The sequence below is a fragment of the Pelobates fuscus genome, chromosome 11 (assembly GCF_036172605.1).
Source record: "Pelobates fuscus isolate aPelFus1 chromosome 11, aPelFus1.pri, whole genome shotgun sequence".
Classification (NCBI taxonomy): Eukaryota; Metazoa; Chordata; class Amphibia; order Anura; family Pelobatidae; genus Pelobates; species Pelobates fuscus.
This window is the reverse complement of record NC_086327.1, coordinates 6,490,874-6,562,962: the sequence shown is the minus strand read 5'-3', so window position 1 is coordinate 6,562,962 and position 72,089 is coordinate 6,490,874. Positions and strand designations below refer to the sequence as shown.

The 72,089-nt window shown below is 41.9% G+C and overlaps 1 protein-coding gene across 4 annotated transcripts; it reads right to left on the bottom strand.

Moving 5' to 3' along the window:
• Positions 1–16,552: 16,552 nt before the first annotated feature.
• CAMK2N1 (calcium/calmodulin dependent protein kinase II inhibitor 1) lies at positions 16,553–63,257 on the bottom strand. Of its 4 annotated transcripts, none has more exons than XM_063436283.1 (3): positions 63,182–63,257; positions 22,266–22,575; positions 16,553–19,722 (listed from the first exon to the last, which is right to left on the bottom strand). In XM_063436283.1, exons 2-3 carry the CDS (start codon positions 22,450–22,452, stop codon positions 19,655–19,657), a joined length of 255 nt encoding a protein of 84 aa, XP_063292353.1. In that variant the 5' UTR covers positions 22,453–22,575; positions 63,182–63,257; the 3' UTR covers positions 16,553–19,654. The 4 variants fall into 4 exon arrangements, with proteins under 4 accessions (XP_063292353.1, XP_063292356.1, XP_063292354.1 ...); XM_063436286.1 differs by lacking the exon at positions 63,182–63,257 and adding an exon at positions 62,967–62,987; XM_063436284.1 differs by lacking the exon at positions 63,182–63,257 and adding an exon at positions 32,281–32,356.
• Between the last annotated feature and the right edge of the window lie 8,832 nt (positions 63,258–72,089).

The window sequence follows — 72,089 nt, the reverse complement described above, 5'->3', positions numbered from 1 at the left end:
ACATCACAAAATGATACAGGCATAGAGAGATGACATCATAAAATGATACAGGCATAGAGAGATGACATCATAAAATGATACAGGCATTGAAAGATACATCATACATTATATAGTCATAGAGAGATGACATCATGAACTGGTACAAGTATGAAAGGTCATCGTAACAGGTGTCCATGAAGAACATTGGCTCAGGGCAGGATATCTCCATGACCAATCAGGTCCCCATCGATTCACACCCCATATAGTAGATACATAGATCCCTGGTTTTATAGGTTTGGGCAGCACTAGAGGGAGCATTGCAATCCCAGAATAGCGCTAACCTTAATATTCACTGACTAACTGGGAACAAACAGAACCCACCACCACCACCGTCACAGGAATATGTGACATGATTGGGTTTTACAGCGAGTCAATGAACTCCTAACATTGTAATCCATAAGGAAAGGCCATGTCGTGTGATACAGAGAAATACAATCCGCAGGCAAAAACATGCTTAAAGGGAGCGTGAACAGTCTACTGTGCTACTGCTCTGAAGGCTGCAAACATGTAATGTAACATAAGCAAAGCATTGAGGTCAGTGTCAGGTTCGTACCATTGCCCTTTGTCACTCACAGGTCAGTTACAATACAGTGATGACAAAGTGTTACTGTAGCCAGGTCAGCTTTCAATAAGTATGTCGTGTCCTTACTCACTATAATGCTGCATCCGTCCCACATAGAGTTAACCCCACACAAGCCACCTAGATCCCAACAGGCCAGCGTTTAACCCATTATATGACTACCGTCTCAGCAAAATGGGACATGTACGACGTACTCAGGCAAGAAATGGGTTAATCAAGATGTGTAATTATCAATACTTACAGGGTTAATAATTTGCCAGCTCACTCGAAAGTTGCCTGTAAGAATAATTCACTGAACACAAACTCATCATTAATAAGACATTGTTTAGGTAAGTTGTATCCCTATATACATTTGACATAATTGTAATTATAGGACAAAACCATTCGGCTGCATGTGGCGACATTTGGCTCCCAAAATCTGGACATTGTCACCCTATTTAACATTGTCTGGATTTTTACTGCGTTCATCCGGATGGCTGCATGTTCTGTCTCTGCACTAGATGCGATCAAGAAGCACATTGTCATACTCTCATAATATTGTAAAGCGCTACGGAATCTGTTGGCGCTATATACATTTCTGTATTTGTATTTACTTTGTATCACACAGCCTGGTTACAATGCTGCCGCCCATCCCATGTGTTCCCTATTAAAGGTTAATAAGTAAAGGGGTGTATATAAAAAATACCCCTTTCTGTCTCATTAGAGATATCTTTGCCAGAAGCTCAGGGAAGCAGGCTGAAGGGTCAGTGTTAGGACCCGCTTAGGGGGGTCTGCCTTGACGTTGGCAGCGGGCATTCCCTCCAATGGCCATTGGAGTAACTAAATGACCTCCATTTGTCTAAATATACATAGGGATTAAGGAGAGAGCGCAGGTAACTTTTTCTTTTCTTTGGTTTTTACGCTATATAAATGGTGATAATAATAATAGGGTGCGTGCAAACTGTCAGACTGCGAAAGGTGTCATTATTTGAGCGGCCCTGTAACGGCGCTGGGCTCACACCCTGCACCCTGCTCAGAGCACAGTTTAATGCTAACACTAGGGTTAGGGGATATTTGGGGCTCAGATTAGTTTAGTACTAAGTAGAAGAAGATAATTCGAGCCAAGGGTACGCTAACATGTCGGGCATTAAGGGTTAATAGGGGTACTTAGTTAGGGGTTTAAGGATACATAGGGTTAAGATTTAGGAGAATTTGGGGCACCATTCACATTAGTTTAAGGGTACCAGCAACTAAAACTGCAAGTCGTATCATTCTAAGCCACACAAATCCTGTGGGACTTTCAGTCCACATTAGCTCCAGTGTTCACTAAGGTTGCGTATCCCCAGCTCTCTAAGGACATAGGATTACAATTCAGAGAAGAAAGCGCCTGGTATTATTAACTGCGCTGGAGTGATGCTGGAGTTCATGTTATATTGTAACTGTATATACAAACTATGTATTATTAAAGGGAAGGAGAGTACGGGGTTAATGGAGAATAGAGGCGACGATGGCAGCGTGTGACCCAGCTCTGCGCAGGGCAATAAATAATGAAAAGAGAAAGTCTGTAAGTAGAACGGGGAGAGCTGCCTGGATTCTAATGAGGCCTCCGAGTGCCAGGTAACTGCTCGCAGCCATCAATTATAGATTCCCTTCTCATTCCAGGCAAGGTGTAAAAATCCACAAACCCCCCAGAGGCCTTTCAGGAAACTCGCTGCCACCAAGGGAGCCGGTGTTACAGGGTTACCGACAGGCTGATAATATGTGACATAGCTCAACGGAGGAGAAACCGAGATATGACAAGACGCTATAAGAATCGGGCATTCTGGGCAGATTCTCACAGTGAATATAGTGAATGGGCAGATTCTCATAGAGAATGGGCAGAACCTCACAGTGAATATAGTGAATGAGCAGATTCTCATAGGGAATGGGCAGATTCTCATAGTTAATGGGCAGATTCTCACAGTGAATATAGTGAATGGGCAGATTCTCATAGTGAATGGGCAGATTCTCACAGTGAATATAGTGAATGAGCAGATTCTCATAGGGAATGGGCAGATGCTCACAGTGAACATAGTGATTGGGCAGAACCTCATAATGAATGGGTAGATTCTTATAGTGAATGATTGGATATTCATTGTGAATGGGCAGATTTTCAGGGTCTACAGGAGAATATGAAAATTCTCAGCAGCAGTGGAAATTTGCCAGTACCAGATTCTCAGAATAAACTGGCCGATTTGTTGGTTGGTAATATACAGATTCTCAGCAGCAGTTGGAAGATTCCCGGTATTAATGGGCAGATTCTCAGGGTATCATGATTTAGACCAGGGGTGCCCAAAAGGTAGATCCCCATATGTTTTAAAACTACAGCTTTAATGATGCTTTGTCATTCTAAATGCATGCTAAAGGGATTCATAGCGTTATGGGAGTTGTATTTCTCTACCCTTTGGGCGCTCCTAGTTTAGACACACCTCGTCCAGGCAGGTAATCAGAGTCTTAAAGTGAATGGTCAGAATTGCAATTATCACAACCTCCTCTCTCTGTGCTGACTGACAGGTACAAAGGGCGGAGCTTACAGCAATGATTGACAGGGAGCTAAGATGAGGTCGCCCAGTTCCAGGACAGCGTTAAACACATTTTGTTAAATACAGGGATCAGTAAATCTAGTATTATTAGTCCAGGGCAGTGACCGCCATGGCAGTATTCAGAACACACTCAGAAAGCTCCAAAACCTGCTTCATGTTCCCATATTATTATTATTATTCCCGGTACCCTCCCATGACAGCTCCGTGTGACAAAACGGAGACAGATCCCAGCTCAGTAACATGTCTGTCCTACTTCCTCCATTCAGGAAGATCATAGTACACAGCCCCATTCCGAGCCCCTGTCAATGGACGGCTGTTTATACGGGGAACGTTTCCATGATATCAGACATTCTAAACTTGTTTCAGATATTCCCTATAAAATCTCACAGATCTGGGGCAAAATATTCTCCAGAAAATGTCTTTATAAAACAGACCATCGCCTCCCCATTCCCTGTGCCCATGTGGATATCACATCATTAAACAATATACTGTGTAACTAGCGACAGAAAGGAAGGGATAGGAACCGTCACTATTGCACCGATTGCAGCCCCTCGGGCCCATGATGCACCTTGGCCACCTGTGTGCACATGGCACCTGCCACAAATAGTTCACATGGACTGAGAGGGACACTTTAATTTTAGGGGTGTGATATACAACTAAAATGTAATTTATAACAAGAACAATGTATCTTATTTACACAGATTGAATTCTAAACACATCACTGGGAGTATTATTGCTGTGGAGCTCTGTTATACAGTCAGACACATTACTGGGAGTATTATTGCCGTGGAGCTCTGTTATACACTCAGACACATTACTGGGAGTATTATTGCTGTGGGGCTCTGTTATACACTCAGACACATTACTGGGAGTATTATTACTGTGGAGCTCTGTTATACACTCAGACACATCACTGGAAGTACTATTGCTGTGGAGCTCTGTTATACACTCAGACACATTACTGGGAGTATTATTACTGTGGAGCTCTGTTATACACTCAGACACATTACTGGGAGTATTATTGCTGTGGAGCTCTGTTATACACTCAGACACATTACTGGGAGTATTATTACTGTGGAGCTCTGTTATACACTCAGACACAGTACTGGGAGTATTATTGCTGTGGAGCTCTGTTATACACTCAGACACATTACTGGGAGTATTATTGCTGTGGAGCTCTGTTATACACTCAGACACATTACTGGGAGTATTATTGCTGTGGGGCTCTGTTATACACTCAGACACATCACTGGAAGTACTATTGCTGTGGAGCTCTGTTATACACTCAGACACATTACTGGGAGTATTATTACTGTGGAGCTCTGTTATACACTCAGACACATTACTGGGAGTATTATTGCTGTGGAGCTCTGTTATACACTCAGACACATTACTGGGAGTATTATTGCTGTGGAGCTCTGTTATACACGTAGACACATTACTGGGAGTATTATTGCTGTGGAGCTCTGTTATACACTCAGTCACATTACTGGGAGTATTATTGCTGTGGAGCTCTGTTATACACTCAGACACATTACTGGGAGTATTATTGCTGGGGAGCTCTGTTATACACGCAGACACATTACTGGGAGTATTATTGCTGTGGAGCTCTGTTATACACTCAGTCACATTACTGGGAGTATTATTGCCGTGGAGCTCTGTTATACACTCAGACACATTACTGGGAGTATTATTGCTGTGGAGCTCTGTTATACACTCAGACACATTACTGGGAGTATTATTGCTGCAGAGCTCTGTTATACACTCAGACACATTACTGGGAGTATTATTGATGTGGGGCTCTGTTATACACTCAGACACAGTACTGGGAGTATTATTGTTGTGGGGCTCTGTTATACACTCAGACACAGTACTGGGAGTATTATTGCTGTGGGCTCTGTTATACACTCAGACACATTACTGGGAGTATTATTACTGTGGGGCTCTGTTATACACTCAGACACAGTACTGGGAGTATTATTGCTGTGGGGCTCTGTTATACACTCAGACACAGTACTGGGAGTATTATTGCTGTGGGCTCTGTTATACACTCAGACAAATTACATGGAGTATTATTGCTGTGGGGCTCTGTTATACACTCAGACACATTACTGGGAGTATTATTGCAGTGGAGCTCTGTTATACACTCAGACACAGTACTGGGAGTATTATTGCTGTGGAGCTCTGTTATACACTCAGACACATTACTGGGAGTATTATTGCTGTGGGGCTCTGTTATACACTCAGACACATTACTGGGAGTAATATTGCTGTGGAGCTCTGTTATACACTCAGACACATTACTGGGAGTATTATTGCAGTGGAGCTCTGTTATACACTCAGACACAGTACTGGGAGTATTATTGCTGTGGAGCTCTGTTATACACTCAGACACATTACTGGGAGTATTATTGCTGTGGGGCTCTGTTATACACTCAGACACATTACTGGGAGTAATATTGCTGTGGAGCTCTGTTATACACTCAGACACATTACTGGGAGTATTATTGCTGTGGAGCTCTGTTATACACTCAGACACATTACTGGGAGTATTATTGCTGTGGGGCTCTGTTATACACTCAGACACATTACTGGGAGTAATATTGCTGTGGAGCTCTGTTATACACTCAGACACATTACTGGGAGTATTATTGCTGTGGAGCTCTGTTATACACTCAGACACATTACTGGGAGTATTATTGCTGTGGAGCTCTGTTATACACTCAGACACATTACTGGGAGTATTATTGCTGTGGAGCTCTGTTATACACTCAGACACATTACTGGGAGTATTATTGCTGTGGAGCTCTGTTATACACTCAGACACATTACTGGGAGTATTATTGCTGTGGAGCTCTGTTATACACTCAGACACATTACTGGGAGTATTATTGCTGTGGAGCTCTGTTATACACTCATACACATCAACAATATGGAGCTCCTAGAAAAGAGGGACAGAGTGATTAAGGTCCAAAATAAGGATTGAGATTTCGATGATGTCTAACATTTAGCGATCTATCGTGCATGCCAGAACCCGCCATATAGATATAATGGTAGCGGGTCCAGCTTGTCTCTGATCCCCATACTCAGCAATAGAATAAAACTCCAGCATGTGAGACCGCGGTGTCCGTTACAACCCAGCTCATCCTGCTACTGGACGATCACACGGAAGGATAGAGAGAGCTGCTGTTTTACTATAACTCTACATGTGACAGTTCTGCTTTTAGGATAAACAGAACTAGCCGAGTGCTCTGGGAAATGTAGAAATAACACCAGAATAAGGACAGAGAGACAGATACGGGTGGAGAGACAGATACATAGAAGGATACACAGACTGATAGAAGGATACACAGACTGATAGAAGGATACACAGACTGATAGAAGGATACACAGACTGATAGAAGGATACACAGACTGATAGAATGATACACAGACTGATAGAAGGATACACAGACTGATAGAAGGATACACAGACTGATAGAAGGATACACAGACTGATAGAATGATACACAGACTGATAGAAGGATACACAGACTGATAGAAGGATACACAGACTGATAGAAGGATACACAGACTGATAGAAGGATACACAGACTGATAGAATGATACACAGACTGATAGAATGATACACAGACTGATAGAAGGATACACAGACTGATAGAAGGATACACAGACTGATAGAAGGATACACAGACTGATAGAAGGATACACAGACTGATAGAAGGATACACAGACTGATAGAAGGATACACAGACTGATAGAAGGATAGAAGGATACACAGATGGATAGAAGGATACACAGACTGATAGAAGGATACACAGACTGATAGAAGGATACACAGATGGATAGAAGGATACACAGATGGATAGAAGGATACACAGACTGATAGAAGGATACACAGACAGAATGATATATAGACGGATACATGGAAGGATACACAGACTGATAGAAGGATACACAGACTGATAGAAGGATACAAAGACGGATACACAGACGATACACAGACAGATACATAGAAGGATACACAGACTGATAGAAGGATACATAGAAGGATACACAGACGGATACACAGACGGATACACAGACAGATACATAGAAGAATACACAGACTGATAGGAGGATACATAGAAGGATACACAAATGGATAGAAGGATACACAGACAGAATGATATACAGATGGATACATTTAAGGATACAGACGGATATAAGGATACACAGACAGACAGACACATAGACAGTTGGATGGATAGACCAACAGATTTATGGATAGATATAGACAATATGGCTATACATAGGGTGACTATATCCATCGTGTTGGCATGGACACATATAATGTTGTCATATTTATGAAAACACATGAAATGATCTGCCCTGCAGTGTGTATAATATATATTCCTCGGGATTCATCACTGCCTGATTATTTAATCTTTTACAATTCTACACCCTTTCCATGTGCTGCCCATCAATACGTATATGTAAACACGGTGGGTCCGGTAACCCTAGCTGTACAGGACACGGTGCGCACTGTAAATGAACACTCGACACACTAACAATTCAATCTGCAAATAATGGGATGTTTGATTTTTATTGTCTTTATCCGGACTGTGTGTGGGTCCCATTATTTCATGTTTGCAGACTGTGCTCTCATATTATTACATTGCTATTCCTGTGCTCTCATGTCCTATTCATTAATGAGTTTAGAAGTTTCCCGACAGATTAATATTATTCTCACGGAAGCGAACTATACTTGGTTCGGCTGGATTTAACAGAGAGGAGGCCGCCATCTTGGAATCACATCACGATTTTCAAACACTAAGTGATTAACCCCTTAAGGACCAAACTTCTGGAATAAAAGGGAATCATGACATGTCATACATGTCATGTGTCTAATATTGATTAAAAACACACACGGCTGTGGAGATCATGTGATGTGAGCAGCCAATCAGAATCTGAGATATATAGTAGGACCTTGTTATTGAACCCTCCGATGGTATTTAGTGGATGTCATGCCCAAAGAAAACAATAATTAGCTGGATTGTTGACCCATTTATAGAGATGGTCAGAATATCTACAAACCGTAAACACGTTCCAGGTGATGGTGCTCTTACAATGACAGTGACACTTTATGTGTCAGACACTCCGATACCTTATTCTAAAAGGCTATTTGGTTCATACAGTGTAAGAAAAATGTATTAAATTCAGAGCCAAATTAAAATTGCCCAGAGCCCTAGACAGGATGTCAGATTGGGGCCCCCTCCTAGAGCCCTAGGTTCTGTTTCTATGAGTATTGTGTGTAGGGGTCACTGGGCCTCTGTTTGGACCTGGACCCTAGGTGGCCGCCTAGTGGGTAGTTTGGCTCTGATTAAATTCACAACTGAAGAAACTAGCTTGATGCCTTTTTGTTATGAATATATAATAATCTAGTTCGTGTTTGATAAATGTTATGTTAAACTTTTATTTATTTTTTTTTTAGAAAAAAAACCTTTAATATAGCCCTAAATCGTATAGAGGGTTTAGATAAGATTACTATGGATTTCGTATCTCATAATAACATCATAGTTTGCTCAAAAATAAATATGACAGAATCTGGGAACGTTGCAATTTGTTACAAAATAAGCATCTTTGAAAGAGAATCCAGAGCTCAAAGATTTTCAATCCCTTACTGCCTCCCGTGAAGGGGGTGGCTGTGATCAGAAGGTGCTATGACCCTATATAAACAACATGTCATAAATGGTGTCTTTCAGGTGGCTGAACAAATGTAGAGGTAACAATGTTCAATCCAGGTATGTATAAACTGATGACCTCACTATGACATCATTAGTGGCACTGTGAGATCAAACCAAGTCGTTACAAGTTACATGTGTGCTGCTGGGTGCAATCTGTGCCCACAAGCGGGTTTTGCTTTCTAACCACTGCAAGGGAATTGTGGGGATTTAAGGTTTTCACTGATTTTTTAAAGACTGGAGTAGGAACCAGATTCAATAAATACAAACTCAGACCTTTAGCAGTATCAACAATTTATTATTGCAATAAAAACAGAAATCTGATTATTATTTCAAGTGCTTCCCCCTGTCCCTCCCCCAATACAGTTACACATTTTAACCCCTTTAGTGACAGAGGGAAATGGATGGAGGGTACTCTGTCACAAAAACATTAAGAAAGGAAAATAAGGAAGGATAGACTGGATACAACGAGACATTAATCCAAGTCCTGTTTGGAAGTGACCCGGCCCACATGCGCCATATCTACTGCGTATACGCAAAGGTCCATTTTTTGTTGGAAGAAGCAAAAGGTAGCACCAGTGTCTATAAGATCAGGAATATTTCAAACTAAAGTGCTTATCCTTCACATAATCCAGTACGAAACCGCCATCATTTCCAGTTGCAACGTCAGGTAAAAGACCCCATCACTTTGTTCCAAATTCACCCCCCATTACTATAACTAAATCAGACGTTATCCTTTAAGGAACCAGTTTTTTGGGTTTATTTTTAGCATTCACAAATAAATCCAGAAAGGGTAATGGCAAGGGTCGTCAAAACCCACTGCAAAAACTACAACGCCCACGATGCTTTGCCAGCATTCAGCCACAGATATTTGTAATCGCTCTGCTGTTTGTCAGTAGGCTCAGGGGAAGCATTTTTCTGTAGCACTTGCTCTTAAGAGCACTTGTTGAATGGCTAATGGTTATATGAAATACCTGGAAGCAAAAGTGTAAATATATTAAATATTGCTCCCCCCCCCCCCCCCCCCGCCCTGCCACCCAACACAGCATTAGGAGATTTAAATATCGCACACTCTGATCTGTAGTTTGAGCTGCCCCTTTTTACGTCGCTGAATTCACGATGGGGTCAGCTTACAAGCGTGCCCTGAGCACCCCGAAAGGTTAAAATATTAAATATTACACTTCCCAAAATATCGAAAAGCACACTTGGGACAAAGGATAAACAAGGAGATGGGGAAAGAAATATATGGAGTATTAATACATTCAATGAATAACTGGTCTCGGGATTGTTGTGATTGTCTGCCTTATGGTAGAAGATATGGAGCGAGAGGATAGGCAAGTGAATGTATGGTTGGGAATCCTGTTCATATTATATTATTATTAACAATATACAGCAAGCAGTAACAATATACAGCAAGCAGTAATGATACACAGCAAGCAGTAACAATATACAGCAAGCAGTAACAATATACAGCAAGCAGTAATGATACACAGTGTATAGGTACAGCCGGCGGTAACGACACACAGTGTATAGGTACAGCCGGCGGTAACGACACACAGTGTATAGGTACACCCGGCGGTAACGACACACAGTGTATAGATACAGCCGGCGGTAACGACACACAGTGTATAGATACAGCCGGCGGTAACGACACACAGTGTATAGGTACAGCCGGCGGTAACGACACACAGTGTATAGGTACAGCCGGCGGTAACGACACACAGTGTATAGATACCGCCGGCGGTAACGACACACAGTGTATAGGTACAGCCGGCGGTAACGACACACAGTGTATAGATACAGCCGGCGGTAACGACACACAGTGTATAGGTACAGCCGGCGGTAACGACACACAGTGTATAGGTACAGCCGGCGGTAACGACACACAGTGTATAGATACAGCCGGCGGTAACGACACACAGTGTATAGGTACAGCCGGCGGTAACGACACACAGTGTATAGATACAGCCGGCGGTAACGACACACAGTGTATAGGTACAGCCGGCGGTAACGACACACAGTGTATAGATACAGCCGGCGGTAACGACACACAGTGTATAGGTACAGCCGGCAGTAACGATACACAGTGTATGGATACAGCCGGCGGTAACGACACACAGTGTATAGGTACAGCCGGCGGTAACGACACACAGTGTATAGGTACAGCCGGCGGTAACGACACACAGTGTATAGGTACAGCCGGCGGTAACGACACACAGTGTATAGGTACAGCCGGCGGTAACGACACACAGTGTATAGGTACAGCCGGCGGTAACCACACAGTGTATAGTTACAGCCGGCGGTAACGACACACAGTGTATAGGTACAGCCGGCGGTAACGACACACAGTGTATAGGTACAGCCGGCGCTAACGACACACAGTGTATAGGTACAGCCGGCGCTAACGACACACAGTGTATAGGTACTGGACTTGTATATTCAGATCCGACTGAACTGTGATTTGTCCGAAATTGGTCCGATCAGCTGTTTGACTGATTCTATGTCTTCGAAGCGCCATATGGATTTATAACCGAGCAAACGACTAGCACAATGGCCAAGCGAGTTTGTTTTGATTCGGACTTCAGCCCATGGCACCAAAAAACAAAATTAATGGGGAAAAAGGGATGATTAATGGTTAAGCTGACGGACACTAAATACATATTTTATTCACAGATCATGTTAGAAGTGACCAATAAAGAGGGAAAAAAGGAGGAGAAATAAAATAAATGTATGTTTATAAATTGATTCATAATATAAAAATCTATAACATATAAACAGATTTTTTTCCTCTTTTATCTCTCTGTTACTTTTTCTCACTAGATCTGTGAACCAATTGGTGGGGAAATGCTCCTAATGGTGTACTGTAATATACATACAGAATATAACATATAATGGAATGTAATATATATTTTGCAATACTCAGATCGCTCAATTTTGTCGCTCTTTTTGGTTTGTCCGATAGTTTCCCTGAATAATGTCCCACGCACGATATTCAGCGGAGACATTCTCAACAAAATTTCAGTTTTGGTAAAAATGACTGGGCCGAAGCGAACTATCCCGCCGTGCCTGGGTTTAACAGATACTGCTTTCTGCACGCTTACTGCAGATCTCAGATCTAGGGCAAATGTTTGTTTCCTACATTTCACATGACTCTTAGCCAGCCTTACTGCATAACAATCATGTGAGATGTTCACAAAATATCACGAAACAAAGCTCACGCACGTCTGCTATAAGTCAACACATTGGTCAGGAATGTGAACTTCTGCAAAATCACATCACTCACAGCCAGCTGGATATTGGCTGAGGGTTATGCTGTGAGTACAGCTAGCTGAAAGGATCCCATTACTGGGGTATCAGCAGGGACCACAAAATGTATTGATTGTGTTACCCATTGGAATAGAATTGAGTCCTAGTTTTTTTAACCTATGCACTGCTGTAACCGTTACTGCTGCCAAGTCACCATTACCAGATCAGTATTTATTTTACATTTTTGCAAAATATAACCATTTTCCATGTGTACGAGGAATCTAGTTTATCATACAAATCCTGAAAACTTGCTAGCCTTTAGCTTGCCTGGAATTTGCTGCAGTGATTTTGGTATGTTTATTTGCCACACTGCTGCAAATCTCCTGGCCAGCAAGCCACATTCTTCAATCTCTGGAACTATCAACGCATTCACAGACAGTGCTGTGAAACCAATCTGAGCACGGCCAATATTCATTATCCTGTCTCGGCCGATGGCGTGGCTTAATTATTTGTCCAGAAGAGGATGGAATGGTTCATCGGCTATAACAAGCAAATCCATCTGATCTTCAGGACAGAAAGGCAGACCGGTCTGTGATAAACAGCCAACAGAACAGACATGACAATGGAATAACGACAGGAAACAGGGAAACAATACGTGACTGGAAGCAGCATTCCCTCTAAGATCGCTATTGGATCCAGCACTACAAATTTAAGAATGGAATCTTTACTACAGCCAAACACTATACAACATCTTCACAGGGTGTTTGTTTTCTACTATGGGAAGAAAGGAAAATGTGTTGATTTTCTAAAGATTCCTTTTTTTAACTCTTTAATGGTAGGGTCATTCAAATAATAGTGCTTAGAGGCAACGCTGTAAACCAAATAACATGGATCTGGGGTAACCAATGGGATATCCTTGTTTATATAATAGGTTACACATCTCGCCAACTGCTTTCTTAATATCAGCAGATACAACGTCCTGATATGTGGTAAATGGGCAATCATTGGCGCTGCTTTTCTTACAAGCAAATCATCATGAACCTCAGTATTTATTTATTTTTTTTATATAAAATATTATATAGACAAGAATCAAACCGAGATCTCTGACAATCCTGTTCCTATGTTACAAATGATTCTATCTTAACGCTACCTTGTATGATTTATTGGAAAATGAGAAGTGTGGTTTGCAGATACAAGACGTTACAGCGAAGGCTATTCCGATACATGGGAGAATGCTTGGGAAAAGGTTTGAAATGGATTTATCATGTCCCAATGTACAGCGCTATTTAAAAAACAATTATAATACAAGTCTGCATTTAAATCAATAAAATGGAATACCAGGAGGTGATTAAAATCAGCATCCATTAAAGTATATACATTAAAAATTGTATATCACAAACACATTCAGATTTCATTAACACTGTTTTTTTAAAATAATTTGACATGGAAAACATGCCATATCTGATCACCAAACTGTGCGCCAACCTGGCACGGGGCTTTCTGATTTCCCAAATCTTCCTCCCGCCCATGTTAACATGTCGCACACCGAGTCCTTTTACAGATGACGTTATAAAATGTTGTTACGTAATAAATAAGCACATCCCACCTTTTAATAACAACGAGTAGGGCTTGCAGATAGATATCACCCACACATCCAAAAAGGCCACAATGCATTCAAATGCAAGAACCTTTTTGGGCTAAATAGCTTTAAACCTATCCCAAAGTACAGTATAAACCAGACCAGCAGGACTTTTGCAAAAATCTTGAGCCATGCAGAGACTACACATTAGCAGGATTTGGGTATTGCAACAAATTCAGTGCTATTATAATAAAAAATATAGAAAGAAACACCTAATGAATCCAGCATGGCAGCCAAGTTAATACAGTTCTCTTTTTGCTCTCGTCTTCCTACAACAGAATCAAAACCAAGAAAAAAAGTCTAGACCTTTAGGGGAAAACAACCAAGCTAAATTTAAAGTGCACACAAAAGTCAGATATTTCTTTGAAGTTATAGATCCTACTGTGAAGAGAAGATTTTTATTTTTTACTATAAATACTATTTAAAATCATATTGCTATAATTCTGTTTATTACAGACAAAGTGTGTGTGTGTGGGTGGGGGGGGGGGGGGGGGGGGGGGTAAAGAATTGAATTATCCTGTCCAGCCAATCTGGATAAAAAGCCAGCCAGAGCTAGAAAGAGCAGTTCTGTTAATAGTTAATCTGGTAACGGTCTGATGATGACAGACCTGACGGTTTATCTACTAAACAGTGAAATGAACCGCCACGTGATGGGCTACTAAAATATAGGCCAAATTAGCTTGTTTGGAAAACCCACAAAGCAGTGAACAATTCTTTATGTTATTTATTTTTTAACACAAATCGTCTACTTTGACCTACATTTTGTATACTGATTGGTCAGTCTCACCAATTCACTGTAAATAAAGAACTATAACTCCCGAATCACCAATGACCCAGGGTTGTCTGTAGGTGATGGGTGTTGTAGAGTACAGAGGGCCAAATTGACAAGGAGATTTCCCATTTTAGGCCAAAATGAGCAATCTCTGTGCCAATTTGCCAGTAAATCTGCAGAATTTAAATATCAACAGAAATGCATTATTTTTTTTTTTACTCAAGAACAAAATATTTACAATAATTATTAGTATGAAATTAATGGAGTTACGAGATCCTGCAAAATCAAGTGAAATAAATGATCCCTTTCTCCAGCCTGAGTGATCCACGCACCCCTCACTGCAGTGCATTCTGGGAAAGAATGAGCCGCACAAGTGCCACAGTGCAGGGCATTCTGGGAAAGAATGAGCCTCACAAGTGCCACAATGCAGGGCATTCTGGGAAAGAATGAGCCGCACAAGTGCCACAGTGCAGGGCATTCTGGGAAAGAATGAGCCTCACAAGTGCCACAATGCAGGGCATTCTGGGAAAGAATGAGCCGCACAAGTGCCACAGTGCAGGGCATTCTGGGAAAGAATGAGCCTCACAAGTGCCACAGTGCAGGGCATTCTGTGAAAGAATGAGCCACACAAGTGCCACAGTGCAGGGCATTCTGGGAAAGAATGAGTCGCACAAGTGCCACAGTGCAGTGCATTCTGGGAAAGAATGAGCCGCACAAGTGCCACAGTGCAGGGCATTCTGGGAAAGAATGAGCCGCACAAGTGCCACAGTGCAGGACATTCTGGGAAAGAATGAGCCGCACAAGTGCCACAGTGCAGGGCATTCTGGGAAAGAATGAGCCGCACAAGTGCCACAGTGCAGGGCATTCTGGGAAAGAATGAGCCGCACAAGTGCCACAGTGCAGGGCATTCTGGGAAAGAATGAGCCGCACAAGTGCCACAGTGCAGGACATTCTGGGAAAGAATGAGCCGCACAAGTGTCACAGTGCAGGGCATTCTGGGAAAGAATGAGCCGCACAAGTGCCACAGTGCAGGGCATTCTGGGAAAGAATGAGCCGCACAAGTGCCACAGTGCAGGGCATTCTGGGAAAGAATGAGCCGCACAAGTGTCACAGTGCAGGGCATTCTGGGAAAGAATGAGCCGCACAAGTGCCACAGTGCAGGACATTCTGGGAAAGAATGAGCCGCACAAGTGTCACAGTGCAGGGCATTCTGGGAAAGAATGAGCCGCACAAGTGCCACAGTGCAGGGCATTCTGGGAAAGAATGAGCCGCACAAGTGCCACAGTGCAGGGCATTCTGGGAAAGAATGAGCCTCACAAGTGCCACAGTGCAGTGCATTCTGGGAAAGAATGAGCCGCACAAGTGTCACAGTGCAAGGCATTCTGGGAAAGAATGAGCCACACAAGTGCCACAGTGCAGGGCATTCTGGGAAAGAATGAGCCGCACAAGTGCCACAGTGCAGGGCATTCTGGGAAAGAATGAGCCGCACAAGTGCCACAGTGCAGGGCATTCTGGGAAAGAATGAGCCGCACAAGTGCCACAGTGCAGGGCATTCTGGGAAAGAATGAGCCGCACAAGTGTCACAGTGCAGGGCATTCTGGGAAGTGCCACATTGCAGTGAGGTCAAGCGTTAAGGAAACGTGAGCCTTTTTGAGTTAGTTGAACTGAGCTAGAACTAGCGGAATCGCAGCGCAAGCAAATCACATGGAAAACAATAGGAACCGTCCCTGACACATGACACATTTGGCACTATATACAGACACAATAGTGAACACCATCAATGCTATATTTTTGTCCTTCCAGCTGGAGTTATTTGAATGACCCCTTTTACAAAAGGGACCACCCATTACCATACAATGTCTTAAAGGGACAGTATGTGACATTCCCATACAATGTCTTAAAGGGACATTACACATTAGGTGGAAGATTCCCGCCCAGCTGGTGATGTGTTGCTTGTCTTCAGTTGGCACAGCTTACTGTGAGTTGTTTGAAAGGTCAGTCTGTGGGCTACACGCCTCGGTGACAATATAAAACAAGTGAGTTTATTCGCTAGTGAGTAATCACCAACTGACAACCAACTTGCAAGATTTCTGTTGGATATTTTTTACAATTTGCTGTTTTATCTTGGAGTTTGCCTGGAGATTCCCTGGTCACAGCTTAGTGAATAAACAGAGGGCCCGTGCCCTGTGCTGTGACATGAGTCTACAAAGCTACACATCAAGACTCAATACTCGCTCCACCTGGTCTGTGACAAGACATTCATGCAATGATCACCTCGGTCCTAATGTACAGATCTGTAGTGGGCTTTCCATTTTTACACCCTGGGGGGGTAGTCACTGCACTGGGAATTTAGGGAGAATTGACAAAGTGTAAATTGGAGGCCAAGTAACTGGTCTGCATAAACAGGAGATTTGGGGGATATTCCTAACATTTGGGATTCCTGCATTATTTCTCCACAATTTATATCTGGATTCTCATAGTTTACTTGCTTTGCTGAATAGCATTTCTTCCATTGAAGATTTTGGGAAAATTGCTATTCAATAAACCCCTTACTCTACCACGAGGATCCAGCCCTTAGTGAATAGGCCACACCATATTCACTGGGAACAGACACAATGTCTCTCCATACACATTTAAACAGACAAAAATATTCATTCAAAAATCTGCCCAATGTGTTTTAAACAAAAATAATCTGAATTAATACAATACAGGTCTAAGGATGTGACAAAAATATAGCAGTCTGGTTTCACTACTGATCTAAATTGCCCGTATTGTCTATCCGGCTCGGAAAGGATCGATAGAAATGAGCAAAAATGAACCCTTTCAGCGCCAGAAAGCACGTCTTCTTACAATACGGGACGTTTCGTCTGGGATCTGGTTCTGTAACTCACAGAATGCGCAATCATAGCATATTATTATTATTATTATTATTATTATTATTATTATTATTATTATAGTACGTCTAAAACACAGCTCCCTGCCACGGTAAACAAAACAAAATAATCAGAAATACAATTCTTTGTTAAAAAAATACAAATCATAATTCTCTCTCCTTATTGTGTTAAATTCCTTTAGAAAACAACATATATATTTTTTTTGTCCTTTTACACTCTTACACGGCTAAAAATAATTCTATTTGTCCAAGAATGTCACATGTCAAAATGATTTTTGCATGCAAAGGTGCACAGTTATATATATATATCTATATATATATTTTCTTTTTTGCAAGATTAAATTATGTAAACAGTATAGAGAGTACAGAGTGACAGGGAATGGCTGTAAACCTGAACCCTCTGCTCTCTGCCAGGGTCTCAGACACATTAAATTGTCAGCTTCACTTCACGATTCTCATACTGCCCGTGGGAAGTGTGACGCAGTGAGTGCTAGAAGACATTTGAACAGTAGTGTATGTACATCAAATCCCTACTTACTGTAATGCTGCAAAACATAGTGAGGCTTCGTAACACCTTCCAGTGGAATAATTGCCAGGAGGACTGCAACTGTCATAATGCTCAGGCAACCATGTACTGGGAATCCCACAATACGCACTATGAGCACTGGAGTACTGAGAAATCCACCCGATGTTTGTGTGAACAATATTTTTTTAGTAAGATCTGCATTTACACCAACAAGTTGCAAGATATGTTAAACCGATATAAAAGCTCTGATAATCCCTAGGGGCAATGCTGAATTCAGGGTAGTCCATCTGACGTTCGTGACTGTACAGATCCCCTAAAGTACCTAGTGTAGAGGCCCATGCCTAAAATATACACAGAACCTACGCCATGACATCATCATTAATAGTTAATTGTAATTCTGTCCATGCATGCTCTATCTGAGGCCTGGCCTATCTGTACTGGGGTTTGGTACATGTACAGTACAGCTAAAATCTACATGGCAGCTTAGAGTCTAAAGCCTAGTGCAGACATAGGCAACCTTCGGCACTCCAGATGTTTGGGACTACACCTCCCATAATGCTTTGCCAGCATTATGGGTGTAAGAGCATTATGGGGTTTGTAGTCCACAACATCTGGAGTGCCAAAGGTTGCCTATCCCTGGCCTAGTGTATCACTGCAGGAGCCCTGTCCATACTTGGGTGTACCAAAGAGCTAGCCATTAATGAAGAACTGCGATACGTGTGTTTCACCAATGTTTGGTTCCAGCCCATCAAGAACGGACTCCAACTATAACCACATCAATTTACATTACAGAGCCCTATATGTATATATATCATTCTAACACACGTCACCAGGTGAGATACTTTGCACTACTATGTTTTGCAGCATGACTAAATGCCAACTATCAGTAGAATAAAAGTTCTCCATGGCGGCTGCGGGCGTAAACCAGCCAAGTGGGATTTGGTTTCGGAATAATCAATCCGTGTTTGGAACATGTCTGCAGGTCTGCTTTCCATGTACAGGAGAAATCGGGAGACATTTAGTGTGCACATTCTCCGTACAGGAGACATCGTTTTTTGCTTGCTCGCCTCCTCATTTTGTCGAACAGTGCAGAGAAAAGAGGATTTTTTTTTTTTATCACCTTTTAATTTTTTCGCTGCGAACGAAACGTGCAGAATCCCATTAGATGATTTACGCCCAGAGAGACACGAGAGCCAGCAAATATCCAAAGCGTTCATTTTTTCTTTTTTTTTTTTGGCTCATCATTTCGACGACGCTTCAGATTTTAACCCGTACCATCAACCGAACCCCCGAACCATAACGAAGCAGCAAAGATTCTCACTGCAAATAAACAAAATGACCCACCAGCATCATGTCCAGTGCAGAACACGTTCTGCATCCCAAAATACTCCTTTTTTTCCAATTTCTCCGCTAAGTATACATTTTTCTATGTTTTTTTTTGCATTTATTTCCTCCCAGTCTCTTTTCTCACACTTCTGTTGTGTTATTCTTCACCTCCAGAGATTGATTTCAGAAGTGCGAATCACATACTTTCAGACAGCTTGATATCATTCTTACTAGCTGCACTCGTTATTTTTTTTTCACATCCACGATCCCTCTTTCTTTGTTGTTGGGTTTTTTAATGTTTTTTTTTTTCTTTGTGTACATCTAATAAAAAGGCGGTCCTTAAAGACTTTTAAACAGCAGGCGGGGCCTTCTCTGACATGGTGAGAACGGAGTCAATCCTTTCATCTTCGATCACAACTACAAACGCAGAATATCACAGTTAGAATACATGGTATATCACGCACCCCACATGTTCCCCTCAATTTCAGGCTAGAATACTATAGTATATTTTAAATTACACTTTAACATCAGCAGTGGAGGACAGAGGCCTTTACTAAACAGCGAGTTGTGATGATCTGATAAGCAAGGTTTCGACTAATATTGCTGAAGGTGAGTCATGGCTGAGAGCAGTAGGAGTTACACTTCACAGAATCTTAAAGCATGTATCCCCTAACCCCAAATCCTGCCTTGACCAAAGCTCCCTCATCCTAATTCTTATTATCCCGTAACTTATTACACGGGGTACACCGCTGTCCCCCACTTCCTTGTGGCTGTGAACCCAACCCTGTACTGGCACCGTAAAAAGCACCATAATGCAGCTGTGGCCATTTTAATGCCCTTTTTATGTCCTCCTATGGCCGCTAGCCAGTAGACTAGCCGGTGGACGAAGCATGGTATGGCCGGTCTATCTCCTGTTTGATAGAATGGAATCGGCTGCGGGTATAAGTAGCCCATTCATGCCCAAAGCAAATGACAATCCTCAGCAATGCCCAGTTTTTCTCCATGTAAAAACAAAGTGTTACTGACTCATAATGAGGTCCAATCAGCAACAATATATCTTTCTTCACACAAAAAATTTGACGTACTACTGGTGTCACTCACTATTGATATATAATTTAAACAAGCGTCAGTGTCACTCATCACAGACGTGTAAACAAGTCTGAGTGCCACTCACTGCTGAGTGATAACAGACAGATCTGAGTGCCAATCAATGCCAATAATAATCCGATTTGAGGGCCTCTTACTGCACGTTCTTATGTAAACGTGTTTGAGCATTACTCATTTTAGCACACCTCTCAACATCTCATATGGAGGGCACGGGGTTGTGGCCAGGGGTGGGGCTGTTCAGAATGTGAGTGGGATGTGGCGGGGGGCAGGGACATTCTGAGTGAATGTGCAGCCAGGGATGGGGATGTTGTGAGTGTGAGTAGGGGTGTAACCAGGGTCTGTGCTGTTTTGATACATTTTAGGTTATTTACTAATAACAATTTATACAAGTAAAATGTAATTTATAACAAAAACAATGTATCTTATTTACACAGACTGATTTCTTAACACATTTATTGTAGTTTAAAAACACATTACTGGAAGTACTATTGCTGTGGAGCTCTGTTATACACCCAGACACATTACTGGGAGTATTATTGCTGTGGAGCTCTGTTATACACTCAGACACGTTACTGGGAGTATTATTGCCGTGGGGCTCTGTTATACACTCAGACACATTACTGGGAGTATTATTGCTGTGGAGCTCTGTTATACACTCAGACACATTACTGGGAGTATTATTGCTGTGGAGCTCTGTGATACAGTCAGACACATTACTGGGAGTATTATTGCCGTGGGGCTCTGCTATACACTCAGACACATTACTGGGAGTATTATTGCTGTGGAGCTCTGTGATACAGTCAGACACATTACTGGGAGTATTATTACTGTGGAACTCTGTTATACACTCAGACACATTACTGGGAGTATTATTGCTGTGGAGCTCTGTGATACAGTCAGACACATTACTGGGAGTATTATTGCCGTGGGGCTCTGCTATACACTCAGACACATTACTGGGAGTATTATTGCTGTGGAGCTCTGTGATACAGTCAGACACATTACTGGGAGTATTATTGCCGTGGGGCTCTGCTATACACTCAGACACATTACTGGGAGTATTATTGCTGTGGAGCTCTGTGATACAGTCAGACACATTACTGGGAGTATTATTACTGTGGAACTCTGTTATACACTCAGACACATTACTGGGAGTATTATTGCTGTGGAGCTCTGTGATACAGTCAGACACATTACTGGGAGTATTATTGCCGTGGGGCTCTGCTATACACTCAGACACATTACTGGGAGTATTATTGCTGTGGAGCTCTGTGATACAGTCAGACACATTACTGGGAGTATTATTACTGTGGAACTCTGTTATACACTCAGACACATTACTGGGAGTATTATTGCTGTGGAGCTCTGTTATACACTCAGACACATTACTGGGAGTATTATTGCTGTGGAACTCTGTGATACAGTCAGACACATTACTGGGAGTATTATTACTGTGGAGCTCTGTTATACACTCAGACACATTACTGGGAGTATTATTACTGTGGAACTCTGTTATACACTCAGACACAGCAACAACACGGAGTTCCTGGAAAAGAGGGACAGAGGGATTGGGCCCAAAATAAGGACTGACATTCCTAAATAGGGACACTTGGGAGGTATGCTTTTAAAATATAAACAGACCTACATGCCACTCACTGCAGATTATGTGAGTGACATTTACACAAAATATAGACGGTTGGGAAGTATAGATCACTCAGTGAGTGTTACTCACTGCAGTAAATGTAAACAATTGTGAGTGCCACTCAGAGGTAACGTGCAAGTCTGGCTGCTCTCTAATGAGATATATTGCAGTTGAGGGTAAGTCAGTGAGTGTGAGTAGTTGGGACTCTTACCTCTTTTGCTGCGGCCAATTTGCCCCAATTTGGGGGGTCTCTTGCCACCACCTTGTCCCGAGCTGCCATAGAAGTTTCCAGTGTCCTGGAGGCGACAGGTGAGGGGTATCTGCCCTGCAATGTCACCCCCTCCGTCCGCGTAATGCCCCCGCTGTTCAGCATCACTGAATGGCAGCACCTCGGACATGATGAGTCGAGGGGGTTGACTGAGGCCACCGATCACAGCCCACTCCGGAGAGACCCTGATCACACACCACAGGCGGAGACACCGGATCACATCCTCCGGCTGGGCTAACGAAGGGGGAGGCACCTAGGGGGCAAAGAGACTGTTAGAGAGGGGGGCGAGACACAGCTTGAAAAGGGAGACAGGGAGTCTGACAGAGAGACTGCTAAAGAGGATGGACAGAGAGATAAATTGAGTGGGGGGGGAGGGGGGTAGCTGAGATGCAGAGATAAACTAAGTGCCGAGCACTTACAGATGGTACAGGGCAGAGGTACATTTATTGTGAATGGTTAGATAGGCTGCGGGATTGGCAAACACTGACTGTGGTACGGGCAGAGATAAAATGACTACAGGGTAAAAAAGGCCAATGCCAAGGAAAAGGAATAGGCAGACCGCAGGCATAGTGACTGCCATAGGGGATATAGGGACATACTGACGGCTATAGGGTATATAGGGACATACTGACTGCTATAGGGGATATAGGGACATACTGACTGCCATAGGGAATATAGGGACATACTGACTGCTATAGGGGATATAGGGACATACTGACTGCCATAGGGGATATAGGGACATACTGACGGCTATAGGAGATATAGGGACATACTGACTGCCATAGGGGATATAGGGACATACTGACTGCTATAGGGGATATAGGGACATACTGACTGCCATAGGGAATATAGGGACATACTGACTGCTATAGGGGATATAGGGACATACTGACGGCTATAGGGGATATAGGGACATACTGACGGCTATAGGGGATATAGGGACATACTGACTGCCATAGGGAATATAGGGACATACTGACTGCTATAGGGGATATAGGGACATACTGACTGCCATAGGGGATATAGGGACATACTGACTGCTATAGGGGATATAGGGACATACTGACTGCCATAGGGAATATAGGGACATACTGACTGCTATAGGGGATATAGGGACATACTGACGGCTATAGGGGATATAAGGACATACTGACTGCTATAGGGGATATAGGGACATACTGACTGCTATAGGGGATATAGGGACATACTGACTGCTATAGGGGATATAAGGACATACTGACTGCTATAGGGGATATAGGGACATACTGACGGCTATAGGGGATATAGGGACATACTGACTGCTATAGGGGATATAGGGACATACTGACGGCTATAGGGGATAAGGACATACTGACGGCTATAGGGGATATAGGGACATACTGACAGCTATAGGGGATATAGGGACATACTGACAGCTATAGGGGATATAGGGACATACTGACTGCTATAGGGGATATAGGGACATACTGACTGCCATAGGGAATATAGGGACATACTGACGGCTATAGGGGATATAGGGACATACTGACTGCTATAGGGGATATAGGGACATACTGACTGCTATAGGGGATATAGGGACATACTGACGGCTATAGGGGATATAGGGACATACTGACTGCCATAGGGAATATAGGGACATACTGACTGCTATAGGGGATATAGGGACATACTGACGGCTATAGGGGATATAGGGACATACTGACGGCTATAGGGGATATAGGGACATACTGACTGCCATAGGGAATATAGGGACATACTGACTGCTATAGGGGATATAGGGACATACTGACTGCTATAGGGGATATAGGGACATACTGACTGCCATAGGGAATATAGGGACATACTGACGGCTATAGGGGATATAGGGACATACTGACTGCTATAGGGGATATAGGGACATACTGACTGCTATAGGGGATATAGGGACATACTGACGGCTATAGGGGATATAGGGACATACTGAATGCCATAGGGAATATAGGGACATACTGACTGCTATAGGGGATATAGGGACATACTGACGGCTATAGGGGATATAGGGACATACTGACGGCTATAGGGGATATAGGGACATACTGACTGCTATAGGGGATATAGGGACATACTGACTGCTATAGGGGATATAGGGACATACTGACGGCTATAGGGGATATAGGGACATACTGACGGCTATAGGGGATATAGGGACATACTGACTGCCATAGGGAATATAGGGACATACTGACTGCTATAGGGGATATAGGGACATACTGACAGCTATAGGGGATATAGGGACATACTGACTGCCATAGGGAATATAGGGACATACTGACTGCTATAGGGGATATAGGGACATTCTGACTGCCATAGGGAATATAGGGACATACTGACTGCTATAGGGGATATAGGGACATACTGACTGCTATAGGGAATATAGGGACATACTGACTGCTATAGGGGATATAGGGACATACTGACGGCTATAGGGGATATAGGGACATACTGACGGCTATAGGGGATATAGGGACATACTGACTGCTATAGGGAATATAGGGACATACTGACTGCTATATGGGATATAGGGACATACTGACGGCTATAGGGGATATAGGGACATACTGACGGCTATAGGGGATATAGGGACATACTGACTGCTATAGGGGATATAGGGACATACTGACGGCTATAGGGGATATAGGGACATACTGACGGCTATAGGGGATATAGGGACATACTGACTGCTATATGGGATATAGGGACATACTGACTGCTATAGGGGATATAGGGACATACTGACGGCTATAGGGGATATAGGGACATACTGACGGCTATAGGGGATATAGGGACATACTGACTGCTATAGGGGATATAGGGACATACTGACTGCTATAGGGGATATAGGGACATACTGACGGCTATAGGGGATATAGGGACATACTGACTGCTATAGGGGATATAGGGACATACTGACGGCTATAGGGGATATAGGGACATACTGACTGCTATAGGGGATATAGGGACATACTGACGGCTATAGGGGATATAGGGACATACTGACGGCTATAGGGGATATAGGGACATACTGACTGCTATAGGGGATATAGGGACATACTGACTGCTATAGGGGATATAGGGACATACTGACGGCTATAGGGGATATAGGGACATACTGACGGCTATAGGGGATATAGGGACATACTGACTGCTATAGGGGATATAGGGACATACTGACTGCTATAGGGGATATAGGGACATACTGACGGCTATAGGGGATATAGGGACATACTGACTGCCATAGGGAATATAGGGACATACTGACTGCTATAGGGGATATAGGGACATACTGACGGCTATAGGGGATATAGGGACATACTGACGGCTATAGGGGATATAGGGACATACTGACTGCTATAGGGGATATAGGGACATACTGACGGCTATAGGGGATATAGGGACATACTGACTGCTATAGGGGATATAGGGACATACTGACTGCTATAGGGAATATAGGGACATGCTGACGGCTATAGGGGATATAGGGACATACTGACTGCTATAGGGGATATAGGGACATACTGACGGCTATAGGGGATATAGGGACATACTGACTGCTATAGGGGATATAGGGACATACTGACGGCTATAGGGGATATAGGGACATACTGACGGCTATAGGGGATATAGGGACATACTGACTGCTATAGGGGATATAGGGACATACTGACTGCTATAGGGAATATAGGGACATACTGACTGCTATAGGGGATATAGGGACATACTGACGGCTATAGGGGATATAGGGACATACTGACTGCTATAGGGGATATAGGAACATACTGACGGCTATAGGGGGATATAGAGACATACTGACTGCCATAGGGAATATAGGGACATACTGACTGCTATAGGGGATATAGGGACATACTGACGGCTATAGGGGATATAGGGACATACTGACTGCCATAGGGAATATAGGGACATACTGACTGCTATAGGGGATATAGGGACATACTGACGGCTATAGGGGATATAGGGACATACTGACGGCTATAGGGGGATATAGAGACATACTGACTGCCATAGGGAATATAGGGACATACTGACGGCTATAGGGGATATAGGGACATACTGACTGCCATAGGGAATATAGGGACATACTGACTGCTATAGGGGATATAGGGACATACTGACGGCTATAGGGGATATAGGGACATACTGACGGCTATAGCGGGATATAGAGACATACTGACGGCTATAGGGGATATAGGGACATACTGACTGCCATAGGGAATATAGGGACATACTGACGGCTATAGGGGATATAGGGACATACTGACTGCCATAGGGAATATAGGGACATACTGACTGCTATAGGGGATATAGGGACATACTGACGGCTATAGGGGATATAGGGACATACTGACTGCCATAGGGGATATAGGGACATACTGACAGCTATAGGGGATATAGGGACATACTGACTGCCATAGGGAATATAGGGACATACTGACTGCTATATGGGATATAGGGACATACTGATGGCTATAGGGGATATAGGGACATACTGACTGCTATAGGGAATATATGGATATACTGACTGCTATAGGGGATATAGGGACATACTGACGGCTATAGGGGATATAGGGACATACTGACTGCCATAGGGAATATAGGGACATACTGACGGCTATAGGGGATATAAGGACATACTGACGGCTATAGGGGATATAGGGACATACTGACTGCCATAGGGAATATAGGGACATACTGACTGCTATAGGGGATATAGGGACATACTGACGGCTATAGGGACATACTGACGGCTATAGGGGATATAGGGACATACTGACGGCTATAGGGACATACTGACTTCTATAGGGGACATAGGGCATACTGACTGCTATAGGAGATATAGGGACATACTGACTGCTATAGGGAATATGGGGACATACTGACTGCTATAGGGGATATAGGGACACACTGACTGCTATAGGGGATATAGAGACATACTAACTGCTATGTGGGATATAGGGACATACTGACTGCTATAGGGGATATAGGGACATACTGACTGCTATATCGGATATAGAGACATACTGGCTGCTATAGGGGATATAGAGACATACTGACTGCTAAAGGGGACATAGGGACATACTGACTGCCATAGGGGATATAGGGACATACTGACTGCTATATGGGATACAGGGACATACTGACTGCTATATCGGATATAGGGACATACTGACTGCTATATCGGATATAGAGACATACTGACTGCTATATCCCATATAGAGACCGATATAGAGACATACTGACTGCTATATGGGATATAGAGACATACTGACTGCTATATGGGACATAGAGACATACTGACTGCTATAGGGGATATAGACACATACTGACTGATATATCGGATATAGAGACATACTGACTGCTATAGGGGATATAGGGACATACTGACTGCTATAGGGGATATAGAGACATACCGACTGCTATATGGGATATAGAGACATACCGACTGCTATATGGGATATAGAGACATATATAGAGACATACTGAAGGCTATATCGGATATAAGGACATACTGACTGGTATATCGGACATAGGGACATACTGACTGCCATAGGGGATATAGAGACATACTGACTGCCATAGGGGATATAGGGACATACTGACTGCTATGTGGGATATAGGGACATACTGACGGCTATAGGGGATATAGAGACATACTGACTGCTATAGGGGACATAGGGACTTACTGACTGCTATAGGAGATACAGGGACATACTGGATGATATATGGGATATAGAGACATACTGACTGCCATAGGGGATATAGAGACCTACTGACTGCTATGTGGATATAGGGACATACTGACTACTATAGGGGATATAGAGACATACTGGCTGCTATATGGGGTATAGGGACATACTGACTGCTATATGGGATATAGGGACATACTGACTACTATAGGGGATATAGAGACATACTGGCTGCTATAGGGGATATAGGGACATACTGACTGATAAATGGGATATAGAGACATACCGACTGCTATATGGGACATAGGGACATACTGACTGCTATAGGGGATATAGGGACATACTGGCTGCTATAGGGGATATAGGGACATACTGACGGCTATAGGGGATATAGGGACATACTGACTGACTGATATATGGGATATAGAGACATACCGACTGCTATATGGGACATAGGGACATACTGACTGCTATAGGGGATATAGGGACATACTGACTGCTATAGGGGATATAGGGACATACTGACTGATATATGGGATATAGAGACATACCAACTGCTTTATGGGATATAGAGACATACCGACTGCTATATGGGATATAGAGACATACTGACGGCTATATCGGATATAAGGACATACTGACTGCCATAGGGGATATAGGGACATACTGCCTGCTATATGGGACATAGGGACATACTGACTGCTATAGGGGATATAGGGACATACTGGATGATATATGGGATATAGAGACATACTGACTGCCATAGGGGATATAGAGACATACTGACTGCTATAGGGGATATAGAGACATACTGACTGCTATGTGGGATATAGGGACATACTGACTGCTATAAGGGATATAGAGACATACTGACTGCTATAGGGGGATATAGAGACATACTGACTGCTATAGGGGATATAGAGACATACTGACTGCTATGTGGGATATAGGGACATACTGACTGCTATAGGGGATATAGAGACATACTGACTGCTATAGGAAATCAATATATATATTGATTGCCACAGGGGAGATAGAAAATAGGAATTGTTAGAAGGCAGATGATCTAGACATATGATGAGTAGGGGTAAGGGGCTGCGCAATACTGAGGGTAAAACTGAGTCTACTACAAATGGAGCAGCACATAAAGATAAGACTAAAGGTCAGTTTGTGTGTGCTTAAGAGGGGCTTAGTTTGTGTTTGGGGGGCTGTATGTGCAAGTGTTTTAGCGTGCTCTATGTCTGTTTGAGGGGTGCTTTAAGTGTGTTTTAGGGTGCTGTATTTGAGGGGTGCTAAGTGTGTTGTGGTGTTTATTTTAGGGGTGCTAAGTGTGTGGGGGTGCATCTGAGTGTGTGCTTGAGGAGGGCTGTATATGCGTTTGAGGTGGCTGTAAGAATGTGTTTGAAAAGGGCTGTGTGTGTTTGAGGGGTGCTAAGTTTGTGTGTGATCGGGCTGTGTGTGTTTGATGGGGGATGTGTGTGGAAGTATTTTTGAGGGGAGTTGCGTGTATGCATGTTTCAGTGGGACTGTATGTGCAGGTGTTTGAGGGAGATATGTGTCTTTGTGTGTTAAGGGGAGCTGTGTGTGTGTGTTTGAGGGAGGCTGTAAGATATGTGTTTGAAGGGAGCTGCATGTGTAGGTTTGTTTGAGGGGGCTTTGCGTGTTTGTTTGAGGGGGGCTGTGTGTGTATGTGAGTTTGAGGGGGGCTGTGTGTGTATGTGAGTTTGAGGGGGCTGTATGTGTGCTTGATGGGGCTGTGAGTGCATCTAATTTTGGTGGGCGATGCAGGCTAGGAGAGGATAGGGGCTGCATGGTAAGAATGTAGAGAGCAGGAGAGGGATCCTGGGGGAGGAACTGGACAGGGAATCCCAATAAAGAAAGTGGCAGAGGGAGGGGGCAGTAAAAGAGTAGTCAGGGAGGGGGTGAGGGTGTAATAGAGATCATGTCAGCTAGAGAACCAGACAGAGAGGTAAATTCTCACACAGGAGGTGGGTGGGGGACATGTCATATTATGGGGTGCAGGGAGGGTACTGGGGAGCCATGTTATGGAGAAATGCTGTGGGTGGCATGGCAGATTCTGGGGTGCAGGGAGGGTACTGGGGAGTCATGTTATGTAGAAATTCTGTGGAGGGCATGGCAGATTCCGGGGTGCAGGGATGGTACTGGGGAGTCATGTTATGTAGAAATGCTGTGGGGGGCATGGCAGATTCCGGGGTGCAGGGAGGGTACTGGGGAGTCATGTTATGTAGAAATGCTGTGGGGTACATGGCAGATTCCGGGGTGCAGGGAGGGTACTGGGGAGTCATGTTATGTAGAACTGCTGTGGGGGTCATGGCAGATTCTGGGGTGCAGGGAGGGTACTGGGGAGTCATGTTATGTAGAAATGCTGTGGGGGACATGGCAGATTCTGGGGTGCAGGGAGGGTACTGGGGAGTCATGTTATGTAGAAATGCTGTGGGGGCCATGGCAGTTTCTGGGGTGCAGGGAGGGTACTGGGGAGTCATGTTATGTAGAAATGCTGTGGGGGGCATGACAGATTCTGGGGTGCAGGGAGGGTACTGGGGAGTCATGTTATGTAGAAATGCTGTGGGGGACATGGCAGATTCTGGGGTGCAGGGAGGGTACTGGGGAGTCATGTTATGTAGAAATGCTGTGGGGGACATGGCAGATTCCGGGGTGCAGGGAGGGTACTGGGGAGTCATGTTATGTAGAAATGCTGTGGGGGCCATGGCAGTTTCTGGGGTGCATGGAGGGTACTGGGGAGTCATGTTATGTAGAAATGCTGTGGGGGCCATGTCAGATTCCGGGGTGCAGGGAGGGTACTGGGGGAGTCATGTTATATAGAAATGCTGTGGGGGACATGGCAGATTCTGGGGTGCAGGGAGGGTACTGGGGAGTCATGTTATGTAGAAATGCTGTGGGGGGCATGGCAGATTCCGGGGTGCAGGGATGGTACTGGGGAGTCATGTTATGTAGAAATGCTGTGGGGGCCATGGCAGTTTCTGGGGTGCATGGAGGGTACTGGGGAGTCATGTTATGTAGAAATGCTGTGGGGGCCATGTCAGATTCTGGGGTGCAGGGAGGGTACTGGGGGAGTCATGTTATATAGAAATTCTGTGGGGGACATGGCAGATTTTGGGGTGCAGGGAGGGTACTGGGGGAGTCATGTTATGTAGAAATGCTGTGGGGGACATGGCAGATTCTGGGGTGCAGGGAGGGTACTGGGGAGTCATGTTATGTAGAAATGCTGTGGGGGGGCATGGCAGATTCTGGGGTGCAGGGAGGGTACTGGGGAGTCATGTTATGTAGAAATGCTGTGGGGGGCATGGCAGATTCTGGGGTGCAGGGAGGGTACTGGGGGGTTCATGCTATATACAAATGCTGTGGGGGGCAAGACATATTCTGGGGTGCAGGAAATCTGGGGAGTCGTGTTATGTAGAAATGCTGTGGAGGGACATGCAGTAATTGCTTGTGGAAAGCAGGATAAACAAAGAGAAGCTCAGCCCAGAGGAAACATGAGGGGAGCAACAGGCAGGGAGGGGGGGGGGGGGTGTGGGGGGGAGAGAGGCTCATTTTATCTGAGTGATGGTCCAGGAGATGCTGGGTGAGGGTGAGGGTCCAGGAGATGCTGGGTAAGGGTGAGAGTGAGTGTCCAGGGTAAGGGAGATCCTGGGTGAGGGTCCAGGAGATGCTGGGTGAGGGTCCAGGAGATGCAGGGTGAGGGTGAGGGTCCAAGAGATGCTGGGTGAGGGTCCAGGAGATGCTGGGTGAGGGTGAGGATCCAGGAGATCCTGGGTAAGGGTCCAGGAGATCCTGGGTGAGGGTCCAGGAGATGCTGGGTGAGGATCCAGAAGATCCTGAGTGAGGGTGAGGGTGAGGGTCCAGGAGATCCTGGGTGAGGGTCCAGAAGATCCTGGGTGAGGGTGAGGGTCCAGGAGATGCTGGGTGGGGGTCCAGGAGATGCTGGTGAGGGTGAGGGTCCAGGAGATGCTGGGTGGGGGTGAGGGTCCAGGAGATGTTGGGTGAGGGTACCTGACAGACAGCTGATGGAGATAGAGAGGTCACTCAGGAGGATACAAGCTGCTCATAGACCGGAGGGAAATCGTTCATCAACCGGGGATGGAGGCGGGGGAGGGGTGCAGACATGGATGGGGAGGGGGACCGAAGAAGGGGGGGGGGGACCTAAAAGTATCCGGAGATAAAGGATCTGATCCTACCAGACAGAGAGAGATGAGGCAGGTCCTGCTTCAGGGAGAGGAATCAGGAGGAGGAGGAGTGAGAGAGAAAGGAGAGGGAAAGGGGGGCTTCATAACGGGGAGGGGGGATCCTGCAGGGAAGATGTTTAACCCATTAATGAAGAAAAGAAGAATTAAACCTCCTTGTTCTCCATGGGTTAAAAGGTGGGTGTTATTATGTCATGTATAAAAGGGGGCTCCCTGAAATGGATAAAGGGGGTGGGCGGCTCCTTAACTTGGATTTGGGTAGGGGGGCTCCCTGACATGTTTAAAAAGGGGGACTCCATGAAATGGATAAAGGGGAACAGATTTATAATATAAGGTAATAAGAGGGGGAATAGATATACAATATAAGGTAATAGGAGGGGGAATAGATATATAATATAAGGTAATAAGAGGGGGAATAGATATATAATATAAGGTAATAGGAGGGGAAATAGATATATAATATAAGGTAATAAGAGGGGGAATAGATATATAATATAAGGTAATAAGAGGGGGAATAGATATATAATATAAGGTAATAGAGGCGGAATAGATATATAATATAGGGTAATAGGAGGGGGAATAGATATATAATATAAGGTAATAAGAAGGGGGAATAGATATATAATATAAGGTAATAAGAGGGGGTTTAGATATATAATATAAGGTAATAAGAGGGGGTTTAGATATATAATATAAGGTAATAGGAGGGGGAATAGATATATAATATAAGGTAATAAGAGGGGGAATAGATATATAATATAAGGTAATAAGAGGGGGTTTAGATATATAATATAAGGTAATAAGAGGGGGTTTAGATATATAATATAAGGTAATAGGAGGGGGAATAGATATATAATATAAGGTAATAAGAGGGGGAATAGATATATAATATAAGGTAATAGGAGGGGGGATAGATATATAATATAAGGTAATAAGAGGGGGAATAGATATATAATATAGGGTAATAGGAGGGGGATAGATATATAATATAAGTTAATAAGAGGGGGAATAGATATATAATATAAGGAAATAGGAGGGGGGAATAGATATATAATATAAGGTAATAGGAGGGGGAATAGATATATAATATAAGGTAATAAGAGGGGGAATAGATATATAATATAAGGTAATAGGAGGGGGAATAGATATATAATATAAGGTAATAAGAGGGGGAATAGATATATAATATAGGGTAATAGGAGGGGGATAGATATATAATATAAGTTAATAAGAGGGGGAATAGATATATAATATAAGGAAATAGGAGGGGGGAATAGATATATAATATAAGGTAATAGGAGGGGGATAGATATATAATATAAGTTAATAAGAGGGGGAATAGATATATAATATAAGGTAATAAGAGGGGGAATAGATATATAATATAAGGAAATAGGAGTGGGGAATAGATATATAATATAAGGTAATAGGAGGGGGAATAGATATATAATATAAGGTAATAAGAGGGGGAATAGATATATAATATAAGGTAATAGGAGGGGGAATAGATATATAATATAAGGTAATAAGAGGGGGAATAGATATATAATATAAGGTAATAGGAGGGGGAATAGATATATAATATAAGGTAATAAGAGGGGGAATAGATATATAATATAAGGTAATAAGAGGGGGAATAGATATATAATATAAGGTAATATGAGGGGGAATAGATTTATAATATAAGGTAATAAGAGGGGATATAGATATATAATATAAGGTAATAAGAGGGGGAATATATATATAATATAGGGTAATAGAGGCGGAATAGATATATAATATAGGGTAATAGGGAATGGGGGAATAGATATAATATAAGGTAATAAGAGGGGGAATAGATATATAATATAAGGTAATAAGAGGGGAAATAGATATATAATATAAGGTAATAAGAGGGGGAATAGATATATAATATAAGGTAATAAGAGGGGGAATAGATATATAATATAAGGTTATAAGAGGGGGAATAGATATATAATATAGGGTAATAAGAGGGGGTTTAGATATATAATATAAGGTAATAAGAGGGGGTATAGATATATAATATAAGGTAATAAGAGGGGGATTAGATATATAATATAAGGTAATAAGAGGGGGTATAGATATATAATATAAGGTAATAAGAAGGGGAATCAATATATAATATAAGGTAATAGAGGGGGAATAGATATATAATATAGGGTAATAGGAGTGGGGAATAGATATACAATATAAGGTAATAAGAGGGGGAATAGATATATAATATAAGGTAATAGGAGGGGGGAATAGATATATAATATAAGGTAATAAGAGGGGGAATAGATATATAATATAAGGTAATAGGAGGGGGAATAGATATATAATATAAGGTAATAAGAGGGGGAATAGATATATAATATAAGGTAATAAGAGGGGGAATAGATATATAATATAAGGTAATAAGAGGGGGGAATAGATATATAATATAAGGTAATAAGAGGGGGAATAGATATATAATATAAGGTAATAGAGGGGGAATAGATATATAATATAGGGTAATAGGAGGGGGGAATAGATATATAATATAAGGTAATAAGAGGGGGAATAGATATATAATATAAGGTAATAGGAGGGGGGAATAGATATATAATATAAGGTATTAGGAGGGGGAATAGATATATAATATAAGGTAATAAGAGGGGGAATAGATATATAATATAAGGTAATAGGAGGGGGGAATAGATATATAATATAAGGTAATAAGAGGGGGAATAGATATATAATATAAGGTAATAGGAGGGGGAATAGATATATAATATAAGGTAATAAGAGGGGGAATAGATATATAATATAAGGTAATAAGAGGGAGAATAGATATATAATATAAGGTAATAGGAGGGGGGAATAGATATATAATATAAGGTAATAAGAGGGGGAATAGATATATAATATAAGGTAATAGGAGGGGGGAATAGATATATAATATAGGGTAATAGGAGTGGGGAATAGATATATAATATAAGGTAATAAGAGGGGGAATAGATATTTAATATAAGGTAATAAGAGGGGGTATAGATATATAATATAAGGTAATAAGAGGGGGAATAGATATATAATATAAGGTAATAAGAGGGGGAATAGATATATAATATAAGGTAATAGGAGGGGGAATAGATATATAATATAGGGTAATAGGAGTGGGGAATAGATATATAATATAAGGTAATAAGAGGGGGAATAGATATTTAATATAAGGTAATAAGAGGGGGTATAGATATATAATATAAGGTAATAAGAGGGGGAATAGATATATAATATAAGGTAATAAGAGGGGGAATAGATATATAATATAAGGTAATAGGAGGGGGGAATAGATATATAATATAGGGTAATAGGAGTGGGGAATAGATATATAATATAAGGTAATAAGAGGGGGAATAGATATATAATATAAGGTAATAAGAGGGGGAATAGATATATAATATAAGGTAATAGGAGGGGGGAATAGATATATAATATAATGTAATAAGAGGGGGGAATAGATATATAATATAAGGTAATATGAGGGGGGAATAGATATATAATATAAGGTAATAAGAGGGGGAATAGATATATAATATAAGGTAATAGAGGGGGAATAGATATATAATATAGGGTAATAGGAGTGGGGAATAGATATATAATATAAGGTAATAAGAGGGGGAATAGATATATAATATAAGGTAATAAGAGGGGGAATAGATATATAATATAAGGTAATAGGAGGGGGGAATAGATATATAATATAAGGTAATAGGAGGGGGGAATAGATATATAATATAAGGTAATAAGAGGGGGGAATAGATATATAATATAAGGTAATAGGAGGGGGGAACAGATATATAATATAAGGTAATAGGAGGGGGGAATAGATATATAATATAGGGTAATAGGAGGGGGGAATAGATATATAATATAAGGTAATAAGAGGGGGAATAGATATATAATATAAGGTAATAAGAGGGGGGAATAGATATATAATATAAGGTAATAGGAGGGGGGAATAGATATATAATATAGGGTAATAGGAGGGGGGAATAGATATATAATATAAGGTGATAAGAGGAGGAATAGATATATAATATAAGGTAATAAGAGGGGGAATAGATATATAATATAGGGTAATAGGTGGCGGGAATAGATATATAATATAAGGTAATAAGAGGGGGAATAGATATATAATATAAGGTAATAAGAGGGGGAATAGATATATAATATAGGGTAATAGGTGGCGGGAATAGATATATAATATAAGGTAATAAGAGGGGAATAGATATATAATATAAGGAAATAGGAGGGGGGAATAGATATATAATAAAGGGTAATAGGAGGGGGGAATAGATATATAATATAAGGTAATAAGAGGGGAATATATATATAATATAAGGAAATAGGAGGGGGGAATAGATATATAATAAAGGGTAATAGGAGGGGGGAATAGATATATAATATAAGGTAATAAGAGGGGGAATAGATATATAATATAAGGTAATAGGAGGGGGGAATATATATTTAATATAAGGTAATAAGAGTGGGAATAGATATATAATATAGGGTAATAAGAGGGGGTATAGATATATAATATAAGGTAATAAGAGGGGGAATAGATATATAATATAAGGTAATAAGAGGGGGAATAGATATATAATATAAGGTAATAAGAGGGGGAATAGATATATAATATAAGGTAATAAGAGGGGGAATAGATATATAATATAAGGTAATAGGAGGGGGGAATAGATATATAATATAAGGTAATAGGAGGGGGGAATAGATATATAATATAAGGTAATAAGAGGGGGAATAGATATATAATATAAGGTAATAGGAGGGGGGAATAGATATATAATATAAGGTAATAGGAGGGGGGAATAGATATATAATATAGGGTAATAGGAGGGGGAATAGATATATAATATAAGGTAATAAGAGGGGAATAGATATATAATATAAGGTAATAAGAGGGGGAATAGATATATAATATAGGGTAATAGGTGGCGGGAATAGATATATAATATAAGGTAATAAGAGGGGAATAGATATATAATATAAGGAAATAGGAGGGGGGAATAGATATATAATAAAGGGTAATAGGAGGGGGGAATAGATATATAATATAAGGTAATAAGAGGGGGAATAGATATATAATATAAGGTAATAAGAGGGGGAATAGATATATAATATAAGGTAATAAGAGGGGGAATAGATATATAATATAAGGTAATAAGAGGGGGAATAGATATATAATATAAGGTAATAGGAGGGGGGAATAGATATATAATATAAGGTAATAGGAGGGGGGAATAGATATATAATATAAGGTAATAAGAGGGGGAATAGATATATAATATAAGGTAATAGGAGGGGGGAATAGATATATAATATAAGGTAATAGGAGGGGGGAATAGATATATAATATAGGGTAATAGGAGGGGGGAATAGATATATAATATAAGGTAATAGGAGCGGGGAATAGATATATAATATAGGGTAATAGGAGGGGGGAATAGATATATAATATAAGGTAATAAGAGGGGGAATAGATATATAATATAAGGTAATAGGAGCGGGGAATAGATATATAATATAGGGTAATAAGAGGGGGAATAGATATATAATATAAGGTAATAAGAGGGGGAATAGATATATAATATAAGGTAATAAGAGGGGGAATAGATATATAATATAAGTAATAAGAGGGGGAATAGATATATAATATAAGGTAATAGGAGCGGGGAATAGATATATAATATAGGGTAACAGGAGGGGGAATAGATATATAATATAAGGTAATAAGAGGGGAATAGATATATAATATAAGGAAATAGGAGGGGGGAATAGATATATAATAAAGGGTAATAGGAGGGGGGAATAGATATATAATATAAGGTAATAAGAGGGGGAATAGATATATAATATAAGGTAATAGGAAGGGGGGAATATATATTTAATATAAGGTAATAAGAGTGGGAATAGATATATAATATAGGGTAATAAGAGGGGGTATAGATATATAATATAAGGTAATAAGAGGGGGAATAGATATATAATATAAGGTAATAGGGGGGGGGAATAGATATATAATATAAGGTAATAAGAGGGGGAATAGATATATAATATAAGGTAATAGGAGGGGGGAATAGATATATAATATAAGGTAATAAGAGGGGGAATAGATATATAATATAGGGTAATAGGAGGGGGGATAGATATATAATATAAGGTAATAAGAGGGGAATAGATATATAATATAAGGTAATAAGAGGGGAATAGATATATAATATAAAGTAATAAGAGGGGGAATAGATATATAATATAGGGTAATAGGAGGGGGATAGATATATAATATAAGGTAATAAGAGGGGAATAGATATATAATATAAGGTAATAAGAGGGGGAATAGATATATAATATAAGGTAATAAGAGGGGGAATAGATATATAATATAAGGTAATAGGAGCGGGGAATAGATATATAATATAGGGTAATAGGAGGGGGGAATAGATATATAATATAAGGTAATAAGAGGGGAATAGATATATAATATAAGGAAATAGGAGGGGGGAATAGATATATAATAAAGGGTAATAGGAGGGGGGAATAGATATATAATATAAGGTAATAAGAGGGGGAATAGATATATAATATAAGGTAATAAGAGGGGGAATAGATATATAGTATAAGGTAATAGGATGGGGGAATAGATATTTAATATAAGGTAAAAAGAGGGGGTATAGATATATAATATAAGGTAATAAGAGGGGGAATAGATATATAATATAAGGTAATAAGAGGGGGTATAGATATATAATATAAGTAAATAAGAGGGGGAATAGATATATAATATAAGGTAATATGAGGGGGAATAGATATATAATATAAGGTAATAAGAGGGGGTTTAGATATATAATATAAGGTAATAAGAGGGGGTATAGATATATAGTATAAGGTAATAGGATGGGGGAATAGATATTTAATATAAGGTAAAAAGAGGGGGTATAGATATATAATATAAGGTAATAAGAGGGGGAATAGATATATAATATAAGGTAATAAGAGGGGGTATAGATATATAATATAAGTAAATAAGAGGGGGAATAGATATATAATATAAGGTAATATGAGGGGGAATAGATATATAATATAAGGTAATAAGAGGGGGTTTAGATATATAATATAAGGTAATAAGAGGGGGTATAGATATATAGTATAAGGTAATAGGATGGGGGAATAGATATTTAATATAAGGTAAAAAGAGGGGGTATAGATATATAATATAAGGTAATAAGAGGGGGAATAGATATATAATATAAGGTAATAAGAGGGGGTATAGATATATAATATAAGTAAATAAGAGGGGGAATAGATATATAATATAAGGTAATATGAGGGGGAATAGATATATAATATAAGGTAATAAGAGGGGGTTTAGATATATAATATAAGGTAATAAGAGGGGGAATAGATGTATAATATAAGGTTATAAGAGGGGGGATTAGATATATAATATAAGGTAATAAGAGGGGGAATAGATATATAATATAAGGAAATAGGAGGGGGAATAGATATATAATATAGGGTAATAGGAGGGGGGAATAGATATATAATATAAGGTAATAAGAGGGGGAATAGATATATAATATAAGGTAATAAGAGGGGGAATAGATATATAATATAAGTAATAAGAGGGGGGAATAGATATATAATATAAGGTTATAAGAGGGGGTATAGATATATAATATAGGGTAATAAGAGGGGGTTTAGATATATAATATAAGGTAATAAGAGGGGGAATAGATGTATAATATAAGGTAATAAGAGGGGGAATAGATATATAATATAAGGTAATAAGAGGGGGAATAGATATATAATATAAGGTTATAAGAGGGGGTATAGATATATAATATAGGGTAATAAGAGGGGGTTTTGATATATAATATAAGGTAATAAGAGGGGGAATAGATGTATAATATAAGGTTATAAGAGGGGGGTATAGATATATAATATAGGGTAATAAGAGGGGGTTTAGATATATAATATAAGGTAATAAGAGGGGGAATAGATATATAATATAAGGAAATAGGAGGGGGAATAGATATATAATATAGGGTAATAGGAGGGGGGAATAGATATATAATATAAGGTAATAAGAGGGGGAATAGATATATAATATAAGGTAATAGGAGGGGGGAATAGATATATAATATAAGGTAATAAGAGGGGGAATAGATATATAATATAAGTAATAAGAGGGGAATAGATATATAATATAAGGTAATAAGAGGGGGAATAGATATATAATATAGGGTAATAGGAGGGGGGAATAGATATATAATATAAGGTAATAAGAGGGGGAATAGATATATAATATAAGTAATAAGAGGGGAATAGATATATAATATAAGGTAATAAGAGGGGGAATAGATATATAATATAAGGTAATATGAGGGGGAATAGATATATAATATAGGGTAATAAGAGGGGGTTTAGATATATAATATAAGGTAATAAGAGGGGGAATAGATGTATAATATAAGGTAATAAGAGGGGGAATAGAAATATAATATAAGGTAATAAGAGGGGGAATAGATATATAATATAGGGTAATAGGAGGGGGGAATAGATATATAATATAAGGTAATAAGAGGGGGAATAGATATATAATATAAGGTAATAGGAGGGGGGAATAGATATATAATATAAGGTAATAAGAGGGGGAATAGATATATAATATAAGTAATAAGAGGGGAATAGATATATAATATAAGGTAATAAGAGGGGGAATAGATATATAATATAGGGTAATAGGAGGGGGGAATAGATATATAATATAAGGTAATAAGAGGGGGAATAGATATATAATATAAGGTAATAGGAGGGGGGAATAGATAGATAATATAAGGTAATAAGAGGGGGAATAGATATATAATATAAGGTAATAGGAGGGGGGAATAGATATATAATATAAGGTAATAAGAGGGGGAATAGATATATAATATAAGGTAATAGGAGGGGGGAATAGATAGATAATATAAGGTAATAAGAGGGGGAATAGATATATAATATAAGTAATAAGAGGGGAATAGATATATAATATAAGGTAATAAGAGGGGGAATAGATATATAATATAAGGTAATATGAGGGGGAATAGATATATAATATAGGGTAATAAGAGGGGGTTTAGATATATAATATAAGGTAATAAGAGGGGGAATAGATGTATAATATAAGGTAATAAGAGGGGGAATAGATATATAATATAAGGTAATAAGAGGGGGAATAGATATATAATATAAGGTTATAAGAGGGGGTATAGATATATAATATAGGGTAATAAGAGGGGGTTTTGATATATAATATAAGGTAATAAGAGGGGGAATAGATGTATAATATAAGGTTATAAGAGGGGGGTATAGATATATAATATAGGGTAATAAGAGGGGGTTTAGATATATAATATAAGGTAATAAGAGGGGGAATAGATATATAATATAAGGAAATAGGAGGGGGAATAGATATATAATATAGGGTAATAGGAGGGGGGAATAGATATATAATATAAGGTAATAAGAGGGGGAATAGATATATAATATAAGGTAATAGGAGGGGGGAATAGATATATAATATAAGGTAATAAGAGGGGGAATAGATATATAATATAAGTAATAAGAGGGGAATATATATATAATATAAGGTAATAAGTGGGGGAATAGATATATAATATAGGGTAATAGGAGGGGGGAATAGATATATAATATAAGGTAATAAGAGGGGGAATAGATATATAATATAAGGTAATAAGAGGGGAATAGATATATAATATAAGGTAATAAGAGTTGGAATAGATATATAATATAAGGTAATAATAAGGGGAATAGATATATAATATAAGGTTATAAGAGGGGGTATAGATATATAATATAGGGTAATAAGAGGGGGTTTAGATATATAATATAAGGTAATAAGAGGGGGAATAGATGTATAATATAAGGTTATAAGAGGGGGGTTATAGATATATAATATAGGGTAATAAGAGGGGGTTTAGATATATAATATAAGGTAATAAGAGGGGGAATAGATATATAATATAAGGAAATAGGAGGGGGAATAGATATATAATAAAGGGTAATAGGAGGGGGGAATAGATATATAATATAAGGTAATAAGAGGGGGAATAGATATATAATATAAGGTAATAGGAGGGGGGAATAGATATATAATATAAGGTAATAGGAGGGGGGAATAGATATATAATATAAGGTTATAAGAGGGGGTATAGATATATAATATAGGCTCATAAGAGGGGGTTTAGATATATAATATAAGGTAATAAGAGGGGGAATAGATATATAATATAAGGTTATAAGAGGGGGTATAGATATATAATATAGGGTAATAAGAGGGGGTTTAGATATATAATATAAGGTAATAAGAGGGGGTATAGATATATAATATAAGGTAATAAGAGGGGGAATAGATGTATAATATAAGGTTATAAGAGAGGGTATAGATATATAATATAGGGTAATAAGAGGGGGTTTAGATATATAATATAAGGTAATAGGATGGGGGAATAGATATTTAATATAAGGTAATAAGAGGGGGTATAGATATATAATATAAGGTAATAAGAGGGGGAATAGATATATAATATAAGGTAATAAGAGGGGGTTTAGATATATAATATAAGGTAATAAGAGGGGGAATAGATGTATAATATAAGGTTATAAGAGAGGGTATAGATATATAATATAGGGTAATAAGAGGGGGTTTAGATATATAATATAAGGTAATAAGAGGGGGAATAGATATATAATATAAGGAAATAGGAGGGGGAATAGATATATAATATAGGGTAATAGGAGGGGGAATAGATATATAATATAAGGTAATAAGAGGGGGAATAGATATATAATATAAGGTAATAGGAGGGGGGAATAGATATATAATATAAGGTAATAAGAGGGGGAATAGATATATAATATAAGGTAATAAGAGGGGGAATAGATATATAATATAAGTAATAAGAGGGGAATAGATATATAATATAAGGTAATAAGAGGGGGAATAGATATATAATATAAGGTAATATGAGGGGGAATAGATATATAATATAGGGTAATAAGAGGGGGAATAGATATATAATATAAGGTAATAGGAGGGGGGAATAGATATTTAATATAAGGTAATAAGAGGGGGTATAGATATATAATATAAGGTAATAAGAGGGGGAATAGATATATAATATAAGGTAATAAGAGGGGGAATAGATATATAATATAAGGTAATAGGAGGGGGAATAGATAAATAATATAAGGTAATCAGAGGGGGAATAGATATATTATATAAGGTAATATGAGGGGAAATCGATATATAATATAAGGTAATAAGAGGGGGAATAGATATATAATATAAGGTAATAGGAGGGGGAATAGATATTTAATATAAGGTAATAAGAGGGGGAATAGATATATAATATAAGGTAATAGGAGGGGGAATAGATATATAATATAAGGTAATAGGAGGGGGAATAGATATTTAATATAAGGTAATAAGAGGGGGTATAGATATATAATATAAGGTAATCAGAGGGGGGAATAGATAAATAATATAAGGTAATCAGAGGGGGAATAGATATTTTATATAAGGTAATATGAGGGGAAATAGATATATAATATAAGGTAAAAAGAGGGGGAATAGATATATAATATAAGGTAATAAGAGGGGGAATAGATATATAATATAAGGTAATAGGAGGGGGGACTATATATATAATATAAGGTAATAAGAGGGGGAATAGATATATAATATAAGGTAATAGGAGGGGGGAATATATATATAATATAAGGTAATAAGAGGGGGAATAGATATATAATATAAGGTAATAGGAGGGGGGAATATATATATAATATAAGGTAATAAGAGGGGGAATAGATATATAATATAAGGTAATAAGAGGGGGAATAGATATATAATATAAGGTAATAGGAGGGGGTATAGATATATAATATAAGGTAATAAGAGGGGGAATAGATATATAATATAAGGTAATAGGAGGGGGTATATATATATAATATAAGGTAATAAGAGGGGAAATAGATATATAATATAAGGTAATAAGAGGGGGAATAGATATATAATATAAGGTAATAAGAGGGGGATTAGATATATAATATAAGGTAATAAGAGGGGGAATAGATATATAATATAAGGAAATAGGAGGGGGGAATAGATATATAATATAAGGTAATAAGAGGGGGAATAGATATATAATAAAGGGTAATAGGAGGGGGGAATAGATATATAATATAAGGTAATCAGAGGGGGAATAGATATATAATATAAGGTAATAGGAGGGGGGAATAGATATATAATATAAGGTAATAAGAGGAGGGGGAATAGATATATAATATAAGGAAATAGGAGGGGGGAATAGATATATAATATAAGGTAATAGGAGGGGGAATAGATATATAATATAAGGTAATAAGAGGGGGTATAGATATATAATATAAGGTTATAAGAGGGGGAATAGATATATAATATAAGGTAATAAGAGGGGGAATAGATATATAATATAAGGTAATAAGAGGGGGATTAGATATATAATATAAGGTAATAAGAGGGGGATTAGATATATAATATAAGGTAATAAGAGGGGGATTAGATATATAATATAAGGTAATAGGAGGGGGAATAGATAAATAATATAAGGTAATAGGAGGGGGGAATAGATATATAATATAAGTGAGAGCAGTGTATGAATGCAGTGTAAGCGGTGTATGTGAGAGCAGTGTATAATGCAGTGTGAGCTGTGTATGTGAGAGCAGTGTATGAATGCAGTGTGAGCTGTGTTTTTGAGAGCCGTGTATGAATGCAGTGTGAGCTGTGTATGTGAGAGCAGTGTATAAATGCAGTGTGAGCAGTGTATGTGAGAGCAGTGTATGAATGCAGTGTGAGCTGTGTATGTGAGAGCAGTGTATGAATGCAGTGTTGGCTGTGTATGTGAGAGCAGTGTATAATTCAGTGTGAGTTGTGTATGTGAGAGCAGTGTATGAATGCAGTGTGAGCTGTGTATGTGAGAGCAGTATATAATGCAGTGTGAGCTGTGTTTGTCTGAGCAGTGTATGAATGCAGTGTGAGCTGTGTATGTGAGAGCAGTGTATGAATGCAGTGTGAGCTGTGTATGTGAGAGCAGTGTATGAATGCAGTGTGAGCTGTGTATGTAAGTGTAGTGTATGAATGCAGTGTGAGTTGTGTATGTGAGAGCAGTGTATGAATGCAGTGTGAGCTGTGTATGTGAGAGCAGTGTATAATGCAGTGTGAGTTGTGTATGTGAGAGCAGTGTATGAATGCAGTGTGAGCTGTGTATGTAAGTGTAGTGTATGAATGCAGTGTGATCTGTGTATGTGAGAGCAGTGTATGAATGCAATGTGAGTTGTGTATGTGAGAGCAGTGTATGAATGCAATGTGAGTTGTGTATGTGAGAGCAGTGTATGAATGCAGTGTGAGCTGTGTATGTAAGTGTAGTGTATGAATGCAGTGTGATCTGTGTATGTGAGAGCAGTGTATGAATGCAATGTGAGTTGTGTATGTGAGAGCAGTGTATGAATGCAATGTGAGTTGTGTATGTGAGAGAAGTGTATGAACGCAGTGTGAGCTGTGTATATGAGAGCAGTGTACAAATGCAGTGTGAGCTGTGTATGTGAGAGCAGTGTATGAATGCAGTTTGAGCTGTGTATGTGAGAGCAGTGTATAATGCAGTGTGAGCTGTGTATGTGAGAGCAGTGTATAAATGCAGTGTGAGCAGTGTATGTGAGAGCAGTGTATGAATGCAGTGTGAGCTGTGTATGTGAGAGCAGTGTATGAATGCAGTGTTGGCTGTGTATGTGAGAGCAGTGTATAATTCAGTGTGAGTTGTGTATGTGAGAGCAGTGTATGAATGCAGTGTGAGCTGTGTATGTGAGAGCAGTATATAATGCAGTGTGAGCTGTGTTTGTCTGAGCAGTGTATGAATGCAGTGTGAGCTGTGTATGTGAGAGCAGTGTATGAATGCAGTGTGAGCTGTGTATGTGAGAGCAGTGTATGAATGCAGTGTGAGCTGTGTATGTAAGTGTAGTGTATGAATGCAGTGTGAGTTGTGTATGTGAGAGCAGTGTATGAATGCAGTGTGAGCTGTGTATGTGAGAGCAGTGTATAATGCAGTGTGAGTTGTGTATGTGAGAGCAGTGTATGAATGCAGTGTGAGCTGTGTATGTAAGTGTAGTGTATGAATGCAGTGTGATCTGTGTATGTGAGAGCAGTGTATGAATGCAATGTGAGTTGTGTATGTGAGAGCAGTGTATGAATGCAATGTGAGTTGTGTATGTGAGAGCAGTGTATGAATGCAGTGTGAGCTGTGTATGTAAGTGTAGTGTATGAATGCAGTGTGATCTGTGTATGTGAGAGCAGTGTATGAATGCAATGTGAGTTGTGTATGTGAGAGCAGTGTATGAATGCAATGTGAGTTGTGTATGTGAGAGAAGTGTATGAACGCAGTGTGAGCTGTGTATATGAGAGCAGTGTACAAATGCAGTGTGAGCTGTGTATGTGAGAGCAGTGTATGAATGCAGTTTGAGCTGTGTATGTGAGAGCAGTGTATAATGCAGTGTGAGTTGTGTATATGAGAGCAGTGTATAATGCAGTGTGAGTTGTGTATATGAGAGCAGTGTACGAATGAAGTGTGAGCTGTGTATGTAAGAGTAATGGGAGCATTCTCTACTTATCCATTTTTGCACAATTTATGTGGTTTTCATACAAAACACCATGACTGGAGACCGGCTCTTGCCACAACTTCCCTGGAACACAACCACGTGGGAGATCGGTCATAATTTCCCCCCGATGGCGATTCCAAACTACCGAACAGATCTGGGTGATTTTTGGATATATTGTTCGGCCAGATCCCAGCTATCTGGGGGTACTTTTGAGGTGGTTCTGTCCCTGAGAGATAATGTAATTATAAATGTGTATTCGGATAATTATCTCTCAGGCACAGAGGATCCTGGGAGGAATTTCCCTGTATTTCTGTGTAAGAAACCCCATGTTGGGGCTTTTGCATAAAAGGCAGTGTGTGGCCCGGAATAAACCAGCCTTCTCCCAGCATTAAGCCTTGGCTCCTGTGTGATATTATACCTTGTGGATTATTGGCGTTATTTTATTGGGAAAGTGGCATCTGTGGTGGTGATACTTTGGCAGACTGCCACATTTGGTGGCAGAGGTGGGATGGTCCCTTTTTACTGGAACTATAATCAGAGGTTGGCACTCGCTGGGTGCACAGTGGATGGAAGCCTGGCACACCCGGCTTAAGCGTAGCACATTAAAGAAGTTACTGGAGGTTCGTGGGGGCATTGCCAGCAATAAAGCCGAAAGCGATGGGGTTATTCCTTCACATGCAGGATTTAGATTACTGGCAGCTGGAGGTGACAAAGGCAGACGTCTGACAGACATTGTGTGAATACATTTAGAAGAGACGCAGGCAACAGAAACCAAACACTACTCCTTGCATCACTGCTGTGTTTTATAAACCTGCATCGACAGCTCACTGCACAGCTTGGCATAGAATGCAACTCTGTCAGGCACACAGCATAATGACACAACCCAACACACAGACATAGCCCAGCACATAGCATAATGACACAACCCAACACACAGACATAGCCCAGCACACAGCAACGACACATCCTAATACACAGACATAGCCCAGCACACAGCATAATGACACAACCCAACACACAGACATAGCCCAGCACATAGCATAATGACACAACCCAACACACAGACATAGCCCAGCACACAGCAACGACACATCCTAATACACAGACATAGCCCAGCACACAGCATAATGACACAACCCAACACACAGACATAGCCCAGCACACAGCAACGACACATCCTAATACACAGACATAGCCCAGCACACAGCAATGAAACATCCTGATACACAGACATAGCCCAGCACACAACGACACATCCTGATACACAGACATAGCCCAGCACACAGCATAATGACACAACCCAACACACAGACATAGCCCAGCACACAGCAACGACACATCCTGATACACAGACATAGCCCAGCACACAACGACACATCCTGATACACAGACATAGCCCAGCACACAGCATAATGACACAACCCAACACACACACAGACATAGCCCAGCACACAGCAACGCGGCATCCTAATACACAGACATAGCCCAGCACACAGCAACGACACATCCTGATACACAGACATAGCCCAGCACACAACAGCAACACATCCTGATACACAGACATAGCCCAGCAAACACCAGAACGACACATCCTGATACACAGCCATAGCCCAGCACACAAGAATGACACATCCTAATACACAGACATAGCTCAGCACACAACAACGATACATCCTAATACACAGATATAGCCCAGCACACAGCAACGACACAACCCAACACACAGACATAGCCCAGCACACACCACAACTACACATCCTAATACACAGACATAGCCCAGCACACAACAACGACACATTCTAATACACAGACATAGCCCAGCACACAGCAACAACACAACCCAACACACAGACATAGCCCAGCACACAGCAACGACACATCCTTATACACAGACATAGCCCAGCACACAGCAACACATCCTAATACACAGACATAGCCCAGCACACAGCAACGACACATCCTGATACACAGACATAGCCCAGCACACAACAACGACAAATCCTGATACACAGACATAGCCCAGCACACAACAACGACACACCCTGATACACAGACATAGCCCAGCACACAGCAACGACACATCCTGATACACAGACATAACCCAGCAAACAGCAACGACACATCCTATTACACAGACATAGCCCAGCACACAGCAACGACACATCCTGATACACAGACATAGCTCAGCACACAACAACGACACATCCTTATACACAGACATAGCCCAGCACACAACAATGACACATCTTGATACACAGACATAGCCCAGCACGCAGCAACAACACATAGCTCAGCACACAGCAACGACACATCCTAATACACAGACATAGCCCAGGACACAGTAACGACACATCCTGATAGACAGACATTGCCCAGCACACAGCACAACAACACATCCTAATACACAGACATAGCCCAGCACACAGCAACGACACATCATAATACACAGACATAGCCCAGCACACACCACAACCACACATCCTAATACACAGACATAGCCCAGCACACACCACAACAACACTTCCTAATACACAGACATAGCCCATCACCCAGCCACGACACATCCTAATACACAGACATAGCCCAGCACACACCAAAACGACACATCCTGATACACAGACATAGCCCCGCACACAGCACAACGACACATCCTAATACATAGACATAGCCCAGCACACAATAACGACACATCCTGATACACAGACATAGCCCAGCACACAGCAACGCCACACATCGTGATACACAGACATAACCCAGCACACAGCAACGACACATCCTAATACACAGACATAGCCCAGCACACAGCAACGACACATCCTGATACACAGACATAGCTCAGCACACAACAACGACACATCCTGATACACAGACATAGCCCAGCACACAACAACAACACATCTTGATACACAGACATAGCCCAGCACGCAGCAACAACACATCCTAATACACAGACATAGCCCAGGACACAGTAACGACACATCCTGATACACAGACATTGCCCAGCACACAGCACAACAACACATCCTAATACACAGACATAGCCCAGCACACAGCAACGACACATCATAATACACAGACATAGCCCAGCACACACCACAACGACACATCCTAATACACAGACATAGCCCAGCACACACCACAATGACACATCCTAATACACAGACATAGCCCATCACACAGCCACGACACATCCAAATACACAGACATAGCCCAGCACACAGCACAATGACACATCCTAATACATAGACATTGCCCAGCACACAATAACGACACATCCTGATACACAGACATAGCCCAGCACACAGCAACGACACATCCGAATAAACAGACATTGCCCAGCACACAGCACAACGGAACATCCTAATACACAAACATAGCCCAGCACAAAGCAACGACACATCCTAATACACAGACATAGCCCAGCACACACCACAATGACATCCTAATACACAGACATAGCCCTGCACACAGTAACGACACATCCTAATACACAGACATAGCCCAGCACACACCACAACGACACATTCTAATTCACAGACATAGCCCGTCACAAAATACAACCACACATTCTAATACACAGACATAGCCCAGCACACAGCAATGACACATCCTGATACACAGACATAGCCATGCACACAGCACAACGACACATCCTAATACACAGACATAGCCCATCACACAGCCACGACACATCCTGATACACAGACATAGCCCAGCACACAGCACAATGACACATCCTAATACATAGACATTGCCCAGCACACAATAACGACACATCCTGATACACAGACATAGCCCAGCACACAGCAACGACACATCCGAATAAACAGACATTGCCCAGCACACAGCACAACGGAACATCCTAATACACAAACATAGCCCAGCACAAAGCAACGACACATCCTAATACACAGACATAGCCCAGCACACACCACAATGACATCCTAATACACAGACATAGCCCTGCACACAGTAACGACACATCCTAATACACAGACATAGCCCAGCACACACCACAACGACACATTCTAATTCACAGACATAGCCCGTCACAAAATACAACCACACATTCTAATACACAGACATAGCCCAGCACACAGCAATGACACATCCTGATACACAGACATAGCCATGCACACAGCACAACGACACATCCTAATACACAGACATAGCCGTGCACACAGCACAATGACACATTCTCATGCACAGACATAGCCCAGAACGCAACAGCAACAGCTCACTGTACAGCCTGGCATAGAATGCCATTCTGCCTGGCACACAGCACAACAACACATTCTAATACACAGACATAGCCTGGCACAATGACACTACCTAATACACAGACATAGCCCAGCAGACAATAACGACAGCTCACTGCACAACCTGGCATAGAATGGCACACTGCCTGGCACACAGCACAACCACAAATCCTAATACTAAGACATAGCTCGGCAAACAGCACAATGACACTACCTAATACAAACACATAGCCCGGCACAATGACACAACCTAACACACATACATAGTCCAGCACACAACAATGACACATCCTAATACACATACATAGCCTGGCACACAGCACAATGACACTACCTAATACAAAGACATAGCTCAACACAGTGACACAACGTAACACAGACGTAGCCCTGCACACAACAACAACACATCCTAATACACAGATATAGCCTGGCACACAGCACAACAACACATTCTAATACACAGACATAGCCCCGCACACAGCACAACGACACATTCAAATACACAGACATAGCCCGGCACAATGATACAACTTAACACACAGACATAACCCAGCACACAACAATGACACATCCTAATACACAGATATAGCCCAGCACACAGCACAACAACACATTCTAATACGCAGACATAGCCTGGCACACAGCACAATAATACATTCTAATACACAGATATAGCCCGGCACACAACACAACGGCACATCCTAATACACAGACATAGCCCGGCACAGCACCACAACACATCCTAATACACAGACATAGCCCGGCACACAGCACCACAACGCATCCTAATACACAGACATAGCCTGGCATACAACACAAAGACAAATCCTAATACACAGATATAGCCCGGCAGACAGCACAGGACATGAAGCCTGTAACATTGCACACAAGTACAACAACACAAAGCTTGTCATATGGTGTAAAGACATGGCAACACAAAAACTGATAAAGTTGGAAAATTGCAACATGTGGCCACCACATTAACACAACATCAAGACAGTAACACACTATAACACCTAGTAACGCGTTATAATATTCAGTAACATGCTATAGCACCAAGTAACAAGCTCTACTATCCAGTAACATGCTCTACTATCCAGTAACACGCTATAATATCCAGTAACACGCTATAATATCCTGTAACATGCTATAACACCCAGTAACACGCTATAACACCCAGTAACATGCTATAATATCCAGTAACACGCTATAATATCCAGTAACATGCTATAACACCCAGTAACATGCTATAACACCTAGTAACACGCTATAATATCCTGTAACATGCTATAACACCCAGTAACATGCTATAACACCCAGTAACACGCTATAATATCCAGTAACACGCTATAACACCCAGTAACGCGCTATAATATTCAGTAACATGCTATAGCACCAAGTAACATGCTCTACTATCCAGTAACACGCTATAATATCCAGTAACATGCTATAACACCCAGTAACATGCTATAACACCCAGTAACACGCTATAACACCCAGTAACACGCTATAACACCCAGTAACATGCTATAACACCCAGTAACACGCTATAACACCCAGTAACACGCTATAACACCCAGTAACATGCTATAACACCCAGTAACACGCTATAACACCCAGTAACATGCTATAACACCCAGTAACATGCTATAACACCCAGTATCATGATATAACACCCAGTAACACGCTATAACACCCAGTAACACGCTATAATATCCTGTAACATGCTATAACACCCAGTAATATGCTATAACACCCAGTAACATGCTATAATATCCAGTAACATGCTATAACACCCAGTAACACACTATAACACCCAGTAACACGCTATAACACCCAGTAACACGCTATAATATCCTGTAACATGCTATAACACCCAGTAATATGCTATAACACCCAGTAACATGCTATAATATCCAGTAACATGCTATAACACCCAGTAACACACTATAACACCCAGTATCATGATATAACACCCAGTAACACGCTATAACACCCAGTATCATGATATAACACCCAGTAACACGCTATAACACCCAGTAACACGCTATAACACCCAGTAACATGCTATAATATCCAGTAACATGCTATAACACCCAGTAACATGCTATAACACCCAGTAACATGCTATAACACCCAGTAACACGCTATAATATCCTGTAACATGCTATAACACCCAGTAACATGCTATAATATCCAGTAACATGCTATAACACCCAGTAACATGCTATAACACCCAGTAACATGCTATAACACCCAGTAACACGCTATAATATCCTGTAACATGCTATAACACCCAGTAACATGCTATAATATCCAGTAACGTGCTGTAACACATATTAACACACAGAAATATATCTCTATTATATAGAATACTAGGTATCGTTTTTACATTTTTTATATTTAAATAATAAGCACAGGTAGCGTGCATAAAACAATTAATATCCTCAATATAGTAATGCCGCCTGTTATCAGCTTGTGATCTATTGACAGATATCGTTTCAACCATCAGGAATAACCGAATAACCAATTATGAAAAAGATCAAAGTATCGGTATGGAGTGTCAGCTGATGCATTAATGGATCCCCTGTTTAATAAATGGAGTGATTAATAATCTCTTCTAATTAATTGGGATTGTAAAATAAAATATCCCAGGTTACCAACCACATAACACGTGGCACGTTGCCACTTTCCCTTTGGGGTCCCTGAGATCCAGGGGTGGTATGTTCTGCAGTCTGTAAAGGGTCAGGATTGAACACACTACTCTGTGTGCGTTTGTATCACTGGTAAAGGGAGAAGGAATTACTTAATCCTATTATGTCCCAGTTATTCTCACACAAGGGCCTGGAGCTGCAGTAATGATAGAAGATCTCTGTGAACAAACTTATTCTCTAATTTAAAACCTGTCTGAATATATTTAGTATTTCCATATCGAACAGAACTACAGAAGAAATAATTCTATAAATTTATCAGATCTAATTATCATTGGACGAGGGCTCAAGCGATGGGAGCTAAATGGTTAATACAAACCTACGTGAGGAATACGGTTTAATCACTAACATAACCAGATCTAATGCTTTAACCCCCCATGGATCGATGGCAAGTCACACCATAACCACATCTAATGCTTTAACCCCCCATGGATCGATGACACGTCACACCATAACCACATCTAATGCTTTAACCCCCCATGGATCGATGACAAGTCACACCATAACCACATCTAATGCTTTAACCCCCATGGATCGATGACAAGTCACACCATAACCACATCTAATGCTCTAACCCCCCATGGATCGATGACAAGTCACACCATAGCCACATCTAGTGCCTTAACCCCCATGGATCGATGGCAAGTCACACCATAATCACATCTAATGCTTTAACCCCCCATGGATCGATGGCAAGTCACACCATAACCACATCGAATGCTTTAACCCCCCATGGATCGATGACAAGTCACACCATAATCACATCTAATGCTTTAACCCCCCATGGATCGATGGCAAGTCATACCATAACCACATCTAATGCTTTAACCCCCCATGGATCGATGACACGTCACACCATAACCACATCTAATGCTTTAACCCCCCATGGATCGATGACACGTCACACCATAACCACATCTAATGCTTTAACCCCCCATGGATCGATGGCAAGTCACACCATAACCACATCTAATGCTTTAACCCCCCATGGATCGATGGCAAGTCACACCATAACCACATCTAATGCTTTAACCCCCCATGGATCGATGACAAGTCACACCATAACCACATCTAATGCTTTAACCGCCATGGATCGATGGCAAGTCACACCATAATCACATCTAATGCTTTAACCCCCCATGGATCGATGGCAAGTCACACCATAACCACATCTAATGCTTTAACCCCCCATGGATCGATGACACGTGACACCATAACCACATCTAATGCTTTAACCCCCCATGGATCGATGACAGGTCACACCATAACCACATTTAATGCTTTAACCCCCCCATGGATCGATGGCAAGTCACACCATAACCACATCTAATGCTTTAACCCCCCATGGATCGATGACACGTCACACCATAACCACATCTAATGCTTTAACCCCCCATGGATCGATGACAAGTCACACCATAACCACATCTAATGCTTTAACCCCCCATGGATCGATGGCAAGTCACACCATAATCACATCTAATGCTTTAACCCCCCATGGATCGATGGCAAGTCACACCATAACCACATCTAATGCTTTAACCCCCCATGGATCGATGACACGTCACACCATAACCACATCTAATGCTTTAACCCCCCATGGATCGATGGCAAGTCACATCATAACCACATCTAATGCTTTAACCCCCCATGGATCGATGACACGTCACACCATAAGCACATCTAATGCTTTAACCCCCCATGGATCGATGACACGTCACACCATAACCACATCTAATGCTTTAACCCCCCATGGATCGATGGCAAGTCACACCATAACCACATCTAATGCTTTAACCCCCATGGATCGATGGCAAGTCACACCATAATCACATCTAATGCTTTAACCCCCCATGGATCGATGACTAGTCACACCATAACCACATCTAATGCTTTAACCCCCCATGGATCGATGACACGTCACACCATAACCACATCTAATGCTTTAACCCCCCATGGATCGATGACACGTCACACCATAACCACATCTAATGCTTTAACCCCCCATGGATCGATGACAAGTCACACCATAATCACATCTAATGCTTTAACCCCCCATGGATCGATGACACGTCACACCATAACCACATCTAATGCTTTAACCCCCCATGGATCGATGGCAAGTCACACCATAACCACATCTAATGCTTTAACCCCCCATGGATCGATGACACGTCACACCATAACCACATCTAATGCTTTAACCCCCCATGGATCGATGACACGTCACACCATAACCACATCTAATGCTTTAACCCCCCATGGATCGATGACAAGTCACACCATAACCACATCTAATGCTTTAACCCCCCATGGATCGATGACAAGTCACACCATAACCACATCTAATGCTTTAACCCCCCATGGATCGATGACACGTCACACCATAACCACATCTAATGCTTTAACCCCCCATGGATCGATGACACGTCACACCATAACCACATCTAATGCTTTAACCCCCCATGGATCGATGACAAGTCACACCATAATCACATCTAATGCTTTAACCCCCCATGGATCGATGACACGTCACACCATAACCACATCTAATGCTTTAACCCCCCATGGATCGATGACAAGTCACACCATAACCACATCTAATGCTTTAACCCCCCATGGATCGATGGCAAGTCACACCATAACCACATCTAATGCTTTAACCCCCCATGGATCGATGACACGTCACACCATAACCACATCTAATGCTTTAACCCCCCATGGATCGATGGCAAGTCACACCATAACCACATCTAATGCTTTAACCCCCCATGGATCGATGACACGTCACACCATAACCACATCTAATGCTTTAACCCCCCATGGATCGATGGCAAGTCACACCATAACCACATTCTGGTCTATATAAGCCCTAGGCCATAGTACACCGAAGAGGGCTCATTGTATAGCTCCCCTTTGTAAATAGGGGGTCCTGAAAACCCCATTTCATTTTTGCTTTTTATTCCTTTTCTTTCGATTTTATAAAGCACAGATTTTTTATTGGAATAGCCCTTATTAAACTCTTTTATTTAACTTAAACTTTCTTCATTCTTTAAATCAGTTGTTTTTCCACCATTATTGTTGGACAGCTACATTTACTGCCAGACATTTGGCTTTTTGGTTACTTACTCTTTAAGAATCTATTAAAAATCTATTAAAATCTATACACACTAGGGCCACCCCGCAGACCCAATACCCCATGCGGACACCAAGAGAACCTCCCACCACGGCGCTCCAAACTCCACCATGAGGACCCCCCCCCCCTTCCATCCTACTACCCCCTCCCCCCCTCTTTCCCCCGACACATCCTAACATCGTTGCTGGAGGAGAGACCAAGTCTATCCATTCACAACCACGAGAGGTCATGGTCCTTAAGCGTTGGGCCACTCCACAACGATCGAAGTTTCATAATTCAGTAATCTGAATCCGGAGTAAGATTTTAGCCATTAGACATGGCTCTCTTAGTATGTTGTTGATATGTTTTACTATGTTTCTACTATGTTCTTTTTACCAAACGTATAAATAATAACACCAAATAGCAAATGTAGGCAAACTGAGTAACTACATGCAAACTGAAGACGCGGTATAGTCAGATGCAAACGGAAACAGGATCTGTTTACAAACCAATGTTCGACTAATGAATATACCATGTAACATATGATTTAACGCACCAGTGTACAACAATGTCATACCAAAAATAAAGAATAAAAAATAAAAAGACCCTTATATCATACATATAATAATGTAGGAGTGATATTACTGGATCTGTAACATGTTGCTTGGCCCAGTCCCCTCACTAGATATTAACTGCGTTAATTATAACTGTAGCTGATTAAGTAAAGGGGTGGGTTGGTCTGAGAAAGTGTAGGTGACATACTAATAACAATGTATCTTATTTACACAGACTGATTTCTAAACACATTTATTGTAGTTTAAAGACACATTACTGGGAGTATTATTGCTGTGGGGCTCTGTTATACACTCAGACACATTACTGGGAGTACTATTACTGTGGGGCTCTGTTATACACTCAGACACATTACTGGGAGTATTATTACTGTGGAGCTCTGTTATACACTCAGACACATTACTGGGAGTATTATTGCTGTGGAGCTCTGTTATACACTCAGACACATTACTGGGAGTATTATTTCTGTGGAGCTCTGTTATACACTCAGACACATTACTGGGAGTATTATTGCTGTGGGGCTCTGTTATACACTCAGACACATTACTGGGAGCATTATTGCTGTGGAGCTCTGTTATACACTCAGACACATTACTGGGAGTATTATTACTGTGGGGCTCTGTTATACACTCAGACACATTACTGGGAGTATTATTACTGTGGAGCTCTGTTATACACTCAGACACATTACTGGGAGTATTATTTCTGTGGAGCTCTGTTATACACTCAGACACATTACTGTGAGTATTATTGCTGTGGGGCTCTGTTATACACTCAGACACATTACTGGGAGTATTATTGCTGTGGAGCTCTGTTATATACTCAGACACATTACTGGGAGTATTATTGCTGTGGAGCTCTGTTATACACTCAGACACATTACTGGGAGTATTATTGCTGTGGAGTTCTGTTATACACATTACTAGGAGTATTATTGCTGTGGAGCTCTATTATACACTCAGACACATTACTGGGAGTATTATTGCTGTGGAGCTCTGTTATACACTCAGACACATTACTGGGAGTATTATTGCTGTGGAGCTCTGTTATACACTCAGACACATTACTGGGAGTATTATTGCTGTGGAGCTCTGTTATACACTCAGACACATTACTGGGAGTATTATTGCTGTGGAGCTCTGTTATACACTCAGACACATTACTGGGAGTATTATTACTGCGGAGCTCTGTTATACACTCAGACACATTGCTGGGAGTATTATTGCTGTGGAGCTCTGTTATACACTCAGACACATTGCTGGGAGTATTATTGCTGTGGAGCTCTGTTATACACTCAGACACATTACTGGGAGTATTATTACTGTGGGGCTCTGTTATACACTCAGACACATTACTGGGAGTATTATTGCTGTGGAGCTCTGTTATACACTCAGTCACATTACTGGGAGTATTATTGCTGTGGAGCTCCGTTATACACTCAGACACATTACTGGGAGTATTATTGCTGTGGAGCTCTGTTATACACTCAGACACATTGCTGGGAGTATTATTGCTGTGGAGCTCTGTTATACACTCAGACACATTACTGGGAGTATTATTACTGTGGGGCTCTGTTATACACTCAGACACATTACTGGGAGTATTATTGCTGTGGAGCTCTGTTATACACTATATCACCGAATAGCTTGGATCTGAGCGCACACTTTGCCGAAATATCACTCAGATCCCTCCAATGGTTTCTTTCCCTTGGAGCTACTACATGAGCTTAGTGGGTGGGAAGGCAAAAAAAGAACAAGTGCCGATACGCAAAGTAGAGGCATGAGAGCCTACTCCCACTGTGTCTCTCATCTGGGGAAGGTGTCACGGCAAGGGTACATAATTGATTGTTGCACTATAGAATATTGCCATTTAAAATAATTTGTGTAGTGCATATATGAACTGGCTGCCTGGTAGAGGTGGTATTGTCAATTTCAAAAGGGGTTAATTTGATTGTAAGGGAGGTTAGAGCTTACAACCTAAATTCCTCTTTTAAGCTGGGACCCCAGCAGAGCTACTCTGTAAGGTGTGAGAAGTCACACATAAGTGGCCTGGAAGTCTGGTTTAATTATAAACTAACTCTCTAATTTGCTGTTTGTCTTGATTCCCTCTTAGATAATGAGTCCTTTCATATGAACAAACCTTGTGTTCCAATATCATATCCAAAAGAGACATTAATACCTACCCACAGATTAATACTCAAGCCTCATTTTTATCATATTTAGAATGGGACAAGCACAATCTTCCAATCAAGCCTAAATATGATTTGTGAACAAGGGGACCATACAAAGTTGGTTCGGTAAACGAACGAGGGGAGTAAAAGTGTAGTTAGGTCCTCTATCCCGCTACAGCGAATAAACCCCAGTTTGTGTGGGGGAGCGTGCGATCAGATCTCACCATGTATGCATTTCAACCACCTATAAACACAGAAAATAAATCTCTTATGTATCATTCTTTGGGAAACACTTTGCAGTTTATTCAATGAGCACCGTCTGGTAGCAAACTTAAAAAATAGCTGTAACTATTGCTGGACTGGAAAATGTATCCAAATCATCTCTTTTTACCCACAATTTGGCATTTAGATAATACACCCCATTGACTTCTGTTATTAACCAAATCCACCTAAACACACTCGTTCTGCTGGTGCGAATGATTTATAAAAAGATAAAGATTTTGAATATTTTGCTGGAACGGCCGCTTTGCCAGGCAGAGTAGCACGCAGTGTGACGGCTCGTTCCGCATGATCGCTTGCAGAAGGAATTGCTGTTGCAAGTGGGTCAAATGTAAACACACCAAGTGATTTCTAAGGTTTTTTTCCAAGTGAAAGCCCAAATCTGGGAAACCTCCCAAGGTTGACAAAGCGGTGACGGCCAATCCCCGGGCTGCAGTCAGCTGAGTACACGGATCCCTCTCTCTAACAAGAGACCTGCTGTATATACACAAAGGGAAGGGCTGGCAGCGTGCAGGGGAGGGGGCCGCTAACCTGATCCATTATTCAGAGCAGGTCGCTTGCTATTCAGTGGCAGATGTGCTCGCAATACTTGGCTGTATTTCTAAACTGTCTTGGCGGCTCCTCTCTATCGTCTATCACCCCCCTGGAATTATTTAGGGGGGAGGGCTGGTTAATATATGTCAATAACAATAATTCATATTATTTGTTGGTGGTTTATTTCTTTAGGGTAGGGTGGGGGAGTTATACTCTTAACCCCTTAAGGACCAAACTTCTGTAATAAAAGGGAATCATGACATGTCACACATGTCATATGTCCTTAAGGGGTTAAACATGGAAAGAGAAGAATTGTGGAGGTAATTGTAAATTTGAAAAAATTGTCTTTTTCCAGCCGCTTTGGCGTGCAGTTTGCAGTTCCCCGGGCAGTTTTCTGCAATTTTTACTTTAGTGAATAAACTCCATTGTTTTTTATTTTATTATGTGGGAGGTATAAATATTGTCTGAAAGATAAGTCTATTTATTATGATGGATCAACAGCAAAAAGAAATGTGAGAAGGGCTGAGCTTGATGGACTCATGTAACCATGACTTATCCAGGAATCTAGATACCAACTCTCTATTAAATATTCAGACCACATAGCCAGAGCATATTGGGAGTCTGTTTATTGCTGGCCTATCCAACCATAACGTGTGACGCAGGACGCCGGATGGTGATTGGAGAATCGTTTCTCCCCTGTAGTACGATTTACTGTGTGCTGGTATGTAAGACTAACTGCATCGCTACGTTACTAGACTTATTCACTAAACAGCAGAATTTGGAATCTGAATGGCAACATTCACGCTGAAACAGCCGAGCAGTGTTTATAGCTGGATATTTGGAGAATTTTTCAAGGAGAGGGAGATATAAAATTTAAAAAAAAAAACAGTATTACCCCAGAGCAGACTGTAAATCCTAGATCCTCATAGTAAGAGACAGAGCCGCCGTCACGGTCCTGCGCCCCATGAAATGGCCTTGCACACTAATAACGATATACACCTTAGCTGCGACATAGCAGGGTGCCCACAGAATTGAACGTATGCGCATCAACACGGTGGAATGGGGGGGGGATCTGTAACTGAGTCCGTGAATATCATGGGACCAATCAAATAAGCTCTGTGAAGGCCCCATTAATATCTGGTGTACAAGCTGGAGAGGTATCAGATCCGTCTCCCTCTGCCTCTTCCTGGCTTACCAAAGGCCCTAAGGGGTCGAAACGTTGCTTTCTGGTTGTTGGGTCCAATAAAACTGCCTTATTTGAAATTCGTTTGGAGTGCCTGGATTATTTTCTATATTCAAATTTCATATTTGGTCCCCTTATTGGTACTGGGACCTATCCAGCACAGCACCCAGGATTCCAGGACGAAGGGTAGAGTACACTTCCATCATGTACATGTCTTCCTGGCTTGCCGACAGAACTTGTGAAACAGAGCAGAGCTAACAGGTGGGCATGAAATAATTCTGGGCATGCCCCCCCCTCCACGCCATTAAAAAATATATAATAATTTATTTTTATTGTGAATGTTAAATACAGCATGGGTACAATCTCAGCCACGTGAAATATGTCAAGTGCTAGATACAGTATCAGGAGTGTACATGAAGCATTCATATTCACTTTTTTCTTTTCTTTGCATTTAACGATAAAACATAGGTAAAACATAACTCCACCACGCCATTTTATTATGCCACAGACTTCTGGCGTAAAATCCCTGGCGCTGGCCAAGTTAATTGATGCACCTCCGTGCAGAAACTTTGGATCTCCATAGCTGCCCCTCTGCATTTGTACTGCCATGACGACTTGGTCATTCGTTCAGTAATACTGTATCAGCTTGAGCTGCCTTAGAATGAATGAGACTTATAGCACATTACTTCATAAATTTACACAAAATAATACCAACATTTTCTTTCATTTTTTCTTTCTCTGCAAAGGACGTCATTTTATATCTCTATTTGGGGATACGGTGAACTTGTCAGTTTTATTTTTTATTAGTAACTTTTAAAATGACAAAGTGAGCTGTATAGTCGCTGTAAAGATGTCTGAGCAAGGTGAAGCGCTATTGCGGGGTGATTATGGTAATAAAACGTAGCAGTAACCCAGCGGTTGCGTTATGGTTAAATTCAGTTGTATCTGTTGCAAATGAGTTGATATGTGCAAATGCTATTTTTTTTTAATCAAATGATATCTATTTAGATGCACTGCCAACACGTTTAGTCCCACTATTCTTTTAGAATAAATATCAGAGAAGGGTTAAATAAATGATAGTGTGATGTTGCTCGCATTGACGTACCTCTCCGATCACTCTCTCTGTCGATAAAGAGAAGACTCTGCATTTACTATGTTGCTGCGCGAAGCAGTGGGGGCGCTCATTTAACCCCTTAAGGAGCAAACTTCTGGAATAAAAGGGAATCATGACATGTCACACATGTCATGTGTCCTTAAGGGGTTAAAGAAATAAGTAATTTTTTGGGCAATTCTAGGGATAAGAGGGAGGGTTTTACTCACCGCTCGTCCTCTTTCTTGCACAGTCGCTTCTGAAATCCGCAGGAGGCTTTACTTAGATCTTTCCTTGCTGGAGGGAGGGTCGGTGGGGTGGGTATAAGAGCTGTTTGGACATTGCTGTAGATTAGTATTTAAAAAGGCGGCATACTCCATCTAGCGTTGAAACCACAGCAATGCAGGTGTTTTTTTCCTTTTTTTATGAGGTTGGCAAGTTGCCGTGTTAATGTACTAAGCATTTCTTGTGCAACCCTGTGACGTTTCTGCCCACTTGTTCCACAGGAGAGTCGTAAAGATTGTTTGAGTTGATATAACTTTCCCAATTGCTTTTTTCCAGTTCCGTAATGTCTATAAAAGTACGGTGATTGCTGGATTGTCAGCCGGTGGGCTGTGCCCTCGGTTCCTTTAGTATGTTTGTGTATATTATTTGTCTATACCAGGGATAGGCAACCTTCGGCTCTCCAGATGTTGTGGACTACATCCCCCATAATGCTCTTACACACATAATGCTGGCAAAGCATCATGGGAGGTGTAGTCCAAAACATCTGCAGAGCCGAAGGTTGCCTATCCCTGGTCTATACCATTGGTCTGTGTGTATTGTACAGCCCCGAGGAATACGTTGGCTCTTTATAAATGTCAGTAATAATAATAATACAATTCTCATTAAACTCTGTATATACACCAATCAAATAAGTAGAATTGTATATTACCGATCATGTCATTCGAGACTCTACATCAGGCGTTGCCAAAGGGTAGATCCCCAGATGTTTTAAAGCTACAGCTTCCATTCTAAAGGCATGCAAAGCATCATGGGAGTTGTAGCTGTGCAACATCTGGGGAGCTACCTGTTGGGCACCCCTGCTCCAAAATATCCGCAGCACTTCAGTTGGAAGCAAGCCATCGCTTTTATTCGTGCCGCTGCAGATATGATACCGCAGAATAGTTTAGTTTTTTTTACAGATTTAAGAAAATATTTCTACCCTTAAAGGGACACTCCGGGCACCAATGAATGTTTTGATGGAAGTCTTGTTCTGGAGCGAGGGTGTGTGGCTGAGAAGGTTGGCTTGTAGTGCAGCATCCTGCATAATATTTATTGATGTCCGGAGGGTCCCTTTAACTTCCACCTGTTTTCCTTGGATACAGAGGGCATACAGCATCACTGTGCAGCTTTAACACTATCTTCCCACAAACACAGCATTGGGAGCCGATAAGATTCTGCTTGGCTGACGGCAGTAAATGATCTTGGTGCAGTCATAAAATGGCAAATCGTTATTCATTAATGTGTGAAGTGTCGGGAAATAAAAGTAGATTTCAAATACTAGGCTTTATGGAGCAGAACTAAAAACCCAGCTGGCATGGAGAATGTTTCCAGTGCGGCTACTTTGGTCTAAATGTTGAACTTTCCATTGAATTACTGACAATTACCAGATTTTACTAATTTCATGACGTAAAGTCATGATTTTATTAAGGACACGGAGGCGAGTATTATGCTTATTCTCTTTCTTTTATTCCTCAGCAGCAAAATATTTATTTTAGAAAACAAATCTAAACATGTAAACATGCCCCCAAAGGGTTAATCATATAACTGTATAACAGTACAACCAATCATAATGCCTTCAGCACCATCAAGTCCCCATGTGACCTTAAGCCACTCCTCTTTCTTGATGTTGTCGACGAATAATCCACAGCAGAACATAAGTCAACTTGAATGAAAAACAAAATGCCAAGAACGCCACATAGAAGAGTCCGGTACTCTTCAGAGATTGGAGACTTTCCGTAGGTCCTGAAGGAATCCGTGCACAACGGTGCCAAATCCGTTCATGAAGCTGAAAGGAACAGAGAAACAAACTGGTAAAATGTGTTTCTGGACATTTGGTCATAACCCTAGTACAGAAATCATCATCGGACTATATGCCACCAATAACAGATTATCATCTAAACAAACCTTTCACTACCTGCAATGTGCTGTAGTAACCTAAATCTGAAGTAATCTAATGACCACATATCCGTGGGATGGCGCCACTTACCTGCGTCGGGTGGGATAATACTCGCCTCCGTGTCCTTAATAAAATCATGACTTTACGTCATGAAATTAGTAAAATCTGGTAATTTTATTTAAGGACACGGAGGCTCATATTATGCTAGTTCAAAGCTGTGAAACTACCACATCAGAAAAATGAGAAATCGGACGAAAATAAAACTCCTTGAAGGTAGATTCGCGAGACCAATCAGCCGCCCGGAGTAGGTCCTCCAACCTGCATCCTTTGGAGAAAGCCTTAGTCGCCATGGCACCCCTGACCGAGTGTGCTCCATACACTGTAGTGTCGATGCCCGCTGATGCCATAATCCATTTGACCCAACGAGACAATGTGACTGTTGAAACAGGGTGATATGGATGACGAAGGGCCAAGAATAACTCTGGAAATGTAGGGTCACGAGTAGACGAAGTCCTGGACTCGTATTCCTTGAGACATGCCACTGGACATAGCTTAGCGTTTTGTGGAAAGGCCGGGTAGAAAACCGAGGTGATTGACGTCTTTGTACGCCTGGAGATATTAAACGAGACACCTTCGGGGGTGAATGAATGTGCGGAGAGGTCCAACGCACGTACATCAGACACCCGTTTACAGGAGATCAAACAAAACAACATCACTAACTTTGCTGTGAGTTGTTTCAGTGAGAGATCTTCGTTCTTTGGCCAGTCTGTCAGAAGCTGGAGGACGAAGTCAACGTCCCATGATGAAGAGTACCTAGGTTGCGGAGGACGTGCAAATCTAATGCCGCGCAAGAGTCGGCATACGAGGAGATGTTTACCTGCCGGGGAACCTTCCAAACCTTGGTGTCCTGCGGAAATTGCTGATCGGTACACATTTATCGTGCGATAGGCTAGGCCATGGTCGAACAGAGAAGTGAGAAATTTCAAAACGTAATCTACAGGGGCAGATAAGGGATCCATGTGTTGTTCCATGCACCAACCACTCCATGAATTCCAGGCATGTATGTAGGATTTTCTTGTTCCCGGAGCCCAAGCTCCCACCAGAAGGTCAATAGTTGTCTGTGGAACGTCTGGGATGAATCCAAATCCCCGGAGAGGAGCCATGCCAGTAACTGGAGATGTCCCTGTAATAGCATGGAGTGCGGTTCCCCGTTGGGGTCTAGTAAGAGGTCCGGAGAGGTTGGAAGTAGCCTTGGGTAGTCCATGGACATTTCCATGAGTGTAGGGAACCATGGCTGAGCCGTCCAGAATGGGGCGATGAGAATCATGGTGGTTTTGTAGCGCCTGAGATGTAGAAGCGTCCTCGCAATCAAGGAGAAAGGAGGAAAGGCGTACGTTCGTGTGTCCGGCCACCGTTGAAGGAATGCATCTGCCGCCAACGCCTCTGGATCCGGTCTCCAACTGAAGAACCTCGGAAGTTGGGAATTCAATCGTGATGCGAAGAGGTCGATCTCCAGTGGGCCCCAAAGTGACTGGAGTTGCAGGAAAATGGTGCGCTGCAGCCGCCAATCGCTGGCATCCCGTAGGTATCTGGAATTCCAATCCGCCACCATATTGGACATCCCGGGAATGTATTCCGCCTGAACCGAGATATTGCGATCCAGGCAGAAGTGCCAGAAGTCTTTCGCCAGTTCCGCTAACACCACGGACCTCGTGCCCCCAAGATGGTTGATGTAGCGGACTGCTGACACGTTGTCCATCCATAACAGAATGGAACAGTTGGTTGAGATACCCACGAGACTCCGAACTGCAAATGACCCCGCCAATAGCTCGAGGCAATTGATGTGTAACTCTTGCTCGACTGGGGACCATTTCCCTCCGGTGGAGATAGGACCGCAACGCGCGCCCCAGCCCAGCAGACTTGCGTCCGATTCCACGACAAAGTCTGGCCTTGTCCCAAAAATTGCTCTTCCGTTCCATGCTTCCATGTGCTGCAGCCACCAAGAGAGTTCTTCTTTGGTTGCACAATCGAGAGGTACCGAGTCTGCATAGGAGAGACCCGAGCGAAGGTATCTTGCCTTTAGGCGTTGAAGTGCCCTGTAGTGAAGTGGGCCCGGGAAAATTGCTTGGATAGAGGCCGAGAGAAGGCCGATGACCCTGGCCAGTTGTCGTAACGTTAGCGCCAGTCGGGCCAAAGTCCGGCGGATTTCTTTCTTGATGATCCTGACTTTGGAAGATGGTAACAGGAGTGTTCCTTTCACCGAATCGATGGTGAAGCCCAGAAATTCCAAGACTTGGGCAGGTTGTAACCCCGACTTGTCCCAGTTGATGAGGAAACCAAGGTTGCCAAGTAATGTCATTGTCCAATTCAGATGTTCCTGGAGTAAGCGTGGATCTTGTGCCATCAGAAGCATGCCGTCCAGGTAGATAATCAGACGCACCCCTCTGCTGCGCAGGAGGGCGACCACTGGCCGCATGAGCTTCGTGAAGCACCATGGGGCCGAGGAGAGGCCGAAGGGCAAACATCTGAAACGCCAAGTGGTTTCCTCCCATTGGAACTGGAGGAAATGTTGGCAATCTTCGGCCATCGGGATGGTGAGGTACGCATCTTGCAGGTCGAGTTTGACCATCCAATCCTCCATTAGGAGCAGGTCTCGGAGGGAGTGGATGCCCTCCATTTTGAAATGGTGGTACGCTACAAAGGCGTTCAGGGGGCGTAAGTTGATGACCGGTCGGACACCTCCGCCTTTCTTGGGCACCACAAAAAGGTTGCTGAGAAAACCTGAAACTCTCGGATGTGACTCTGTGATTGCACCTTTGTCGGCCAGAGACTGTATCTCTGCTGCGATTAATGATCTGTCGTGGGAGGAGGAGACGATATGTCTGGGAAGAGCTGTCTGGGCAGGTGTTTGTACAAATTCTATGGCGTAACCCACTACAGTTTGTAGGACCCAAGTATCCAAAGTCAACATTCGCCAGGCATCTATAAAGTGGCATAACCGGCCCCCCACCAACGTTACTGAAGGGAGTGATGAAGGAAGTGAACTTACCATAAGGGCGTCGACCATAGGAAGAGTTTCTGGATCCACGAGCCTGCCAGGGTCTTCCTCGAACTGGCAAGAATGGAGAGGACTTGGGTTCCGCACCCTGGTAACGTGACTGGAAGGAGCCTCTAGAAACCCGGTACGAGCCCCGGGAGGAACGGCCGTGCAGACGGCCCCGATATCTGCCGGCCCCGCCAAAAACTCTATGGGAGAATACCTTTTTCATATTGGTTTGAGCCTTGTCCAGAGCAGTAAACGTGCCCACATAGGTACCCAGCTCCTTCACAAAACTGTCCCCAAAAAGAAGACCTTTGGCCTGTGGCCCAGGCTCCGTAATAGCCAAGGTAACTAGCTTTGGCTCAATCTTAATTAGTATAGCCTTCCGTCTCTCTGTGGCTAGAGCCACGTTGGCATTTCCGAGCAGACATATGGCTCGCTGTATCCAGCCCCTGATAGCTAGCGGGTCTATGGGAGCTCCCCCTGCCAATGCCGTTTCGACCATGTCGAATATCTTCGCACTGGGTCCCAGGACATCCAGTACCTTATCCTGGCAATGGCGAAGTGCAAAGTCTAGACCCTTTTTTGCCTTCCACCCAGTCTTTCCCAGGAACTGGGCAATTTTAGGGTCCACCACAGGGGCGACACATATCAAATCTGGGAACGTGGGGCGTGGGCATTCTGCCCTCATCTTACTTCTTGCCCCCTTATCAAGGGGTTTTCTGATCCGTGCGGCAATATATTTTGCCACGTGGTCCAGTGGGAACCACTCAGTAGATCTTGGGTGCTGCAGATTATCAGGGTCAAACAGTGGTTCGCCCTGTGGGTCAAGGAGAGTGGAGTCTTCCACACCGTCCTTAATCTCATTCACAGACTCAGATATAGAGCTGTGGTCAGGGAATAGTGCACCCAAATTGTATGAGTCTTCATCATCAGACTCGCTCCATGCCTCCTCCTGTTCCGAATCTGACTCGGATGATTCCACTTGGGCTTTCGCCCTTTTCCAACTCCTCACCGATTTTACCCGGTGGGTGGCTCTTTGTTGTGGTGCAACCACATTATCTTTGACAGGACGTTCCCTGTCTGTCAGTAACATTTTGGAGGCTTCCTCGTCTATATGGCGAGATTTTTTGGCGGCTTTGCGCCCACTGGTCTTGCCAGTATCGTGCTCTGTGGGGTTAGGAGCAATATGAGTAGAGGTCCGCTGGGCGGCCATGAGGGCATGGCTGATAGAGTGGGACAGAGTGTCCGACATAACTCCCATGGCCGAATAAACGGCTTGGGTCACGGATCTAGTCATAGTGGCATCCAGGAGAGAATGAAGCTCTTCCGAGTTCAAATGCTCCTGGTCTTTCACATCAGTGACAGTTAAGCCGGAAGGTCTGGTGACAACCTGGGGAGCAGGGGGTATATCAGCCCTAATAGGAGAATTGCCAGAGGCTGTGCCCAAATCCCTTTGAGACTGCATAATAAAATAGCAGTTCTCACAGTGGTTATAGTAAGAAATATAAAAGGGATTCAAATACAAAAGGGGTGGAAACCCAAATAACTCTAGGTGGGAGAGAGTGACCACACTGTTAAGCCCACAAGCTTATAGGCAATATGGGACAAATAAGGCACCAGCAGAAAGATGTATTATGCAAACAAACTATGCAGCAATATGAAAAAGGCAAGCTCACCAAGTGTTCCCTCAGGAATGGCTCCTGGGGCACACTGGTAAGCTGCCCAGCAACTGTGCTGTCCAATCAGCACCCACTCCCGCCCCCACAAGCTTAAAAAAGAGCGGGAACCAAAAAGGCGGCAAAAATGCCAGCCGCAAGATGGCCGCCGCAATGAGGAAAAAAAAAACCTCTGAGGCACTGAATGACACTGGGCGGTAAGAGCCTCCACACGGAGAGCTGTTAGCCGCCCCAGCTCAGTAGGTGATAATCCACCTGACTGAGTAAGAGATAGGAGGGGGGGGAAGGGGTGAGGAATTGGCTCCAGGTCAAGGAAACAACCCAGAGCCAGCAATAAAACCAAGCATAGAAGCAGGACCGAAGCCCTGCAACAGACAGAAACAACAAATAAAATATAAATGCAATATCCACACAAATTATGACAAAAACACACTGGCTTAAGGTCACATGGGGACTTGATGGTGCTGAAGGCATCATGATTGGTTGTACTGTTATACGGTTATAGGATTAACCCTTTGGGGGCATGTTTACATGTTTAGATTTGTTTTCTAAAAGAAATATTTTGCTGCTGAGGAATAAAAGAAAGAGAATAAGCATAATACTCGCCTCCGTGTCCTTAAATAAAATTTACACTTTAGTTTTTAATTCTTTCAGAGGAGATACATGTTTGTATTCTAGAGTTTATGTGGCATCACAACATCTTCTGTCATAAATGGTTAACAGGTCACTCCAAGCACTACGACCACTCCTGTGATTTGAAGTGATTATGGTGCTTGGAGCCTGTATGTGCATTTTGACTCCGCGTTGGCAGTATTTTTAACCAGTCCAGAACAAGAGTTCCAGCTGGCTAATATTAAATCTAAGAATAATTGGCACGTGACCAATGGCGGCACAGCCGTCCCCTCACCCCATCATCGGTGACATCGCCCACCTCCTCCAGCAAGGGAAAAATTACACCATTGGATGAGGGTTTGGCTACAGAGAGATCTTGTGGAATTGCAGTTAAAGGGACATTATAGTCATCAAAACAACTACAGTTTATTGTATTTGTTGCAGTGAGTATAATCAGTCCCTTGGGGCTTTTTGCAGTAAACACTTTGTTTTTAGAGAAAATGCAGTGTTTACATTACAGCCTAGGGGTACCTCCAGTGCCCACTTGTTAGATGGCTGCTAGAGGTGCTTCCTGGGGCAGTGCTGCACAATGTGGCATTCAGTGTTTATACACTGTGCATGGAGACACTGAACTTTCCTCATAGAGATGCATTGATTCAATGTATCTCTATGAGGAGATGCTGATTGGCCAGGGCTGTAATTGGCTTGTGCTGGCTCTGCCCCTCGTCTGCCCCCTTGACAGTCTCAGCCAATCTAATGCTTTCCTATGGGAAAACATTGTGATTGGCTGAGATTACTTCTCTGATTATGTCAGCCAGGCAGGCAGGTCAGGAGCAGAGCCAGCAGCAGCAGACTGGAATAAAGGTAAGAGGCAAAGGCAAGGGGTGGGAGGGCATGCAGGTGGGCTCAATGGTGTTTTTAACACTATAGGGCAAGCATGTCAAACATGCGGCCCACAGTGAACATATTAGCGGCCCGTTTGCCCTGGGGCCGCTTTCAGCTGTGGATGCGACCAGCAAGACAGAAAAAATATTTCCTGATTCTTGCTCTCAGGCCAAAAGAGGGCAGAGTGGCTGTGTGCCCACTGAGCAGACCAGACAAGCCACTCCCCCTTCCCTCCTGCTTGCAGTGCCAGCCACTCCCCCTTCCCTCCTGCTCGCTGTGCCAGCCACTCCCCCTTCCCTCCTGCTCGAGTGCCAGCCACTCCCCCTTCCCTCCTGCTCGCTGTGCCAGCCACTCCCCCTTCCCTCCTGCTCGCAGTGCCAGCCACTCCCCCTTCCCTCCTGCTCGCAGTGCCAGCCACTCCCCCTTCCCTCCTGCTCGCTGTGCCAGTCACTCCCTCTTCCCTCCTGCTCGAGTGCCAGCCACTCCCCCTTCCCTCCTGCTTGCAGTGCCAGCCACTCCCCCTTCCCTCCTGCTCGAGTGCCAGCCACTCCCTCTTCCCTCCTGCTTGCAGTTCCAGCCACTCCCCCTTCCCTCCTGCTCGCTGTGCCAGCCACTCCCCCTTCCCTCCTGCTCGAGTGCCAGCCACTCCCCCTTCCCTCCTGCTTGCAGTGCCAGCCACTCCCCCTTCCCTCCTGCTCGCAGTGCCAGCCACTCCCCCTTCCCTCCTGCTCGCAGTGCCAGCCACTCCCCCTTCCCTCCTG

What these genes read in the sequence shown, in the direction of transcription:
- CAMK2N1 (XM_063436283.1), bottom strand. Translation starts at nt 22,452, where the DNA reads ATGTCCGAGGTGCTGCCATTCAGTGATGCTGAACAGCGGGGGCATTAC. An exon ending in AATTGGCCGCAGCAAAAGAG is followed by an intron (nt 19,723 to 22,265) that starts GTAAGAGTCCCA and finishes CTGCGTTTGTAG; the next exon opens with TTGTGATCGAAGATGAAAGG.